This window comes from Lactuca sativa, chromosome 4 (assembly GCF_002870075.4).
Source record: "Lactuca sativa cultivar Salinas chromosome 4, Lsat_Salinas_v11, whole genome shotgun sequence".
Taxonomy (NCBI): domain Eukaryota; kingdom Viridiplantae; phylum Streptophyta; class Magnoliopsida; order Asterales; family Asteraceae; genus Lactuca; species Lactuca sativa.
Genome location: NC_056626.2, coordinates 249,488,953 through 249,561,041, shown reverse-complemented (window position 1 = coordinate 249,561,041; position 72,089 = coordinate 249,488,953). Strand labels below are relative to the sequence as shown.

Below are 72,089 nucleotides of genomic sequence, written 5' to 3'. Positions count from 1 at the left end.
CAATTTTATTTTCTGAGCTCAAGTTGGCGTTTAAAGAGTCAAATTTTTGTATGGTTTCGGTTCTTAGTTTCGGTTTATCATTTTCATCCAATAGGTTTTTAAGCATGTCCTTATGGTCCTTGGACTTAATAAAAGATTCGATTTTGTCCAGTCCATACATGTACGTCGGATTAACATCCTCAGATGAAATAACACTCTCACAATTATACGCTTTAGCATCAATTTCATCCTCCTTAAACTCAAGGAAGGGTAAAATCATGCGATAAATCTTTTGTCCTATTTCACAATCCAAATGAAGCTGAGTAATATTAGTGTAAAGACGTTTTGCAATCAAACAAAAAACATTTCGCTGTTTCAAAAGCTTTAAATTGTCTCTTTGCAAATAAATGTTTTCATCTTTTATTTTGATTAATTCCGACTCCTTCAGTTCGATCCACATCCGCCGTTCCTCACTCTTCGAAGACACCCTGCTTAATTGGTCAGTTAGGTTAGAACTGGTGACTCGAGTTTGAGTTAAACTACTATCTAGATGAGAGATTCTTGAATTAACACTTTTTAATTCTTTTTCATATGAGCATTGTGGGACTTTAAATAAGACAAAAACTGATTGTACCTTCTTGATCAGTTCATCGAGCTCGTTGAACTGCACGCTGAGCGGTTTGGCTATAAAGCACAAGTTCTGTTGCTCCTTCGTGTCATCATTCCCACCATCAGTGTTGTATCCCCTCATCTGAGATACGTCGGATACCATCAAGCATCTTCCTCCACTGCTCTCTTCTTTAGCCACATAAGCCTTTCCATGAGTAGGCTTCCTCACTTCATCATCTTCAGAGTCGGTTGACCAGACCTCCACACCACCGAACTCATCATCAGCTACCGAACCCTGCACAATTAACGCATTCATAGGAGGGTTAGCAGTAGATTTCTTTTTCCTGATTTCATCTAGCTTTTTCTGCAACAAAGCTTCTTCATCCTTTTCCTCATCCTTTTCTGCCATCTTTTTGAGGACACAATCTTTTGCATAGTGGTTCTTTCCTCCACAATAATAGCAGCTCACTCCTGAATCTCCTTCAGCCTTCGGTTCCTTCTTTGACTCTTCAGCCTTCGGTTCATTTTTGACCTTTTCAGAACTGTAACTCCCCTGCCAATATCGGTTCTTGTTAGTGGGGAATCTCTTCTTGATGAACCTCTTGGGGTTTGAAACCATCATTGCATAGTCCTCAGAAGTGAGGTCATAGTCATCCAAGTTGAGATCTTCGTCCTCCATCACTGCTTTGCTTTTGGACAGGAGGGCCAACGAACCTAGGCTTGAAACCATATTTTTCTCCTGTAACACGATCTTTTCTTGAGATTTTAGGATGCCCACCAGTTTCGCCAAAGAATAGGATTTGAATTGCTCGTGCGCTTTAACTGTGGACACAACTACTCTCCACTCAGATCTGAGTCCGTTCAAAAACGTAACCTTCTGCTCAATAAGTTTCCTTTCGATGTCGTGTTTGATCATCTTGTTAAGAAGATGATTGAAGCGATCGAACGTTTGAGTCACGGTTTCTTCGGCTCCTTGCTTGAATTCACCAAACTCAGACAAGAGTAAGGTTTGAATGGAGTGTTCAAGATCTTCGTCTGTAGAGTACAATTCACGTAGCCTGTCCCATATCTCTTTTGCAGTCGTGCATGAACTCACCAGCCTAAACGTATCGGATTGAAGAGCGAATCTGATCAATCTTAACGCTTTGATATTGCACTGAAATTTATCTTTTTCATCTTGCGCAATATCTTTAACGTCTTTCAGAAGATCATTATACTCCTTTTGAGTTTTAATAATCCTTGAAGTTGCTGAATGAGAAAAAGGTCCAGTAAAGATTGCTTCCCAGGTGAGGTATCCATTATCCTCAGATCCTATAACATAATCTTCAAAGTGATGCGCCCAGACTTCATAATCATGGGTGTACAAGATGGGAATCTTCGTTGTTGATCCAATGTTGTTCGAAATATTAATGGGATTGGATTGCGACTCGTCCATAATTGATCGAATAACCTGTTCAAAGATCAGACTTGTAATATATCGAATTAGGGCAAAATAATAAATATCGAGATACGTCAATTAAGAGATGATGGCTCAATAAATATCAATAAATGCGGAATAACCCTAATCGAAACCTTTTTCACAGAAAAGAAGTGTATCGATGCCTCCTGCTCTGATACCAATTGATAAGTTAAAAAATAACTTGAAGATCGATTAGATCTTTAAAACAGGTAAAGTAATAAATCAGAAAACAGTACGAACACAAGAATGAATCAATGATGTCGAATGATTAATCAACAATCCTCAGAAGAGCTCGATAAAGAACTACTACTGTAGAGGATTAAAAGGGTTTACAAGAACGATAAAGAAATCTGTAAAGCTGTCATAATGCTATCAATCGTATTCTAGATCGTTTTCTATCGTTAACCTAATATGCATGCAAGCACATTATTATATACTAAACCCTATCAGCTCACGGTTGGACAGGCCCAAACCGGAGTACAAAACTTGGACTATTAACCGAGCCCAATAGACGCAATACAAATAAATCTACTACCCAACAGTAGAGTTATTTCCCTTGAAGAAACTCATATAGATAAAAACAAAAGATTGATTGAGGATCCAGAAGCAATCACGGCTAAGGAGACTAAGAAACTAAGAAGAAAAATGATTGATTTAGTAATTATGAAATAGAAGCACTCTTTAGGATCGAAACTTACCTGGGAGACTAAAGTGGAGATGAAAATGCGTTATCCACACCTTTTTACAAACATCGTGATTTCTGGGACGAAATCGCCATAAGGAGGAGGTAATTGTATCATCTCAAAATCTAGGCTTAGGTTTTCCTTTAAAAAAATAATAATAATAATAATAATAATAACAACAACAACAACAACAACAACAATAATAATAATAATAATAATAATAAATAACTAAATGAATAATTAATTTTATAAGCAAAGTAAAACAATTTAGAGATCAAGAATAAAATTTTGCAATATTTTGGAATTGGGGTCTAAATGTGTCAAATTCTCCAAAATATGGTTTGACTTAACTTTGAAGCATTTTTACTACTTACGATTAGTTTTCTCATGTTTTTTATGAAGAAGGACTTGATATATACACTAGCAAAGTTACGCCCCCACTTATTAAAACCTTGGGTCACAATTGTCAAAAATTCAAAGTTATAGGATGGAAAGTGTAAAATACATAAATAAGAGGCTCACATTCTTCATTCCAAAAGATGGGATCAATTTGAGGGTTTGAATTTTGTGGAGAAATGGTGATTCAAGCATAAAAGATCATATAATTTGATCCCAAGCTTTTCTAGTTCATGTGGTGCACATTGTGATGGAATCTAGTGATCTAAGGTATACCTTATTTCCCCTTGGTGTGAAAATCTGAATTCCAATTGTTTTTTGGGGTTGAATCCTATTTTAATATCATTTGAGTACTAGGGTTTTGTGTTCTAAGCAAACTAAAGTGATTATGTTAGCTTCTAGCTCAAATCTACCTTTCTACGGTTGACTTTGGGTGAAATTGCTAAATATCTACAAACCCTAGACTTTCCAATGATAATGGTGATGCGATAATCTAACCCTTATATGATTCCATGATAATTGGGAAAGGATTGATTGCAAATTTCCATGGAATAGCACAATTCTAGTAATGACAAAATCATTTACTTGGAATATGACGTTTGGGGACAATTTTGGAATATGAACCTTAATGGTGATTGTAGGTGATATAAGGAGTATGTATTGCTCATAGTCATAGTTCTGTATTATGGATTATGAATTGAAGGTCAACATGAAGAATCGTCACATCCTATTATGGTTCTAGTGATTGTTGGAACAAAAGGGAAACATGGGAATAAAACAAGGAAAACATGTCCTTTAAATAAATTATATGGATTAGGATGTAGAGAAGCTTGTGATACTTGTTTTAACGTCTCGATTTTCAAGACAAATTTTTCATTTTTATTTATTAAAATATATCAGAGTGTAATTTTCATTATGTAGAAACATGTTGCAAATGCACGTGTGTACAGTCGAACCTTGCCCTTTTCAGAAACCAATGAAGTTCTTGAAAAACATGTATAGCAACTGGGTAAGCGCTAGGCTTAGTGAGTTCCCAAAAATACCATATACCACAATACATATACATGCATACAAAAATAAATCACGATCTACAAATAAGATGTGTATCTTGGAATACACGAGCATGTAGGCTCCCGACCTCTTTAACCGTTCCACCATCACCCTTAACTAAATCTATGTGGGTATGTAGGTTCCCATCCTATTTTACCATTCCACCATCAACCCCTACCTACATCTAATATCACAATAACTACGCATATATAGAGACCGCATTTTAGATTCTACTAATGCATGTACATTTATACTTTCTACTCTACTAGTTCACACTTAAGCACATAAATATTATACTACTACCTCTACTCTACTCGTTCCCTATCCTAACATACGTGGATATATGTTATAGTACTCAGTATAGTGAGATAACTCACCTAGACAATTACTCCAAGGATTGACAAATATACCTCCGACGTAATGGGTAACACGTCTAACAGATATTAACCTAGAATACTACACCTTTTCAGTTCCCATGCCAATTTATCAATGAAAGCTAGATCCATCACTAATCCCAATGAATACCGAGAGTTATATCAAATAAGGATTAGCTAGGCCGGACAGTTGGGAGGCAAGATCATTTCGACATATAGGTTTTCTGAAATCTAATAACCAAGTCAACGTTACCATTCTAGACATCTCTCCTGTAAGTAGATCAATCAGCATTGTAACTAGAATTACTGATAAATCCTATTTATACATTCAAAACAACAACTATGAATATAAATATAAGCTACACTTAAAGGATAGTAAGTAAAGCCTAACTTACAAAGAGTTTCTAATGAAACCGGAAGATTGCACTGACAGAGCTCCAAACTAAGAGCTTCTAATTGGCGGGCTCCTAGGGACCTCCAGGTTCTCCAAAACTTAATTCTAAAGAAGATTTCTGACCAAAATGGAGAGAAAAATCAAGAGATAAAGCTGGAAGGTGTGGGAAATCGAATGACGCTTGAATCCAATTTAGAGGGCATTTTTGGCTTGCACGCCACACACTCGGTCGGGGTGGGTGACATGGCTCCAACAACAACTCAACATGTGGTGGATAACTGGTGGAGTGCACGCCGCACACCCTGTCGACGTGCGCAAATGCACGCAAGGATTTTCTGTTTCTTCAAGATATCATATATTCTTCATACGAGCTCAATTTTCGACGTATTTTATATCCACACATAGCTATCAACGAGATCTACAAGTTTCATTTAGACTTCGTCGACTAATTCTCAAATTATTTTTAAAGTTATATACATTTAACAGACTTAAATTGTTAAAGGATGTATAAAAATCATAAATGTCTCATATGAATTCCATTCTCGACTATTTTTATATCAAAGGAATCATATTGACGAGATCTTTAACTCTCGTTTAGATTGTTCTTCCTAACAATCAACCAATTTGTATTTCGGTTTTTGTGTCGTACACTGTTGCACCAAAATTTCTAAAAATCATAATTTCCTCTCATGAAGTTAGATTTGGACATTATCTATACTCACGTTCTCGGTTTTGCGATTACTACAAATTTCGTCAAGATTATTTATCTTAAAATAGTCTTCTATCAAAGACGTCAATTTATGTGATTGGTCGTTTATACTATAAGGCAAAAATAGGGTGTTACACTTACATATATTAATCAACTTAAATTTATGTTCATGGAGGTGGTTTTTAGTAGATACATTGAGTCATTTGGTAGACGGAGTACTTATTCCTATTAGGTGTCTTAATGACCAATTAATGCTTTAATAATTGGGAAAGCTTATGGAATTAAGTCAAATTAATAGAGGTAGCATAATAATTTTGTGATCTTATTGATGTCTTGTTAGGGTCTTAGTTAAGTACTTATTGGCAGTTGGAATTTCTTAAGAAATAGAACAAAAGGGGATACTAGAACCTGTCTGCATAGAAAGCATGGGGTGCCCACGCTTGGCGCGACGCGCTTTGCGTAGCTGCCCTGGTTCTTGCTGATTTTTCCATGATTCCATTCCACTCAAACTTTTAAGCACCCCTTGAGCGATTATGACTTGTAATTTGAGATTTTTAATGTGTTTATTTCTAAGTTATAGATTATTTTAGCAATATTGTAATGTTCGTTCAGTTTATATAGGTAGTAAATTGAGGGAGGTTACTTGTGGAAGAGAAGTGGAATAAAAAGCTAGGAGCTGAGGTGAGTTACCGGGAGCATATATCCCAATCTACCAAATTTTATAAGTCTTATTTGATTTCGTTGCATGGTACATTATGTACTCATTAATTGCTAAGTGATCTAATTGTGCATTCATGAAAAGTTTTCTTGAAATGTTTTGACAAATGAAGCTCAAGAGCTTAGAAACTTTGAAAATGGTTTTTATCATCCTATATGTGTATATTCATACTAGGATGGGTGTGACTTGAGATCCCAAGTACCCAAATGGACATATATTGTTTTTATTGTGAGTATATTTCTAGATAATCCTCACATGCACGAGTAGAGGCTCGCTACCCCTCGTGTGGTCTAGGTTGGATGCCCCATAGTGCCTTGTTTGTGGATGTAAGGGAAAATTTGACATTTTGTCTGTCATATGTTCTTCACATCTGACCATCAAATTTTGTGAGTTGGACTTTGAGATTGACATGGGGTTGTGAATAGATGCATGCATGGCATTACATTAATATGAAACTCTTTTAGATCTTTTAACTTTGTATGAACAAAAGAAGATATATTTTGACATTCTTAAAAATATAAAATATGAATATTTGGAGGATCAATTCGAGTGTTGGGATTTCTATTCCTTACTCAGAATGAGGTGGTCCTCGGGTAGCTCAACAGACATTTCATTGTCTAACTTATTTTGGATGCATGTTCAGATTGAGAGGCTGATGCTAATGAGTTAGCATGGATTTAGAAGGCCCGACTTGTGGGGAACTTGAACCTAGTTATGATACCTAAGTTCCTTAAAACTTTTGCTAAACTTTTGGGACCATTAAACTTTTTCCGCATTAAACTTGAAAAATGATTTTACAAATGGACCCTAGCGAAGGGTGTTACACAATCACAACATGTCGACATATGCACATAACAATAACAGGAACACATATGTAATGTTAGCAAATCTACCCGCCTAACATATCACTACAACATAACAACATCCTACACACAACGATACATACTGCAATACAAAGTATAATGAGAAAACTCACTTGAGCTTATCAATAGAAGCTCAACCTCAACCAAAACAACAAACAACTAACACAAGCTATCTAATGCTAAACCGAGACTAGTTCTTAGCTAAACACTCAATTATACAAAGGTTTGACCAAGTGTCAAACTGGTCAAAAAAATTTCAAAGTCAACTCAACGGACCACCACGTCATGGCCAACTGTTGGCCACGGCGTGGCTGCCAAACAACAAAACAGTCACGAGCTAAAGCACCACCACGTCGTGGGCCTTCCTTGGCCATGTCGTGGTCTCTGGAAGAATATCCTTTTCTTTATTAAAAGCTTACTCCTTAAAAACCAAGGATCATAACATCAAATCTGGTACCTAATAGCTTCACAATGGATAAAGTTTCCAACTTTATCCATTATGATGGTCCAAACAACTAAGATCTAGACTTTAAGTCTCAAAGGGACCAAAAATGTATCATTCTCAACATAATCCATTAAGTCTAAGTCTCCAACCTTCATATATGAATCAATATGATGTTTGGATGGATAAAGTTTCCAACTTTATGCATAATAATGCCACAAACTTTCAAGATCTAAACTTTAATACACAAAAATGACCTGAAGGACCAAGATAACTTGCATGTCTTAAAGGGAAGACAAAAGATCACAACTTCCCTAGTCTATGAGGTCCAAGAAGCATTCCAAACTGATCAAAACATGTTGAAGTCCACTCAACTTCAAGATTACCTATAAAATGGACCAAAAGTGCATAAAAGGGACCATTAACATGATCTAATGTCCCACCCCAAAACCAAGAACGGCAGAAATGTTCTGGGGCGGAGGACGTCATGTATAGTATCACAACAATGTAAAGTAGTAAACAAGCAACAACATCATCCATTGCATTAATAATATAATTATTATACAAGTGTGTTCTGTCAAATTTTGATAAACACTAAAGCATAAATCAAAATGAAAGATGAGTCTTTAACGAGCTCCATCTTCCCTATTCCTTGCATCGGTACCTGTCTATGATGACCTGAGGATACAAGTAATTTTGAAAGCGAGTATCAGCTTTGAAGCTGGTGAGATCATAAGTATTTTAGTGTCTTAATTTGTATGTAAGAATTTGTAAGTATTAAAATGTATATAAACTGTAAGTGTAAAATTTTTTGTAAAACAACTGTAAACGTTTGAAAAACCCTAGAAATCCCTATGATTCCTACTATTATGTAAAGTGTGTCTTCTACCAAGACCTAACTGTTCTCAATGTAGTCTTCTACCAAGACTTAACTATTCTAAATGTTCGTTTCATGTAAAAGTGTGTAATTTTCCCAAGTGTAACTATCATTAACAAAATATAGTTTTTACATTAAATGTTTAAGTGAAATGATCACTAAATATATGTACAGGGAAAATTAATGTAGTACTAAAATGTAGCGCTATAAGAACTACTGCTGTACTAACTACCTTAAACCGGATTTATATTAAGGCATCATGTGATTAATTGTACCATACTATCGACCGGTAACAACGACATACGAATGGTCGTAAAACGGAATGACGTTTGGCACCCGCAGACCTGCAGGTCTAGCTGTAGCTAGCAGCAAGGTGTAGGATAGTCAATCCAGTATAGATCTATACGCAAACTCACGCTCTCCCTTCAAGAGACTCTGGCAACAACTCGGGCCATGACATTTAAGGCATGCTCCGATACAGTGGATCACAATTATTAAGGTATTCATGTATATGTAATGTAATGAACTGTTCTAGCTGTAATGTGCGTGCTCTCTACCTAGCAAGTATAGTAATGTACTCGTTCTAGTATCGTTGTATATGTTCTCTTCCTAGTATAGTTGTATATGTTCTTCTCTAGTATAGTTGTACATGTACTCATAGTAATGAAATGTTCTAGCTGTAATGTATGTGCTCTCTATCTAGCAAGTATAGACTCATGAATGAACTGACTCATTGTATGATATCGCGTTCTAGTAATAGTTCTAGTATCTTCCTAAACTACCCATATGGTAGTTTACTAGTAATCTAACTGGTATGTATGGACATGGATGTATACCCTTGCTACCCAAGGGCATGGGATGAACTGGAAGGACCTTTTATGACTATATATGTACACATGATATATAACTAATATTTAAACGACCTTCGGACGGGTACCCGATATCCTATCATACCACATCCAAATCGAGGAAAAGGAAACAAGGTGGATAGCCTTCCTAAGTCTTTTAAACATTACTTATATAACTATACATATAGAGGCCCTAATAAGCATACTTATGTGTCCATTTGATGGAGTTCATGATTTTACGGCTGTGAACTCATGATTTTACGGCCGTGAACTCATACTTATGTGTCCATTTGATGTTTGATGCTCAATAAGGCCCTAATAAGCATTTCTACTTAATGGCTTAGTCTATGGAAGAGTTTAGGGCATAATATAACTCCTTTTAGGAGTTTACGGCCCTGGGACCATATTCCCTTGGAGTTTACGGCCGTAAAATCCCTTGGGAGGGTGTTTAAGGTGTTTTCAAGTCCCTAAATTAACTAGGAACTAAACTAGGCTATTATACAAGGCTTTGGAAGAGTTTATGGCACCTTTTGGCACCATTTTATGGAGTTCACGGCCCTAGAAACTTTTGGGCCGTGAAATCTCTTTCTCCCTTGAATCTTAATTGTTTTGGTGGTCTAAACATGTAATGTAGGCTTCTAGTTTGAGATCCGAGGCTTTGAGGAGCATTGGGACACTTTTGGCCCTTAAAATGGAGTTTACTCCCCAAGTGCTCTTGGGCGGTAAACTCCCAAATCTTGGGGTTTTGGATTGTTTTCTAGTCCTAAATACATTTATAAATAAGCCTAAGTTTGTTACTTATCATGGGGAAAAGACTAGGTAGCATTTAAGCCTCATTTTGGAGTTTACCCTCCAAGAACGTTCTTGGGCGGTAAACTCCCGAATCTCACAGATTTGATGTGTAATCTAAGTTATTAAGCACATAATAAGCATTATAAGACAAATAGAGAAGTGTACTCACGATTTGGGATAAAAACCCGAAGATCAGTGGGAGAGAAAATGGCTTTTCTCTAGTTGGAAATGCGAATAATGAATGAATTTGGTTCAGAATTCTATTTATAGTCCTGAGATATTTTTGGCAGAAAATATTTTTATTCCCGGAATGGACTCTACTATCCTAGAGTTTTGGAATAACAGTGTTGCACAAAACCCTAGTGCATCCACTCTCTTGATATCTCCTTAAGTGTAAATCCTGAAAAACTGCCAAACTTATACTCGAAGTCTGGAATTTCACTGAAACTGTTCTACTTCTATTGGCTTGATATGGTTTGTTCAGAATGGAAATTTCGAGTTGTCACATCATCCCCCTGTTGAAGGGAATTTCGTCCCGAAATTAGAATTTAGGCAAGGAAGTATGTACGAATGATCGAGTTGTGAGGAGGAAACTTCCTAATCGATTGGTTCTAGTGCACCTAGGTGAAATCGGGTTCTCGGTTGGCATTCCAACGAACCCTCACTAACTGGCGACAGCGTTGCTTCGTCCGCTTGACCTCTCGGTCGAGGGTCACTATGGTTCTAATACGAAGGCGAGGATCTCGACGAGTGGTTTTACAAGAGTCCTAATGGAAAGGTATGGTTTCATGATCGAGACGCTAAAAGTATAATGTACGTTACTAAGTTCGCGGAGTAGGTCTAGTTTGTGCGAGGCACAGAACCGATTCTGTTAAGAATCTCGGAGGTCCCAACTATATTGGATTTAGCTTTCCACGCAATACGAAGCGTATTAAGCCATTCCCAGAGTGAGTTCTCCTAAAGATCTTGGTCACTCACTTGGAATTCCAAAGGTTCCTTTTCTTGCTTAACTTCCCAGTCAAAGGCCACCCCTTGCTGGGTCAAAGTCGTACGAGTTTCTGTAATTTGCGAGGAGTTCTGAATGAACTATGACAGTAGGTCGGTAGGACCTAGAATTTGGCGAATGACTGTCGGCGTCTCCGGTGTCGACAAATGCTCAACAATTTTGACAAATTGAAAAAGTACTGAAAATTTCCCACATTACTAACAGTGTGTCATAGAAATTCGACTCTTCAATTTCAAAACTCGTGCCTAGAGAACTTCGAGAAAAGTTCCTCTGAAGGTAATGTTTCCATGGGTCCCTTCTTACTACAAGGGTAGATAAGTAAGTCATTACATGGAGAAATGACGAACTGATCCAAGTAAGAAAGACGTACCCTATTCGTTTAGCTCATGAAAGCTATGGGCGTATTAGTCCTATCCGAAGGGTATCACTACGGACTCGAAGTGTCCGCATCGAGTTCGGAAGATAGTCTTCCGGACATCCTTCCCTAACACTCGAACTGGTGATATTCAGATCTCAGATCCATTTCTGAAAGTAATTCTTTCCTTGCGTTTGCTCAACCATTTCATCTGTGCGAGGCAGAGATAACGATTTCCAATGAAAATCTTGACGGAGTCCTCGATATCCGAGGCACATACGATGCAATCTGTCGATCTCTGGGAGAATAAGACTGGGGGTTCTCCAGGGTGAGAACCCTAGTCTTCTTATTCTATCGTTATGCAGTTCGTTAAGTTGTCTGGGCTGTTCTGGTATCTCCGTAGGTGTTTAGACTATAGGGTGATCTTTTTACAAGGGTCGTACTGGGTTCTAAGTTTGTTCACATGACGATGTGATTACTCATAGTCTTGAGCATTTCTCCGTCCTGAAGTTCATATTAGAATTCATACATGGTTCACAATCACAATTTCGTGTATACGAGTCGTATATAATTAAGATTGAAAAGGTAGTCGAATAACTGATTCTTCTTTAAGCTCACATCCCATCGGGGAAAAAGAAGTTAAAGTGGAATCATCAATTCTAAACCTATAGAACCTTGATTATATACCACTCTTATGTATACATTCCTCAGTGATAGATCAATCGTATGAATCCTTGGATTGAACTTGACGTATTGCACGAGTGGTACTTCGGGGGTTTCTTTGGAAAAGAAAAGAACTAAGAGGTACTCCTGGCATGAGTACTTCGGTGTCTTGATATGACGGCTTCGCTGGAAAAGCGATCTAGAAGAAAGTGGTGTACGTATGAAGCTGATTGTTTCTTGATGACGACATGACTCTGTTAGCACGAAAGATAAGGATTTTGTGAGCGATTCTGGTTGACCCTAGATGTACTTCGATTGTTCAATCAAAGAGTAGGAGTATGTTCTTGAAAGTTTTACCTACATCCCTATGATGCAGTCCTAGCACGGAAATGGAAGTATGATCGTGAAGGTTTGACCTACATCCCTATGATGCAGTCCTAGTAATGAGTAGAAGTAAGTTCGTAGAATGGTCTCAAGATGTTTGTCGTTCAAGCTGAGGTATCGTGGGTTGGTGAATAACAAGATCCAACCACTGAAAGAGACTTGGAAATGTCTCCGGATCTAACTTACTATAGTCCAATGACTTGACTAAAGCAGGTTTCAGATAGACTCCCATGAATGTATGGTGAGAGTACTTGAATAAAGGAAATGACACAGAAGTTAGCCGACTGTCAAAATCTTTGATATTCATGACGTAAAGATTCGGGGAAATGACCTTGTAAAGGTCTTACATCATATCCAGAGAAGATACTTCTTGACAACATAAGGACCTAACCTAAAGTACTTACAGTACAAGGTAATTTCATAGAAAATGCCACATCGGGCATAGACATAAAAACGATTACTTTCTAATAAGGGGAGTAAGGTAAAGAATCTACTACTGACGACGGTCATCCCTCAGGTGAACTCTCAATTCAGCCAATTGACGTTCCACATCAAGTAGGTGTCTTTCATACACCCTCTGGCGTACTCGGAGCTCTATGACTTCGGCTCGTGATTCAGTTAGTGCTTGGAGCAGGGTCTCATGGTTTCTCTCTGATCTCTCGCGAGTATCTTCTAGACGAATGGTGCGGAGGGTATGCATTCTCGCATTAGCGACAACTTCGGTAATCTGATGTAGGGCTGTCCTGCCTTGAATCTCATTTCGGGCCACTCTGCGGACCAAGATTGGCAAGGTTCTGTCTGCTGAGCCCCCATTGCTCTGGTCGTAAAAGCTTCGGTCGCCATTAAATGGCATGGACTGATCTTGTCCTTGGCTCCATGTTTCCAAGCATTCCACCCACTCAGGCGTCGGGCAATGAAAAGCCGGATGAGGGTTAGGAATTAGAAAGGGAGCTGCTTGGGGTAGGTTCTCAACCTCTGGTTCGGAGTTAGCACTGTCTGGAAGGTCTTCATCATGGTAATCATTCAAAGGGATAGGATGATCATTCTCTGGTTCTTCTCCAAACCAACCAGCTATAACCTCATTCGGAAGGTACTGGTTGCCGTGGGGATGGAGTCCAGCCATGTTATCTTACGCGAGAATTGGGGTAAGAAAATAATTATTAGATGAACTATCTAGATAATTGTTTAGAAAATCTTCATCAGTTACATCGCTTTTTGTGAAGTGCATACCAGTTTTATGTAATCGAAACAGGATAGGCCTTCGAATAAGTGATCTTAACTCCAAATTCACACAGAATCGGGGTGAAGTAAAATTTCACAGATTCTAAGTCTATAACATCCTAATTACATATATCCTTAGTGTATCCACTTAGCAACTATCAACTTAGTAATGAAGATCTCGTTTTAGTTCTCAAGTATAACGTACTTATAGTAACACCAAATACTCCTATAGTATTTTAAGTTTAATGTTATGTTCTATTGTTCTCATTGTGGTAGGGTTGGTAAGATTTTAACATTGTTGCAACCACACAATTAAACTTAGGCACATGCTAGTCAACCCTCGGATAATATAGGTGATCAGGCTATATCTTCCTAGTTTTGACAATATGTCTCTAAGCCCACTTGCGTTGCCCAACAATCGTAATTCTTTTGTACTGTCCTAGTGACACTGATTTTAGTATGAATGCAGGCACATATACTTTATTAAATATTTTATTATTTAAAGTATAAACTCTTGGTCAGAGTATTTTTAATCCCCTATGTATTTATACTTAGTATATCTTTTATGGGTTGATATACTTAATTCACTATAAACAATGCTCTGATACCAATCTGTCACACCCCAAAACCAAGAACGGCGGAAACGTTCTGGGACGGAGGACGTCATGTACAGTATCACAACAATGTAAAGTAGTAAACAAGCAACAACATCATCCATTGCATTAATAATATAATTATTATACAAGTGTGTTCTATCAAATTTTGATAAACACTAAAGCATAAATCAAAATGAAAGATGAGTCTTCAACGAGCTCCATCTTCCCTATTCCTTGCATCGGTACCTGTCTATGATGACCTGAGGATACAAGTAATTTTGAAAGCGAGTATCAGCTTTGAAGCTGGTGAGATCATAAGTATTTTAGTGTCTTAATTTGTATGTAAGAATTTGTAAGTATTAAAATGTATATAAACTGTAAGTGTAAAAATCTTTGTAAAACAACTGTAAATGTTTGAAAAACCCTAGAAATCCCTATGATTCCTACTATTATGTAAAGTGTGTCTTCTACCAAGACCTAACTGTTCTCAATGTAGTCTTCTACCAAGACTTAACTGTTCTAAATGTTCGTTTCATGTAAAAGTGTGTAATTTTCCCAAGTGTAACTATCATTAACAAAATATAGTTTTTACATTAAATGTTTAAGTGAAATGATCACTAAATATATGTACAGGGAAAATTAATGTAGTACTAAAATGTAGCGCTATAAGAACTACTGTTGTACTAACTACCTTAAACCGGATTTATATTAAGGCATCATGTGATTAATTGTACCATACTATCGACCGGTAACAACGACATACGAATGGTCGTAAAACGGAATGACGTTTGGCACCCGCAGATCTGCAGGTCCGGCTGTAGCTAGCAGCAAGGTGTAGGATAGTCAATCCAATATAGATCTATACGCAAACTCACGCTCTCTCTTCAAGAGACTCTGGCAACAACTCGGGCCATGACATTTAAGGCATGCTCCGATACAGTGGATCACAATTGTTAACGTATTCATGTATATGTAATGTAATGAATTGTTCTAGCTGTAATGTACGTGCTCTCTACCTAGCAAGTATAGTAATGTACTCGTTCTAGTATCGTTGTATATGTTCTTCTCTAGTATAGTTGTACATGTACTCATAGTAATGAAATGTTCTAGCTGTAATGTATGTGCTCTCTGTCTAGCAAGTATAGACTCATGAATGAACTAACTCATTGTATGATATCGCGTTCTAGTAATAGTTCTAGTATCTTCCTAAACTACCCATATGGTAGTTTACTAGTAATCTAACTGGTATGTATGGACATGGATGTATACCCTTGCTACCCAAGGGCATGGGATGAACTGGAAGGACCTTTTATGACTATATATGTACACATGATATATAACTAATATTTAAACGACCTTCGGACGGGTACCCGATATCCTATCAGACCACATCCAAATCGAGGAAAAGGAAACAAGGTGGATAGCCTTCCTAAGTCTTTTAAACATTACTTGTATAACTATACATATAGAGGCATGCAATTTATAATATAAAAGCATAAATTAAGTTTTGTAAAAACCTTTAAACATAAATATTTTCTAAGAAAAGATCAACTTGATGTCGATCTATAAAAGGGTTTTGAAGGCATGGGTTTGATAAAACGGTTTAGTATAAAGAAACATTTGTTTGAAACACAATTGTAAATAAGTTTGAAATGTAATATACAGAGTAAAATGTACAGTGTAATAAGGAGTTTTAAACATATAAAGTGTTTATGAAAATCATTTGAAGGAAACTGTTTGGTAAAACGGCTAATGAGTAGTAAATCATTTGAATGCTGCTTATTAATCACATGTGATTGATATAATAAGTAGCATGATTCTACTTGTATCCCCCCGTAAAACATTTGAAAATAGTTAAAACATTGATTAAGGGGTATGAACTCACTTGTTGTGGGTGATACGGATGAACTGAAGAGGTAGGACTGCTAGGTGTCAAGTGAAGTCTTGAACACACTTATGATCCTAGTTAACATATAATTTCACATATATGTAACAAATTAGTCTATAAACAACTAATATACAAGTCAAGACACCCTAGGACATGCTAAACACCTTTATCAAGTGTTATTAGCCTCTAGGATTGCATCTAAGTGTTTGTAGGGGAAGCTATTGTGTGTAGGGCTCAAGGAAAACTCCATAAGGGAGTTTACGACCCTAACAACACTAACAAATGAGTTTACGGCCGTGAACTCATGATTTTACGGCCGTGAACTCATACTTATGTCTCCATTTGATGTTTGATGCTCTATAAGGCCCTAATAAGCATTTCTACTTAATGGCTTGGTCTATGGAAGAGTTTAGGGCATAATATAACTCCTTTTAGGAGTTTACGGCCCTGGGACCATATTCCCTTGGAGTTTACGGCCGTAAACTCCCTTGGGAGGGTGTTTAAGGTGTTTTCAAGTCCCTAAATTAACTAAGAACTAAACTAGGCTATTGTACAAGGCTTTTGAAGAGTTTATGGCACCTTTTGGCACCATTTTATGGAGTTCACGGCCCGAGAACCTTTTGGGCCGTGAACTCTCTTTCTCCCTTGAATCTTAATTGTTTTGGTGGTCTAAACATGTAATGTAGGCTTCTAGTTTGAGATCCGAGGCTTTGAGGAGCATTGGGACACTTTTGGCCCTTAAAATGGAGTTTACTCCCCAAGTGCTCTTGGGCGGTAAACTCCCAAATCTTGGGGTTTTGGATTGTTTTCTAGTCCTAAATACATTTATAAATAAGCCTAAGTTTGTTACTTATCATGGGGAAAAGACTAGGTAGCATTTAAGCCTCATTTTGGAGTTTACTCTCCAAGAACGTTCTTGGGCGGTAAACTCCTGAATCTCACAGATTTGATATGTAATCTAAGTTATTAAGCACATAATAAGCATTATAAGACAACTAGAGAAGTGTACTCACGATTTGGGATAAAAACCTGAAGATCCGTGAGAGAGAAAATGGCTTTTCTCTAGTTGGAAATGCGAATAATGAATGAATTTGGTTCAAAATTCTATTTATAGTCCTGAGATATTTTTGGCAGAAAATATTTTTATTCCCGGAATGGACTCTACTATCCTAGAGTTTTGGAATAATAGTGTTGCACAAAACCCTAGTGCATCCACTCTCCTGATATCTCCTTAAGTGTAAATCCTGAAAAACTGCCAAACTTATACTCGAAGTCTGGAATTTCACTGAAATTGTTCTACTTCTATTGGCTTGATATGGTTTGTTCAGAATGGAAATTTCGGGTTGTCACATCTAACAACTCGAAAGGAAAGGTTAAAGCTTTTTACTTACAAAAGTCCAGAAAATGTATGAAATTTATGGATCCAAGGTTGAAACAACATCCCTTGCAACCAACTAGACTTTCTTGATCTTCAATCTTCATCAAATCACCGCCAAAATGCACCCAAAAATGGTTCAAGGAGAGAGGATAAGCTCTCTTTACTCAAAGGAGGTTTTGGGTTCACTCAAAGAATAATATAGGGGTGTTAGAGGCTGAAAGTGATCAAACCCTAAGAGTTAATGACCTAGCTTTAAATACCTCAAACACCCAAAAAAACGCGCAACCTACTAGGCCGGGATGTCTCACGGTTTTAATGGGCGCTCTACGCTTTCCGATAAATTCTTGATTTTTCTTATTTTAACTTCAGCTTCAAACGATCATAACTTCTTCCTTCTAACTCTGTTTTTAGTGATCTTTATATGCACACAAATGTAATGACAAATCCCGCAATTCTATCCACTTACTTTTGGCTTAAAGCATACATAAATTAATTTATTAATACACACAAAAGTATATAATATTACTTTTCTCATTTTACCCATTTGGCTCCAACATACAGTTTAAGGTCTTAAATCACTTAATCAACATTATCAACATTTAATAAGGTCTAATTTCTATTCCTTTGAAGCCCAAAAACCTTTACTCAATTAAATCATGATCCGCTATCCTGAAATTAGGAACATCGAAACTGGATATTACACTGCCACTGTTGGGTCTGGTTCTCTCCATAGGGTAATAACATCAACGATCAACATAGTTACAGTCACCACCGTTGGAATTACATCGAGAGCTTGTTTATCCAACATGGTTGAGAAACATTAGTGGAACCCAATGGAGGGAGAAAGAAATCTAAAATGTGAGATGTCGAGAGGGATAACGAGCCCAAGCCGATAATGTGCCCTAATCCTATGTGACAACCATGTCATTTAATGAGAAAGACCATCTTTTTTGTTAGCCTGGAACAAAAACCGGCTACAATGGATAAGATGACTAAATAATTAGGTTAATACAAACTAGGTGGGAAACCCCCACGTTGCGGGGGTCGGATGCAATAGGTCTTTAGCAAAATTGAAATATGAACAAAATAATTTTACATAGGGGTAGTTTAGTCAAGCGGGGGTTCCCCACCTAGTTAATATCAATAAGCAATCCATTTCACATGGGCCAAACATTTAGTACGGGCTTATTACACATAGCCCATTTCATTTGTTTCTAAGTGCCTACCCATCACACAAGCCCCACTACAAAAAATGGCAAAACGATATCTTTTTTACCATTTCTCATTACACATGGCCCATTTCATTTATTTATTTATTATAACATCCAACTTTCATTTCTTTCTATTACAACATTATACCTTTTAATTTCTTTCTTATTGAGTAAATGTTTTTAAAAAAAATACTTACAAAACAAATCTTGTTAGTACATTGTAGTTTGAAAATCTACTCAGTCATGGCAACAAAAATTGATTAGTATAAGGATGACATTCCCATAAACAGATAGTTTTTCTAATATACAATGTTGTAATATGGAGATATGAAAGTAAAATGCTATAATAGAAAAATAAAAAATATAAGTATATTGATATTTCTTGCATCAAAAAGTTAAGAACCACAACAGAAAATTATGTAATACCTCTCAAGATTATCTAATACAGTTCATGGAAAGGTTCAACTTCCAATGCATGAGGTACAACTTACTATAACATCAATGCTCTAGATTTTTACCAATTCTAGTCCCCTCGAAAAAAAAAACAACTATATTCTTATAAGCCTCACAACATGTTCATCCCAAATATGGAATAAAAGGACAAATCAATCATTTTTTTTGCTTTTTCCACAATAAACGGTATGAAAAGTACTTAAAGCTCATCGTGACCTTGTGGTTGTTCCATTTTCACTACTTCTAGTTTATCTTGTAGCTCCCGAAACATTCCATACAATCTTTCTCAGGTTATTCTTTTACAATGAGAAGGGCATTTTGTCTTTTCACAGACAAAATGATGAAAAACATGTGTACCTTGAGTCTTCCTTCTTGGCAAAGGGCTGGAGTAGTTAATAACGCCGAGTATCTGCAATTAAAATTTTTACTCACAATTCACAATAAAAATAATAACATATCGGCAACTTCAACTTTTGATCCACATCTTAATCTGACCTGTTGAGAAAATATGATATGTTGAAAGGGGCAATTTTGTAATTAATGTAAAAAGATTAAAATATTGAGGTAGGTGAAGGTAAGCTTCTTTGAGGTCCATTACAACATTTGTCACCATTTGAGAAGAGCATGACTCTATATGACTCATCAAATTTCTCCCATTGCCTATCATTATTATTATATATAATAAAACAAACAAAACATTTTAGAAATTTAATACATAAGTTTTAGTGAAAATCAATAAATAAAAAAAAACACATACCCTAAAGTAGTTGTGGTATGCCCTCCACTTGAGTGACATCCTTAATGGGACAAACTTTGTAATCATAGATGAAGTTGTTTAAAAAAAAATCCAAATTTAAACAAAGATAAATATAAGCTTTACAATAATAATAATAAAAAGTAAAGTTAATAACTTGTTCTCTTTGATCTCGAAATAGCGACCATATAATGAGTAAAACTCCTTCTCTGGTCCTGTAATGTCAAACAAAGATAGAATGAAACCTGCATGAATCAAGAAAGAAATTTGAAAATCTAAATTACGAATCAGTGGCCAATTAACCAATAGGAACCTGCAATGTAAACTGATTTCCCATTTGTTCTGAATGGTTAATTGGAGTCTAAACCCTATAAAATGAATAAAATTTTTGAGAAACATACCAATTCCAAAGTCATGAGTTGCTTACAATCTGTTAACATAAATTACTTGTCCTATATTCATGGTTCACCGTTTTGATCTCCACATCTGTTTATGACCATGTGCAGGGGCGTTTTTAACAAAATTACAAGAAGATAATTTATAATTTGTGGCATCATTCTCATTCAGCCCCAAAAAAAGAACACTATTTTGAATGCTTATAATTGACTAAGCTCAAGTGATGAATCTGCATAAATCACACTACTTTAATCACTAAAACAAAATGCTTATATCAAAACTTTACAACATGTGATCATGTCATTTAATTAGAAATAGAAAGATGTAAACAAATGGGCAGAGGGTAGAACTGCGAGGACATCTATTGGTTTAACTTTACTTATATCAAATTGAAGATGTCATTGTGCAACCCATCACCCTCCCCCCTCCCCCCCATCATCCTGAAAATAAAGCAATATTTGACTTGGCACATAGTTACATAGGAAAGTTTGACTATTGACCAAATGTCTAAAATGCCCTTTATTTTGATTAATATACCTTGGTCACATAATTGAGACCTTTTTGATAAAGGTGGGAAGCTAGCCACTAATAACAATCGATCCTGGATTGCCTCATTCGTTTCAAGAAAATCCATGAAGTAGGAAATCATGCCAAGCATAAAAACAAAATAAATAAACATTAAGTAAAATAAAAACTGAATTCGGGATATTTGCAGTCAAATAAACTATATAGCAGATGAAACAAATAAAAATGATAAATTTCTCAAATTTATGAACCGAAGTTCATTAGAAAAAGCGAGTATTGAAAATAATATTGAATCCAAAAGTTAAAGTAAAAGTAAAGTCACTTGATTTTGGAATTGAAAGATTGTACATTTTCTTCATATTTTGGAAAATATTGAGAAAGAGACTATGGAGTTCGTTCCAAAGCTTAAGTTTTCAAATATTTTTCTTTGTTTGACTGTTCTTTACAGACACAAATCTTTAAAAAAAACTTGTAAGTATCTTATCTGTATTTGTTCCAATCACGTAAATGTACTTATAAAAACCTACTCAAATATAACAACTTTCATTTTATAATTGTTTAGATTTGTAAAAGTATATTGCTTTAATAAGAGAAAAGTGAAAGTACAATGAGCCAATAAACAAATATAGAAAAGTAGATTGCTATTTCTTGCGTTTAGCCCTATAAAAACTACTTACCAGTATTCCCAAGTCAATTTTTTTCCTACTCAGGAAAAAACTAAACGAAGGTCGGAACTGGTGGTAGCTAAGTATTCGGGTGCATTGCTGACAGGCCTGGTTGCCGAGGAATTGGCAGCATAATTTGGTTCCGTTCTTGGTGCTGCAGCTGCTGGGGTTGGGGGTTTGAAGGGCTGTGTTGTTATATATGAAAGGACCAAATTACCCTTCAATATGTTTTCAAAAACATTATTGCCATGTGAGAAATTGGGTTTATAATATAATTTTGATAGAAATAATGATAAAATCAATATATTAAATTTTATCGTGAAAAAGTCATTACTATGCACTAATTAGCAGTTACAAGTTCTGTTTCTATTGTAGTATGGTATATACAAAAAAATGTTCATTCAAATATCTAACAAAAAGCATTATTATTATTATTATTATTATTATTATTATTATTATTATTTGCGAAAATGCATTACACTATTCTTACCATTTCATTTTATTCTTTTTCATGAAATAAGTTTATTCTCTTCTTTGTGATTTTTAATTTTGTTGTATTAATTAACTTGAAAATCGTGGTGTGAGTTTAGATTTCTCTGGGTGATTTACAAATGTAGATTAAACGAAATATGTTTATAAAATTTTCATATTTATAATCAAACCATAGATTTTGCTTTAGGATTATATCATCGAACATGAATATATACTTTGTTGGTGAGTTTATTTTTAGGGGCTTAAAGATTTGTGATTGTGTTTTAGTTATAATAATGCCAAAAAATAGAAATCCAACTTCATTAATCTGTAAATTAGAAATTTAAAATAAAAATAAAACAGAGACCACGACTTGCAAGTAAATCAATACAATAAAAATGAAATTGCAAAAAAGTGAATAACTTGAAATCATCTTTCTGAATTTATAAATATTAAGGTATTAAAGCAATACTCACTTTAGCATCTCAGCAAAACTCATAGCCTCATCAATTCCAAGAACTGAATTTGCTATATCATATAGGAAACCCTCCTTCCATTCCATCTAAAATATCGATTTCTTCGGCCTCCACAGTGGGATCCACCTCCTACAAAAGACCAAAATAGCCTCCTTACATATATATTATTTATAGCAAACACCTTCAAGTATCTGCAAACAGGTCTTTTTCTTGCCATATCTTCAACCTATAAATGTCAAATACCACATTGACGTGATTAAATTTGATGAAAATTCGTGTTTTTGTTAGTTTGATTTTGGTGGGAATATGATGACTCCTCCTATAACAGGGTACAATTCAAACAGACGGAAACCAATTTTGAATGAAGCCACATAAAGACCACAGACCTGAAGAAGAAGACCAATACCAGTAGCAGTCACTCCTTTTCCGAGTCCACTAACAACGCCCCCAAAACTACTAGTTTGTCATGTGTTTACAATTCTAAATGAAAAGGTTCACGAAATAAAGATCAACATATATACATTAAAAGCATATGTCAATCATTTAAACAACTGAGGAGGCATACCTATATTCCATGTAGGTGATCCAATCTTCTATTTCTTAGCAAACCTAAAAAAACAATGCACAAATTTTAAGCAGTAATAAAAAATCGAGAAAATATTTGAAAAGTTATCATTTTTTCGATTAGTAATGAACTGTAATCAGAACACACATAAATTAAACCAAAACAAAAGATCAATGTATATATTTGAAACTAAGTGAGGAACTAACATTATAATGTAAATGACATAATCTATGAAACAACTAACCTGGCCATCAGCAGCAGAAGCAACTATGGTTCTGTTATCAGTAAAAGGCATGATTCTATAGTAGAAAGCGATGGATTTTGATAGCTCTAACCTGAGCGGCGATGGTAGGCGGTTTAGGGTATCCTGTGGTGACCTCTTCTTCTCCGTCTGAGTTTTACAGAGAGCATTAGAGGTCGGAAACCACCTTGGTAAACATAACAAATGAAAGCAGCTGAATCGATTAGGGTTAGTACTTCTTATCTATTCGAGCTACAAACACATAGGAGAGAAAGCGTAGGCACACGTATAGTCGCCAAAACATAAGGCGATATGCTCTCCTTCATACACCTAGGAGAGAAATACAGGAATTTGGTTGAACGTGAACAATCAACGGTGGTGGATGCGACTGGAAGCGGTGGGAGCGGAGGAGACAAAACATGCAAAGAAATTAGGGTGCATAGCAGGAGAGGTGAGTTGGAGAAAATGGGGGCAGATTTAGGTATATAGGGTGAAGGAAACCGTTGGTGACAAAAGCAAAAACCTGCGAGAAGGAAACTGGTGGTGGAGTGCTTATCTAAAGAACCCAGAAGCATCGAACGGAGTCGGTGTTGGTCTTTGAAGTTCTTCAAGTTGTAATCGTCATCATCAAAATTCAACTTAGGGATCAATTTTAGTTCGAACACAAGTATTTGGGTTACCATTAGTATCGAACAGAGAGAACAGTTGACAACCGAAAATTGAACTTGGAACCATCTTGCTCATGGAGGCAGGCTACCTTCAACACAGAGGCCGAAATCAAACAGCGCCATGAACAGTGAAGAAGTAGAAGAGGGCTAAAAAGACACATACCTTCAATTGACGTGTCTAACCTCTGGTAACAATTGTGAATGCAAGCAGGCATAACGGAAGCATATAAGCAAAAACAGAGGGCGGCGACCTCTAATTGTGTACGGTTGGGTTGAGGAGGTTGAAGAAGACACAAGAAAGGAATTAACGAATGACAGCCGCTTAAGGCGGTGGAGGATAGTAGCGGTGGGAATAAAAGGTTCGGGAAGTATCGACGAGGCGGTGGATATCGAGATTAACCAAACTCACGTCAACTAACCAACCCAAGAACAGTACCCTGGTCAGGTACTGTTCCTAAGGATTGTCCAAGTTTAATAAAAAAATAATAAAAAATTCAAAAACTTTATGCTAGAGTAACAATAACTTTTTTATTAAATAATTTGCATTTTTTTAACGACGTGGTCTATCCTAGATTCTACCGACACCTTGATACCGCAACTTGTACGATATTCATTTTCGTAAATACATTCTTACATATAAAAAAGTAAATTTGCATTCCAATTTGTAAATATACCAATATATTATTATATTAATTAATTAATTAATATTCAACTTACATAAATTGAATCCCAATACAAGCTTCCAAATATCTTAATGGTAAATAGAAGATTTTTCTATTATCATTCAGAAACGCAGGATTCCCTCTCTTCTACAGTCCCTACTCAATTTTGTCTTCTTGTTCTTCTACCACATCTTGGTAATTTTGTCTCCCTTCTTGACATCTTTAACGCTTCGTTCCCATGGACTTTTAGATTGTTTATCAGTAACCAAACACCGACAACAAAAATGTCCGGGTTTCTAAACGATGAGCTCTCCCGAAAAACCTCAATTTTTGGTTTAAAATTTTGGGTTGTTCTTGGAATTTGCTTTGGAGCCGCCATTGTCATCATCGTGTTCTTCATTTCACTCTATTTCACCTCGAAACGAAAAAAAACCTTTCATAAGACCAAAACAGTACCTCAAAAACCCACAATCCCAACAATCACCGACGAATTTCAACAACCTCGGTTCGACCCGACCCGAATTCACACTGTTCAAGCTCACGACAACAACAAGCATCAACAGCAGGTCGTAAACACAGCAACCAAATCGGATACTTTAGCCATAGTGACGAGCCATGCAGCTGAAGATGATGGTAATTTCGAGAAGATCCAGGTAGAAATTGGAAAGGGTCATCGCATTTCTTACCCGGAAAGAAGTGGTGGCGGGTCGTCTTATGGAAGCGGGTCGGGTGATCAGCTTTCGGTTGTTTCTGTTCAGCCCGAAGTTTCCCATTTGGGTTGGGGCCATTGGTATACTTTGAGGGAGCTTGAGCTTGCAACAAATGGGTTCTCAGACGAAAATGTGATTGGTGAAGGTGGATATGGTATTGTTTATTCTGGCGTTTTAATGGATAATACAACTGTTGCTGTCAAAAATTTGCTCAATAACAGGTTAATTTACAGTGAATAAACTCTTATTTTGACTTTATTCAGTATAGGGAACTAATTGAGGTTCATATTATTGACTAAATTATAGATAAATTCAAATGATAAATCAGTTAGCGTTCTTGTTTTTGTGTTGGATTTGACAGAGGACAAGCTGAGAAGGAGTTTAAGGTTGAAGTGGAAGCCATTGGACGAGTTCGTCACAAGAATTTAGTTAGGCTTCTTGGTTATTGTGCAGAAGGAGCTCAAAGGTATAATAACTCTTGATTACTTCCATTAAAAAAACCTTTTTGATCAATTGGACAATTTCTTGATTTGGAATTTGATTATTGTAATTAGGATTCTTGTTTATGAGTTTGTAAACAATGGGAACTTAGAGCAATGGCTTCACGGAGATGTAGGACCAATTAGTCCTCTTACATGGGAGATCCGTATGCGCATTATACTTGGAACGGCTAAAGGGTATTTTCGGAATCCAAAATATTAACCGCTTTGACTGTTACACGAGACATGACTAGACTCGACAAGCTTTATAAGGCATTCATGTCCCATCCCCACCTTTTCGGGCGACACAAAATTAAAATTTTATTGACATCAGTGTATATCAAAAACACAGTACAACCTGTCCTGTCCTGGCTTGTTCAACAAAAGGGTTATAATAACTTTTGTTGTTTAGGTTGACTTATCTGCACGAAGGACTTGAGCCCAAAGTGGTTCACCGTGACATCAAATCAAGCAATATTTTACTCGATAGGCAATGGCAACCGAAAGTTTCGGATTTTGGCTTGGCTAAACTTTTGGGCTCTGAGAAGAGCTACGTGACTACTCGAGTTATGGGAACATTTGGGTAATTCACTTCTTTAATTCATAAGTCACAAAGTCAATATATATATATATATATATATATATATATATATATATATATATATATATATATATATATATATATATATATATATATACGAGTCGATGACATTCTTGATTTTTGGTTTTTAGGTATGTTGCTCCGGAATATGCTAGCACGGGCATGTTGAATGAGAGAAGTGATGTTTACAGTTTTGGGATTCTTATAATGGAGATAATTAGTGGTAGAAACCCTGTTGATTATAGCCGGCCTCCAGAGGAGGTTAGTCTATAATCTAGGGGTGAGCATAACCGGGTACCCGGCCAATTTAAAAAGAAACGGAACCGGAACCGGCGGTTCTTAGTACGACGGAACCGGAACCGCCTACACCGGTAGTTCCGAGGCGGTTCCGGTTCTGAAAACGGGTACCCAGTTCCGCTGCTCACCCCTACTATAATCTATAAACTTTTGATCATCTACCCATTTATATCGGTGAACATTGTCTTTGTATTGTATTCTGGTGACATTGTTCTTTTCGTTTTGTTGTCTAAAATTGAAATGGTAAATTTTCTTGGAAGGTGAATCTTGTGGATTGGCTGAAAACAATGGTAACAAATAGGAACGCCGAAGGGGTTTTGGATCCTAAATTAGCAGAAAAACCGTCTTCAAGAGCTTTGAAGCGCGCCTTATTAGTAGCATTACGTTGTGTGGATCCTACTGCTCAAAAAAGGCCTAAAATGGGTCAAGTCATTCACATGCTCGAAGCCGATGATTTTCCATATAGAGAAGTAAGTTAAATATTATTATCCTCACATCAGCCAGACACAGTCCAATTAGGGTTTCCCTCTTTTCCATATCGCTGTCACATTGGTCTCAGTCTAATACATGTCAAACACAGTAATAATATATAAATAAAGGGTATTGTTATGTTCTATTAGAAAAATGAAGGACTATATTTGACAAAAGTATTGATGATATTTGTACAGGAACACAGAGGGAACCGATTGATGGAGAAAAGATTCATTGAATCGGGTGATAGTAGTGGATACGAGAGCAGTAGGGCCCCTGGGATGTCTAATTAGGGCTTAAAATTAACCCGTGATTAGACGTTGAGATCTGTAGATATTGTTGTTAATTCATTTCATTCATGTAAGTTTACCGTTTTAACCCCAATTTGTATTTTGTAACGCCATTTTGCTTCCACTTGTGTTGATTGTTGGGGACTTTTCTGAGAAAAAGAAAAATAGAAAATAAATTAAGCGGGATGTTATTTTTTATGATTGTATCAAATTTGGTGGAGACATGTAGGATTATTTTTTAGCATTCGATTGGAGAAACCTGTGATTGTGATGGGGTACAAAAGTTAAAGCATGTAGGGATATAGATTGGGGGCAAAAGTACAAGTCTTTTAATTGGTGGGTAAGACTGGAAATGAAGGTACAAGTCTATAAGCACATGGGACAAGTGTAAGTGTTTAAGACAGGTTAGAACAACAAGTAGATCAAAGTACATTCCCCAAAAGTGATATAATGGAGATTTTTTCAGACACTTTTAATGTATGAGTTGGATCCAGCCAATGAGTTACAGCAAAGTATTTGATTTTCTATTTTGACAATTTGACAAATTTAACCACTTTTTAACCCAATTTTCCATGAAATAACCAAAAAAAAAAAGAGAACATTTATTTTCCAAAAATAACCATCGAGCCAGCCTCAGACTCGGCATTCCCTTTACGGAGGATGTATTACCTTATCTATGTGTGTACCCTATGCATGCTGGAATGCAAAGTTCTTTACCGAGGATGACAAAAGAAGGGTTTTTTTTATATGGTTCGTCTTGGGCCCAAATTTTTATTATATATTTTTATTTAAAAATAAAAACTTATAATAACGATAAAGGTCTTTTTTTTATGGTTTGTCATGAGCCTTTAAGGATATTTATTTTCTCAGGACCGACCCTGAATAAAGCTATCATAACTTAACATTGCGGACTTGTTCTACAAAATTGGTGTCTGCGAACTAGATCTTCCTCGTTCTTCTTCGGCGGAATGAAAATCGAAAATATCAAATTTGGCCACTTTAAATATATGTTAAGTCCGTAGAGGGCTTGTTGAGTTCGTAGAAGTCCCTCTACGAACTTGGTGATCATTCTCAGAAATGTTGGTTTTTTGGTTATTTTTTTGGCAAAAAATGTAAATAAATAGTTATATTTGTCAATTTTTTATTTTATTTTTAGTTCTCAAACCAAAATTGAGAGTAAATTACATTTTTGTCGATGTGGTTAGCCCAATATGTAGTTATGCAGTTTGAGTCTAAATATTCAAAAATTGATGTAGTTTGTCTAGTTGCAAAATCCTTCACATTGGGCATTTAGATAGTACCGTTAAGCATTGTAACTAAGACCATTTGGTTAAATGCATGTGAAATTACAAGATTCGTATGTTTGTCTTTTACTTATATTTTCTTTTTTACTTATATTTTAATTATGAACAAGTTATTGAAATTGTTCTTTTGGTTTGCCACAATTTCGTGTTTGGTTTCTAACTTTTGTTTTGCACTCAGACTGTTCCTAGGTTTTGATCTTGTTACGGTGTAAGTTTCTGCCTAATAGAAAATGTCTATAATACCCTTAATATTTTAACTTTAAGTTTTTTTTTTTAAATATTTTATTAATTAAAATAATCAATTAATATACATAGGTGATAGGTCCCACCTCACTCCCACCCCTACCCCAACGATCTCACCTTCTTTCATCATCTCTCATTCTCTCACATCTGATAAAGAAAGTAACTCAACCCCTACCACTACTGGAGACACCAAATCGTGGCCACTAGAACCATCAGTTAGGGTTAGTCTGAGTTTTGGTCTTGCCGGATTTAAGTTACAAGTTAGGGTTAGATGAGTGGGTGATGGTTTTCCGGCAGTGGGGTGGCTTGTGTTTGCTTCAGATTTGTTCAGATCTGCATAGCTTTGGTTTTCATATCTTATAAATTATTTAGGTTATATAATTGATTTTTATGGATGCATTTTCATTTTTCCGATGGTGGCCAGTGGTGGTTTTCGGTGGCTAACAGGTTTCTGACGATGGTAGTGACATGTGGTGGTGATGGTGTGATTGTTTGATTTATGGTATGATTTTCATGTTTTCCGGTAGATTATGGTTTGATAAGTGTTTGAGGTTCGATTGTGGTGGTTTTCCGGGGGCTGGCGGCGATTGGAGGTGGCTAATGGTGGCTGGCGGAAGTTGAAGGTGGCCGATGACTAGCTGTGGGAGTGGGAATGGTAGGAGTAGAGCAGGAGTGGGAGTGCACCTGAGGCAATAAGTTACTTAAATCATCTCTTTTAATTAAAAAAATAATAAGAAAATTGAAAAAGAAAATATTAAGGGCATTATAGTCATTTTCTATTAGGCAAGGACTTATACCGTAACAAAATCAAAACCTAGAGATGGTCCGATTGCAAAATAAAAGTTAAGGACTAAACATAAAACTTTGGCAAACCATAGGGACGCTTTTAGTCATTTGTTCTATAATTGTTAAATAAAAGGCCCACATACCCTACCGCATGCCACCACTACACCACCAATCACCACCACCATCACCAATACTAACACGACCACATCATCCCACCACCACTACCCATTTATCACCGAGAATACGAACCCGAAAAATGTCATTGGAAAGTTGGAAAATCAGAAAACTTGTTGGGAAACGAACCAAGAAAAAGGGTAGTGGAATGAGAGCATAGCCGGTGGCGGGAGTTATATATATATATATATATATATATATATATATATATATATATATATATATACATATATATATAGCGCTCGATTCCTAGGTCAATGTCTCAAGTTTTAGATATTTGTTTATTGCATGAAAGACCATTACGCTAGGCGTAATTGATAGTTACGATGGGCATAACTCATTTAATGTGATCGCGGGTTCCTTCGCGTACGCTGGGCGTACTCATGCAGAATGCAAAACCCTAAATTTAAGGGTTTTGACCATATTTAAAGACCTTATGACCTCAAGGCCTTTTTCATCACCAACCTCCATTGTCCTAAAGTAGTCCGCTCGAAACCCTAGCCTCTATTTGTGATATTTTGAGCTCTTTGAGTGATTTGGTGTGTCTTTGGTGCATATTGAAGAAGAATGAGCTTATTGGAGAAGTATTGGTTAGTTTAAAGGTTGTAGATCCAGACCTTATTCATCTTAATCATCCTTCTGGAGGTATAAAGTCTCAAGCTTGATGGTTCATTTCTTAGATCTAGTTTAGCTTAGGGTTTTGGCATATTTTGGTCCCACGGGCTGATTATTATGAGTAAAAGCTACTCCATAAGCTTAGGTTAGCATTCCTTGATGTTTCTGAGGTCCCTAGTGCATAAAATTCGTATCTTGATGACTTTTGTTCATCCAAGCGTAAGTTATTGTTCTTAATATGAAGTTAGAAGGTTAGAATTTGGTTTTGGGCTTCTTTAAGCCATGCAAAGGCATCAAGTTGTCAACTTTATTAGTTAAGAGATTCCTAAGAGCTAGATATGTGAATTGGACGTTTAGAATTTATGTATTAAGTGCTTAATATGGATTTTTGGCATCAGGGGAGTACGTTGGGCGTAACCTCTAGGTACGCTTGGGGTCGCGTGTTCAGTCCCGGTTCCCCTTCTTTGTTAGAATAGTATGCTAGGTGTACTGAGGTGGTATGCTTGGCGTACTCACCAGCCTTTTGGGCAATTTTTGGGCCTTAGGTCATTATGGGTTTGGGCCAAGGTTAGATGGGTCAAGTAGGTGAAGGGTAAAATGGACTTTTACCATTGGCATGATGGAATGTAATATGGACCATTATTTAAGGGTTATTACCATGATTAGTAATTAGAGTTGATTTTGGATATGTTCAGTGTGAGGAGCCGCTGTAGCAGCAGCCTGAGATGGTGGTTTATTTATCATCAGATTGAGGTGAGTCTCCTCACTGTACTTGTGGGTCGAAGGCACCAATGCGGGCCCACTGGATTATGTTATAGAACAATAATGGTCTTTGTGACACTTACTAATATGCTTGTATGTGCTTGCTATCTTTGTGACTCTTGCTAGTATGATTGTATTCTTAGCTGTAGGGGTGAAATAGGCTCGTACCCGTTGAAAGATACCAAAGGAGTTAGAAGGGACTCAAAGAGTCGGAAGGTACTCAAGGGTGAAATAGACCCGTTATATGCTTTAGTATGGTGGATGGTGTGTGGTATTTTGGGGAACTCACTAAGCTTTGTGCTTACGATTTATGTTGAAATGTTTTTCAGGGAAGGGCCCGATATGATTGCATCGCATTCACCTGTGTCTAATATTTTATGATTTTGGGATTATACTATAAGAACTATTTTCTTCTATAACATACTTAATGGTTTTTGAAATACATGGTTTATGGTTTGGTTGATTAAATTTTTTTTAGTAAGTATTTTGGGATGTTACAAGTTGGTATCAAAGCCTTGGTTCGAGGGATTAGGTCTAAACTCAAACCGAGGAATTAAGTGAAAATTAAAAGATTCTCAAAAAGGATTTTTATAAAATGAGGTATGATGCATGCAATCGGCCGAACTCAAGTAAGTGTTCCCAAAATACCCATACATGTTTATTTATTTTCACTATGTGAATAACATGCTAGATTAGGGCTAAGGGTCTGCTTTAAATGGTAGGTTAGGAGAGATGCCTTTGTATGCCTACTACATGAGCCTCTATAACAACTTGCTAGTATGGATTACTTATGATATGATAGGATGGCTTGTTAGGCAGTGTTCTAATTAGAACACGATGCTCAAATGCTGTTTGCTCTGTTGTTTTAAGAACCACTTCTAATACTAGTTAAGTATCAAGCGAATATGCTAGGTTATCTGGTGTCTTTTGCATGTAATTATATCTGTAAGGTAGTTAGCATGTGTTAGTGGGAGCTTCTTCTGTAGCTGATGGTGGAGAGTCGCGGGAAGGGAATACTAGGAGAACCTAAGGAGCATGTTAGCATTAGCAGATGCATTGTTTAGCCGGAATGTAGAATTTTGGGAATTAGGGGAGTCGCTTGGGGGAATTGGGACAACTCTCGAGGAAGGTACAGATAAGTGTGGAAGGTAGTATTGGGCCCATACTATTGGAAGCACAGGATCCATATTCGAGTCAAGGCATTCATGAGGATACTAAGGGACCCTCCCGATGTGATATTATTTGAGTGTTTTATGATGGTTTGCATTGTTTATATTCGGTATGGTGGTCACTCGAGGTGGTTTAGGTCCTGGTAAAGGATCGGGTCCGGGCTCTAGAGTCAGATCCTTAGATGATCAGATGCGAGAGTTCATTTCATCTAAGATTATCCGCAACATTCTAGCACAAACTCCTATGATCTTTGGTTCGATCAGGGAGGGCATTATGGAGTTGATGGATGAGTGTTTGGGCACATTCAATATCGAGATGGTGGCTATGGTGGGTTCATATGCTTTGAATTTTCGAGAGTTTCATGCATATGGGGCTCCTAAGTTCTTTGATAAAAAGGACCATATTGCTAGCAAACGGTGGTTTACAGACATCGAGAATGCCCTATGGTCTAGCCTTTATCCTGAGGAGGCGAAGGTCAGACTTGCATCTTGTCTTCTGAAAGATAGAGCATGGTACTAGTGGGAGGAGGTAGGCCATGCTTTGGGAAGCAGGGTCAAATCCTTAGGGACACAACCTAACAATCAATTCCTTTTTGCATCAGGCACATTCTAGTCAATTAAACATAAATTATAAAAGTTTTTGAATTAAACTAAAAACTAAAAACTACAGTGAAAATAAATTAAACAAAAATCAATAATAAAACAAAAGAATTCAATTCTATTGCGACTTTCCTAATCATGCCATCAGTTTAGATCTGGTTATTTGAGACACGTTCTATCTAAGCTGGTACTCAGAAAAACTAACAAGCTCTAGTGTAATCTCTTTTACTTAAATTAGTTAACTAAAACTAGCTCTTTGAATTAATCCTAACTTTTTACTATTCAATTAAACAAGCTCTTAATTAAATCAGAAAAGCAACTTTGTGATTTGTGTAAAATTCCCAGCAATACCTAATACTTCTCACAAGCTTCGAAGTGTAAAGATATGATTTTTACAGTTTATATTAGAGTTAAATCCCAAACTCGGAACCAGTCTGATACTTGTTACTTATTATCAGTTGACAAGAACAATTACAGATTCTATTAACTGATTAACTGGAATGATAAAACCCTAGCTAGGTGATCAGACTAACATGAATTATAATCAAACATTCATTAAGTTAGAAACTAAAAAATCTAGATAGTAACACAAATCAAAAACCAGATTTGAAAACTAATCACATGAAAAGTACTAGTCTATGCAGAACTAAAAACTAGGGTTTTAGCCAGACATGGCTAAAAATGAATCTAAACTAGTAAGAAGAAACATTAACCAAATAATATTCTAAACTAAGTGTGTGAGATGATTCACAACCTTCAGATCTTCAGAAATCGCTAAAAGGTATCATGAATCGTCTTCAGAAGTGTTTTCCTACATATGGAACTATCTAAACCTTGAATCTGATAATGACGGTTGTATTTATACTATAGACAGAAGCTTCCAGAGAAAGAAACCAAAAAATTAGATCGTAGAAGCAGAATTGCAATCGCAGATATGAAGGTTTGTTTTTGCAGATTTTCCCCTAAATGATGTACGATGCTATTTTTGAATTTTCTTGGGCTTCGGGACAAAAATGTGATCGCAGAAGTGATATATGCAATCATAATTTTTTATTTTTTTTTAGATGGCTTCCATATGACTTTTTTCGACCATGGGAAACTTCGATGCATTTATGCAATCACATATATGAAAAATGCGATCACATTTTTGTTTTTTGGCACGTTTCGGTCCCGATTCTTCAGTCTAAGTAAAAACAAAAGTCATCCAAAATTTTGTCTAGTTTCCGGAACATTTTGAATCTTATCAATCAAAGTTACGATTCATGAGATATGGTAAAAATACTGACAGGGGGTCAAACCTGGCAACAATATCCTTTAGGCTTTAGATTGTAGCAATCTATCTTCGTAAAATCAATTTTATAGAATGTTTCTTGACCAACATAGCTTCTAATCATTCCTTAGAATCCCCCTTCAGTTCCAACTCCATTTAGCCTCATACATGCATCCAACTGCACCCAAATTACTGCTCCACTCGAACTATCTAAAAATGACACAAAAATGCTAGCAGTACGGGAATTCAGATACAATACATGAGCTGAACATTATTTAAACTAATGACATGAAAATGTACAAGATATGATGCTAAATACTAATCAAAACTACTCTAAAAGATGCATAAAATGACATCCATCAAATCTCCCCAAGATTGAACCTTACTTGCCGTCAAGTAATAAAAGATTAAAAATTATGATTTGACATGAATTGGCGCAGTACGCCTACTACATGAGTAATATATGGTATGGTTCATACCATCACATACATCAAGCTAGCTACTGTGGATGCATACCGGAATTTAAACATTCCTTCCTTTACTTTTTCCTTATTTTGGGACTATTTCTTTGAGATTCTCAAGTAGATTATTTCTAGATTTCGCATCTGCCATGTTAAACTTCTCAAGAATCTTCTTGAGATACTTTTATTGAGTAACTTTTGGAGTGCCCGCAACTCTATCTCTGGCTATGATCATGCCCTATATCTGCTTAGCAGCCCCTAGGTCCTTTATCTCAAACTCTCTAGACAACTGCCTTTCAAGCTTGTTGATTTCCTCCATATCTACTCCAACAACCAACATGTCAGCAACATATAGCAAAAGAATAATGTATGAGGAGCCAAATTTCTTCTGGTAGCAATAATGATCCATCTCCCATCTCTTATACCTATTTGGATGCATGCATCTACCAAACTTCAAGTACCACTATCTTGGATCTTACTTCAATCCATACAAGATTTTATTTAATTTGCACACCATATTTTCCTTGCTAGCTGCGGAAAAACCATTTGGTTGCACCCTAAAGATGTCTTCTTCCAGGTTAACATGAAGAAAATTTGTTTTTACACTTATCCACTCTAGACGAAGATGGTTTGCAACCACAATAACCAAGACTAATAAGATAGTTGTCTTCTTCAAAACTGGGGAAGCCTTTTAACAACTAATAGGTCATTTTGTCTCTTACTTCCATCTATGTTATCTTTTACTTAGAACACTCACTGGTTCTGCATTGCTTTGCTTTCTACTGGTAACTTCACCAAGGACCAAGTTTGATTCTTCTGAAGCGAGCTCAATTCTTCCTTCATGGCCTTATTACCATGTACGAAGTCTTTCATCTTCAAAGCCTACAGATAACATTATGGTTCTCCTTTTTTCTATGAACAATAAGTAGTTGGCTAACGCATGATATCATACTCAAGGTTTTCGGATTCAAGTGGATCTACAGGATCCTCCTGCAGTTTTGGCCGAGGCTCCTAGTACTATGGATGCAAATTCGTTATCTAAAACTACTTATCTGAATTCACTCCCACAAATTCTATAGTCCTCTTACTCATGTGATCTACTAGTGCTCCAGAACTTTCACCTATCTATGGGGTGCTGATAGGCTTTACAATGTCATCATCTAAAATTTCTTCTAACTAAACTTAATCTTTCTTTTTAGGTTGCTTCTTTCTATTAGAGTTCCTAGCAAGTTCATACTTATATATAATATTTTCATTGAACACTACATCCAGACTTTTGATAACCATTTTATTCTTGTTATCCCAGAAGCGATAACCCATTTCTTCCAATCCATAGTCTATACATGTGCACTTCCCTTCCTTCGACTCTGTGACAACCCGAAATTTCCAATCTGTACAAACTATATCACTTCAATAGAAGTTATAGCAGTCACAGTTAATTTTCAGACTTTTTAGTGTAAGTTTGAGTAATTCAGGGTTTACACTTCAGGAAATATCAGGAGAGTGGGTGCATAGGGTTTTGTGCAACACTGTTATTCCAACACTCTATTATATTAGAGATCATTTCGGGAATAAAAATATTTTCTGCCAAAAATATCTCAGGACTATAAATAGAATTCTGAACCAAATTCATTCATTATTCGCATTTCCAACTAGAGAAAAGCCATTTTCTCTCTCACGGATCTTTGGGTTTTTATACCAAAACGTGAGTACCTCTTTCTAGTAGTGTTAGAAAGCTTAATATGTGTTTATAACATGATTTAGAAGGCTAAATCACTAGATTTAGGAGTTTACTCCCCAAGGTGTTCTTGGGCGGTAAACTCCCGAAACAAAGCCTAGACCGAACCTTGTGTTATGCTACTGCCTTAGAATCATTTGTATACGTATTAGGGACAAGAAAACAACCATGAAACACAAACACATGGGAGTTCACGACCCAAGAGGATCTTGGACTGTGAACTCCAATAAAATAGATCAAAGGGTGTTATTAAGGCCCTTAAAGCCTTAGACAATTACTAGAAATTGTTCCCCACTTAAATGAAGGATTAAAACACATCCAAAACACCCCTTCAAATGAGTTCAAGGCCCTAATAAGGTTCTTGGGCCGTGAACATCAAACAAAGGCACCAAAGTGTGCCTAAGGCATTCATATGCTTGGAATAAAAGTGTAGAACCTATACCACATGTGCAAGAGACTTGAAAGCATCAAAAACACCCATACTTAAGAGTTTACGGCCGCAAACTCTAAGGGAAATGCCCTTAGGGCCGTAAACTCCTAAATGGAGTGTTTCTAGACCTTAAACCCTTCCAAGAATTTAACCACCAAGTTGGAATAATTCTAGGAATCATTTGGAACTTCAAAACACACAATACACCCATGGTTGGGAGTTTACAGCCGTAAATTCAAGAGTTTACAACCGTAAACTCCAAGTGTGATGGTATATGGGGAGTAAACTCATATATGGGGTCCTTTGGAACCCTAAACACAAGTGCCTTGTCCCACAATAGCTTAGATGTAATCCTTAGGACTTAAAACCATTATATAAAGTGTTTATTATGTCTAGGATGTCCTAGCTTTATCAATTAGTAATTTGAGACTAGTTGAGTTCATATATGTGTGATTATATGTTCATTAGGATCGTAGTGTGTGTACAAGTCCTCACTTGACACGTAGCCATCCTACACCGTCCAGTTCATCCGAACCACCAACTACAGGTGAGTTCATACCCCTTAATCAATGTTTTAATTGATTTTAAACTTTTTAATGGGGGGGGGGGGGGGGGAATACAAGTAGAAAACAACATGTTATTAAATCAATCTTATGTATTTTATAATTGTGTTTTCACTCAGTAGATTTCACATATTTCAAAAGGTAACACATGAAGTGGTTTTCTATCTTAAAATACCTTGATAACAAAAGTATTAGTTTTGAAATGTTTATTAAAATGACATCAAGTCATTCTTAATTATTGTTCAAAACTCCTAGATATCTTGCAAAACCATTATTTTACCTTCTTGAATCAAACTATACGTATGCGCATATGTTCATTTATATGTTAGAGATTATAGTTTTCACCCTTCATTTAGTTTCCAATACTCTTGGGTAGCAAGAGTGCATAAACCTACGTAAACAACCAATTACCTTCCAGTTAACTATCATAGGGATAGTTAGAAGATATCAAACGTTATTACTACTACAAGGAATCACACAAGAGTCAGTTCATTCATGAGTCTATACCAATACCTTACATGATACATGAGTACACGTACTTAGGATTACATGATACATGAATATGTTTACATATACTTACCTGTTACATGAACACACTTACATGAATACCATACAGGAACACTTCTACATAGGTGCATTATCCTGTATTTACTTACCTGGATACTTGTACTTAGAACTATAAGGATGATTTATTAGTACTTACTGTGTAAATTATCTTTCCTATCCCGGTTCAATGGGATATCTCGGCGGGACTTACCATTCCGAATCCCACTGATTAGCACCGGTGGTCGATGAATGTCTACGGATGTCTATGGTTGTTACTTATTTAACGATATGTATTAAGAGATCAATATCGGGACTAACCCTCCCTCCACCCTGCTGCCGCTACAGAGGATGAGGGGACACTCTTCGGATGTCCATAGGGTCTATCTTTCGCTTCGGTGATGTCGTGTTTGTCCTGGTAACCCAAGATAATAACACTTACATGCTTATATTTTTCCTGTTTACTTTATTTTGTGATACTTTCACATAAACGAGGAGTTAGACTGTACTCTAGTACTAGTCAATAGAAAGGAAAAGCTATCATATTACTTACAAAACATTTGGGTCTTGGTAGAAGACTACATTGTCATAACAAAACATTCGGGTCTTGGTAGAAGACTATATTGTCATAACAAAACATTGGGGTCTTGGTAGAAGACTACATTGTCATAACAAAACATTCGGGTCTTGGTAGAAGACTACATTTCATACTTATAGAAAATAAGGGATTTTCTAGGGTTTTTCATTCTTACATCAGCATTTTCATTTAAAGGTTTACATGGCCTTCATAATAGATTTTCATAAGCAAGACAATGACACTTAATTACTTATGAATTCACCAGCTTTAAAGCTGATACTCTCTTTCAAAATAACTTGTATTCTCAGGTCAACAGTAGACAGGTACGATGGCCAGGTTTTGAGAAGACGGAGCAGACAAGTCTCGTCTTTTATTTTGATTGTATATTTTTGGTGTCTTACTACAATGAAAGAACACACATGTATTAAAATTCTACTTGTAATGCAATGGATGATGTTGTTGCTTGTTTATTATATTACACTGTTGTGATACTATACATGACGTCCTCCACCCCTGAACGTTTCCGCCGTTCGTGGTTTTGGGGTGTGACAGATTGGTATAAGAGCTTTGTTTATAGTGAATAAAGTATATCAACCTATAAAAGATATACTAACTATAAATACATGGGGATTAAAACACTCAGTCTCAGAGTTATACTTTTAAATAATAAAATATTTAAGTAAGTATACGTGCCTGCATTCATACTAAAATCAGTGTCACAAGGACAAGAACGAAAGTATTACGATTGTTGAATATCACAAGTAAGCCTGGGGATATATGGTCAGTCTTGGGAATGGCATAGCCTGATCAACTATGCTGGTCTGAGGAGTGATTAGCCTATGCCCAAGAATGGTTGTGATATGGCAACAAGTCTAAAAACTTACCAACACAACCATAAAGAAATACCATAGGGGTATTTGGTCTTACTTATCTTAGTCAGTTCGTCTATTTAGCTATTTCTTATATCCCTTTTCTGGCGTAGATTAAAATGGCTGGATTTCACCATGGCGATCCGTACTGCCCGAACCAAGGCAATGCTGGTTGGCTAGAGGCAGAACCAGAAGATGATCACCCAATCCCTTTGGATGATCACCATGCTGAGGGTTTTTTCCGATAGTTCTGACTCAGAGCCTGAAGTCAACAACCTACCCCTAGCTGCTCAAAACCCAAACCTGAACCCTCGTCCTGCGTTTCAAGGACCCACGCCTCTATGGGCCACTAACTTGGCTAGATGGAGCCAGGAACAAGGTCAGCCCATTCCCTACAATGGAGACCGAAGTTTCTACAACCTCACTGAAGGAGGTTCTGCTGACAAGGTCCTACCCATCATGGTTCATAGAATTTCCAGAAACACGATACTGGGTCAGGCAACTATTGACCGGGTCGTGGAGATTGAAGCCAACTCTGGCGTTAACACTGTCCACATTCGCCAACTAGAGTCTTCTCATGAAAGGACTCTGGTCCGCAATGCAAATCTGTAGAGGGAACTTGCTGAAACTCAAGCTGAAGTTAGGGAACTTCGAGCTCAGCAAGTGAGAGCTGACAGGCGTATGAGGGTCATGGAACGTCTACTGTCGGGATCGAGAACTCATGCTAGCAGCTCTCGTCGCCGATAGAACTTATCGACTCATCTTTTGGATATAACCTAGTTTATGTAAAACTTTGGTCTAATTTCCTATCTGTATAAATCTTAGACCTGTTAGGTCTTGATCTAGTCTTAATTCTGTCAAAATTTTCCATCTTGGTTGATGTAAAGCCTACTTCTAGGCCATTTTTCTCGAACTTGTTACAATTGTAATTCCAGTATTATTGACAGATATCTAATCATAGGGAAATTATTATCCAAATACTGTTATCTTCATTTATTCATACTATTCCTTCTGTTGTTGGGCTATGGGGAGTTAGTCCATAAGACACATTCATTAATCATTTATTCTTATCCATGTCGTCATCTTTTAAACGTATAGTTAAAGATGCCGCCATGCAGAAGTACAAGACGTAACCCAAACAACGAAGCACCGATACCACCACCTCCACCACCACCTGAACCTCTTCAACCACCAAATCCTTTCGATGCCAACATGTTCCAGGAAGCTTTCACAGCAGCAGTTGCAGCTGCTGTGTCAGCAATCAATGCTCCTGCCCCTAGTGGACCAGGAACAGGTGCACCTCCCTTGAACCACGGCGAAAGCCATGGACACCCTCGGGAATGCACCTACAAGGACTTCACGAACGCCAAACCCCACAGCTTCAATGGAGCTGGGGGTGTTATGGTGTTGAGACAATGGATTGAAAAGATGGAATCCGTCTTTGAAATCTGTGCTTGCCAGGAAGGCAACAAGGTCAAGTTTGCAGCTTGTACCTTCTCTGACAGAGCACTAACATGGTGGAACAGCCATGTTAACTATCTGACTTTGGTGGTGGCGTATTCCATCAGCTGGGAAAAGTTAAAGGACATGCTGATGAAAGAGTACTGTCCTCGAGGCGAAGTACAAAAACTCGAGCAGGAATTCTGGGGTCTACAAATGGTTGGATCCGACATCACGACCTACACAAATAGTTTCTGTGATCTGGCAAACTTATGCCCTGACATGGTTGCTCTCCAGAGCAAAAAGATAGAGAGATATATCTGGGGACTGTCGCCCCAGATCCAATCAAGTGTGATAGCTTCCAGGCCTATTACTTTCAATAGCGCCAAAGAGCTAGCACAATCTCTCATAGACCACATGAAACATCAAAACCCATCAATCCCTATACCCGTACCACAAAAGTCCAACCCCGACCACAACAGGAAGGGGTGGAATAAGAGGAAAAGAGGGGCTTCGCAAGGATCCTCCAAGAAACAACAACTTGTGGCGATCAATGCTGCCACAGTTACTCCCATTGTCCCTGCGAACCCCTTACCAACAAAAACATATGCTGGAACTCTCTCGAAGTGCACCAAGTGCAACTTCCACCACCACGGACCTTGCAAGGAGATGCAGTGCTCCAACTGCAACAGGAAGGGACACACAGTCCGTTTCTGCAAGACTCCAACAGCTCAAGCCGCCCAGGTTCCTAACGCCGGTATGGGCCAAGCTTGCTACGGTTGTGGCGAAGTGGGCCACTACAAGAGGAACTACCCTAAAGCAGGAATGGCTGGCAGAGTAGGAAGAGTTATGGCCTTAGGCCACGAGGAAGCGGTAGCTGATCCTACAATAGTTACTGGTACATTTCTCCTCGATAACTCATATGCTTGCATACTTTTCGATAGTGGAGTAGAGAAAAGTTTTGTAAGTCACAAATTTGCACACCTGTTTAAACAAAAACCATGTGCATTAGATAGTTCATTCACAGTAGAAATGGCTAACGGGAAAATAGAGAGTAGTAACTGCATATACGTAGGTTGTACCTTAACTTTAGATGGCCATACTTTCAAGATAGATCTCATGCCAGTCCCTATTAAATGTTTCGACGTTATCATCGGTATGGATTGGTTGAGTCTTCTTCAAGCCAACATCATGTGCTTTGAAAAAGCAGTCCGTCTTAACCTTCCTAACAACGAAATTTTAGTTATCTATGGCGACAAACCTAGTACGAGCCTTCGCATCATTTCGTGCATTCAAGCCCAGAAGTGTTTGCGAAAGGATTACCATGCATTCCTCGCAAAAATCGTTGATAAAAGTCAAGAAACAAAAAACATTCAGAACATCTCCGAAGTGCGCGACTTCCCTGATATATTCCCAGAAGAACTTCCCGGTTTATCACCGCAACGCCAAGTCGAGTTCAGAATCGACTTAGTGCCAGGGGCTACCCCCATAGCCAAATCTCCTTATCGTCTGGCACCGGCCGAAATACAGGAACTTTCCAGTCAACTTAACGAACTTCTCAAGAAGGGATTCATTCGACCAAGCTTCTCACCATGGGGAGCACCGGTCTTGTTCGTCAAGAAGAAGGATGGATCGTTTCGCATGTGCATCAACTATAGATAACTGAACAAACTTACCATTAAAAATCGTTATCCCTTGCCCCGCATTGACGATTTATTTGATCAACTTCAAGGAGCCAACTAGTTCTCGAAGATAGATCTACGATCCGGATATCACCAACTACGAGTGGTAGAGGAGGATGTTCCCAAGACAGGCTTCCGAACTCGTTATGGGCACTACGAGTTTGTAGTGATGCCGTTCGGATTAACTAACGCGCCCGCTGTATTCATGGATCTGATGAATAGGGTGTGTCGTCCTTACTTGGATCAGTTCGTCATCATCTTCATTGATGACATACTCATCTACTCTCGAAGTAAGGAGGAACATAGCCAAAATCTCCGAAAAATCTTAGAAACATTGCGATCGGAGAAGCTCTACGCGAAGTTCTCCAAGTGCGAATTTTGGATTCGGCGAGTTGAATTTTTGGGCCATGTTGTTAGCGAAGAAGGTATACACGTGGACCCTTCCAAAATTAAGGCCATCGAGAACTGGTCAGCACCAAAGACACCTACTAAAATTCGTCAATTTCTAGGTCTAGCTGGCTACTACAGCAGGTTCATTCAGAACTTCTCCCGCATAGCAAAACCTCTTACAACACTTACCCAGAAGGGCGTAGCCTTTGACTGGGAAGAGAAACAAGAAAGAGCATTCCAAACGCTCAAGCGAGCCTTGTGCACCGCACCAATACTGTCCCTCCCCGAAGGGATAGAAGACTTCGTGGTCTATTGTGACGCATCAAACCAAGGGCTCGGATGTGTTCTGATGCAGCGAGGTAAAGTCATAGCCTATGCCTCGAGATAGCTGAAGACACATGAGGTTAACTACACAAACCACGATCTTGAACTAGGAGCAATTGTGTTTGCTCTGAAGATCTGGCGACATTACCTATACGGTACAAAAAGCACGATCTTTACAGACCATAAGAGTCTGCAACACATTTTCGACCAGAAGGAGCTCAACATGAGACAACGACGGTGGGTCGAACTACTCAGTGATTACGAGTGCGATATTCGTTATCATCCGGGTAAAGCCAATGTAGTAGCCGACGCCCTAAGTCGGAAAGAATATTCTGGTCATAGGGTCAAATCTTTGACTCTAACCATCCATTTACACTTGTCCACGTAGATAAAGGAGGCTCAGCTCGACGCTTTGAAACCTGAAAACGTGGTTGGTGAATCCCTTAGAGGGATGGATAAGAACTTGGAAGTCAAGGGTGGCGGAGCCTTGTACCTCATGGATCGGATCTGGACACCGAAACACGGTGGCTTCAGAGACTTGGTCATGATCGAAGCTCACAACACTCGTTATTCCGTCCACCCGGGTTCAGATAAGATGTATCTGGATCTTAAAAAGTTATACTGGTGGCTTAACATGAAAGAAAATATTGCTACCTTCGTGAGTAAATGCCTTACTTGCACAAAGGTCAAGGTTGAATACCAGAAACCCTCCGGTCTTCTACAACAACCGGAGATACCAGAATGGAAGTGGGAGCGGATCACTATGGACTTCATAACCAATTTGCCCAAGACAACGGGTGGACTTGATTTCATATGGGTCATCGTCGATAGATTGACCAAGTCTGCACACTTCCTACCGATCAAAGAAACAGACAAGATGGAGAAACTTACCAGAACTTACATTAGGGAGATTGTAAGGCTGCACGGTGTTCCTTTATCTATCATCTCGGACCGAGATAATAGATTCACTTCGAGGTTCTGGCAGTCATTACAAAGTTCCCTAGGAACTAGGCTGGACATGAGTACAACCTACCATCCACAGACCGACGGACAAAGTGAGAGAACTATCCAAACCTTGGAAGACATGTTGCGTGCTTGCGTGATTGACTTTGGGAAAGCTTGGGATACCCATTTACCCCTTGTTGAATTTTCCTACAACAACAGTTATCATACGAGCATAAAGGCAGCTCCATTCGAGGCCCTCTATGGCCGAAAGTGCAGATCCCCTCTGTGCTAGGCTGAAGTGGGTGATACCCAATTAGCTAAGGGACGAGTTACCAAAAGCAATCTCACGGGTCCGGAGATCATTCGGGAAACGACAAAGAAGATCGTTCAAATTCGTGAACGATTGAAAGCCTCTAGAGACCGACAGAAAAGCTACGTTGACCAGCGTAGGAAACCATTGGAGTTCCAGGTGGGCGACCAAGTCCTACTGAAGGTCTCACCCTGGAAGGGCTTGATACGCTTTGGGAAGCGTGGGAAGCTCAACCCAAGATACATAGGGCCTTTCGAGATTCTTGCGAGAATCGGCCCTGTAGCTTACAAACTCAATCTACCGCACGAACTCAGTAACGTACATCCTACCTTCCACGTCTCGAACTTGAAAAAGTGTCTGTCCGACGAGACTCTTGTTATTCCACTCGACGAGATCGAGATCAACGAGAGCCTCAACTTCATGGAGGAACCAGTAGAGATCATGGACCGAGAGGTCAAGCAAACAAAGCAGAGCCGTATCCCGATAGTGAAGGTGCGCTGGAACGCAAAGCGTGGACCAAAATTCACTTGGGAACGTAAGGATCATATGAAACTGAAATACCCTCACCTTTTCGCTTAGTTATTTGTAACTTCTTAATTGCTTAAATTCTAATTTCGGGACAAAATTCCTTCTAACGGGGGGGATGATGTGACAACCCGAAATTTCCATTCTGTACAAACTATATCACTTCAATAGAAGTTATAGCAGTCACAGTTAATTTTCAGACTTTTTAGTGTAAGTTTGAGTAATTCAGGGTTTACACTTTAGGAAATATCAGGAGAGTGGGTGCACTAGGGTTTTGTGCAACACTATTATTCCAACACTCTATTATATTAGAGATCATTTCGGGAATAAAAATATTTTCTGCCAAAAATATCTCAGGACTATAAATAGAATTCTGAACCAAATTCATTCATTATTCGCATTTCCAACTAGAGAAAAGCCATTTTCTCTCTCACGGATCTTCGGGTTTTTATACCAAAACGTGAGTACCTCTTTCTAGTAGTGTTAGAAAGCTTAATATGTGTTTATAACATGATTTAGAAGGCTAAATCACTAGATTTAGGAGTTTACTCCCCAAGGTGTTCTTGGGCGGTAAACTCCCGAAACAAAGCCTAGACCGACCCTTGTGTTATGCTACTTCCTTAGACTCATTTGTAGGCGTATTAGGGACAAGAAAACAACCAAGAAACACAAACACATGGGAGTTCACGGCCCAAGAGGATCTTGGACCGTGAACTCCAATAAAATAGATCAAAGGGTGTTATGAAGGCCACTAAAGCCTTAGACAATTACTAGAAATTGTTCCCCACTTAAATGAAGGATTAAAACACATCCAAAACACCCCTTCAAATGAGTTCAAGGCCCTAATAAGGTTCTTGGGCCGTGAACATCAAACAAAGGCACCAAAGTGTGCCTAAGGCATTCATATGCTTGGAATAAAAGTGTAGAACCTATACCACATGTGCAAGAGACTTGAAAGCATCAAAAACACCCATACTTAAGAGTTTACGGCCGCAAACTCTAAGGGAAATGCCCTTAGGGCCGTAAACTCCTAAATGGAGTGTTTCTAGACCTTAAACCCTTCCAAGAATTTAACCACCAAGTTGGAATAATTCTAGGAATCATTTGGAACTTCAAAACACACAATACACCCATGGTTGGGAGTTTACAGCCGTAAATTCAAGAGTTTACAACCGTAAACTCCAAGTGTGATGGTATATGGGGAGTAAACTCATATATGGGGTCCTTTGGAACCCTAAACACAAGTGCCTTGTCCCACAATAGCTTAGATGTAATCCTTAGGACTTAAAACACTTATATAAAGTGTTTATTATGTCTAGGATGTCCTAGCTTTATCAATTAGTAATTTGAGACTAATTGAGTTCATATATGTGTGATTATATGTTCATTAGGATCGTAGTGTGTGTACAAGTCCTCACTTGACACGTAGCCATCCTACACCGTCCAGTTCATCCGAACCACCAACTACAGGTGAGTTCATACCCCTTAATCAATGTTTTAATTGATTTTAAACTTTTTAATGGGGGGGGGGGGGGGGGAATACAAGTAGAAAACAACATGTTATTAAATCAATCTTATGTATTTTATAATTGTGTTTTCACTCAGTAGATTTCACATATTTCAAAAGGTAACACATGAAGTGGTTTTCTATCTTAAAATACCTTGATAACAAAAGTATTAGTTTTGAAATGTTTATTAAAATGACATCAAGTCATTCTTAATTATTGTTCAAAACTGGTAGATATCTTGCAAAACCGTTATTTTACCTTCTTGAATAAAACTATACGTATGCACATATGTTCATTTATATGTTAGAGATTATAGTTTTCACCCTTCATTTAGTTTCCAATACTCTTGGGTAGCAAGAGTGCATAAACCTACGTAAACAACCAATTACCTTCCAGTTAACTATCATAGGGATAGTTAGAAGATATCAAGCATTATTACTACTACAAGGAATCACACAAGAGTCAGTTCATTCATGAGTCTATACCAATACCTTACATGATACATGAGTACACGTACTTAGGATTACATGATACATGAATTTGTTTACATATACTTACCTGTTACATGAACACACTTACATGAATACCATACAGGAACACTTCTACATAGGTGCATTATCCTGTATTTACTTACCTGGATACTTGTACTTAGAACTACGAGGATGATTTATTAGTACTTACTGTGTAAATTAGCTTTCCTATCCTGGTTCAATGGGATATCTCGGTGGGACTTACCATTCCGAATCCCACTGATTAGCACCAATGGTCGATGAATGTCTATGGATGTCTAAGGTTGTTACTTATTTAGTAGTCAGTGACGGGACTAACCATCCCTCTGTCCAACTGTTGCAACAGTGGATGAGATGTGAATCTTCGGAGGATCATTAGGTTAACGATCTGTATTAAGAGATCGATATCAGGACTAACCCTCCCTCCACCCTGCTGCCGCTATAGAGGATGAGGGGACACTCTTCGGATGTCCATAGGGTCTATCTTTCGCTTCGGCGATGTCGTGTTTGTCCTGGTAACCCAAGATAATAACACTTACATGATTATATATTTCTTGTTTACTTTATTTTGTGATACTTTCACATAAACGAGGAGTTAGACTAAGTACTCTAGTACTAGTCAATAGAAAGGAAAAGCTATCATATTACTTACAAAACATTCGGGTCTTGGTAGAAGACTACATTGTCATAACAAAACATTCGGGTCTTGGTAGAAGACTGCATTGTCATAACAAAATATTCGGGTCATGGTAGAAGACTACATTGTCATAACAAAACATTCGGGTCTTGGTAGAAGACTACTTTTCATACTTATAGAAAATAAGGGATTTTCTAGGGTTTTTCATTCTTACATCAACATTTTCATTTAAAGGTTTACATGGCCTTCATAATAGATTTTCATAAGCAGGACAATGATACTTAATTACTTATGAATTCACCAGCTTTAAAGCTGATACTCTCTTTCAAAATAACTTGTATTCTCAGGTCAACAGTAGACAGGTACGATGGCCAGGTTTTGAGAAGACGGAGCAGACAAGTCTCGTCTTTTATTTTGATTGTATATTTTTGGTGTCTTACTACAATGAAAGAACACACATGTATTAAAATTCTACTTGTAATGCAATGGATGATGTTGTTGCTTGTTTATTATATTACACTGTTGTGATACTGTACATGACGTCCTCCACCCCTGAACGTTTCCGCCGTTCGTGGTTTTGGGGTGTGACAGACTCAAGCTTATCTGTTCCAAAATCGTTGATTTAACATAAGAGATGCAACCAAAAACATTCAAGTGTTTGAGCGAAACCTCGTGACCTTACCGTTACTCTTCTAGAATCTTGAACCCCTATAGGGATAGAGGGTCCTCTATTGAATAAATACACAATTATGTTGACCGAATCTTCCCAGAACATCTTGGGTAATCATGAATCTAGTCGCATTATATTTTCCCTCTAGTTCAATGTTTAATTCATCCTCTCTAGAACACCTTTATGATGAGGCGTCTCCAAAACTGCCTTCTACATTCTAATTCCCTAGTCAACATAATAATCAGAAATATACTTTGCTATTGTACTCACCCCCATTATCTGATCTGAGGCACTTGATCTTTAGACCTATTTCATTCTCTACATCATCCTTCCACTTCATAAACGTTCTGAAAAACTTCATACTTATGCTCTACGAACTAATTCCAAACTTTCTACATGCAATCGTCAGTGAAGGTTATGTACTACATGGAACCTCTCACTTCCAACTGAAGAATAATAAGTGGGACCATAAACATATAAGTGAAAAAGCTCTAGCTTGGCTTCTTTTAGAGCTAATCTCACCTTGAAAAATGTGACTTTCTTCTAATTACCGATTATGCATGGTTCACAAAAATCCATAGTGACGTTCTTCACTTCTGGAATTTTCCATTTTGCAATAAGTATCTAATTTCAAACACTAAGTTCCCCTTCACTGTTTTCCATTGCTGATCACCAAAAGTAACATGGTGTCCTTTATCGTCAAGTTGCTCTACTGATATTAGCATCCTCTTCAGATCTGGAATGAACTTGACATTCTTCAATGTTTAATTTGTACCCAATGTTGTATTGAGGACCACATCTTCAACATAAATAATATGTAGTTTTTTTTATCTTCCTGTTAAACCTTCCCGATGTAATGCCTGAAATTCTTCATAGCACTTCTATAATAACAAGCATGAACTGATGCACCAAAATCCATTATCCAGGACTCTATTGAGTTTTCTATACAACAAATAAGAGCAACGCCACAGAGAAATACTGCTACATTCACATCCTTCTTGCCTTTATCTATAGAGATTTTTAGAAAATAATTTCTAAAGTGACCAATATCCTTGCAATTCCAACGGGTAATATCCTTCATGTTCTTCGATTGACCTCTCTTCCTCGACTTGGATCCTCCTCTATCTATGCCTCATCTATTGGGTTTCCAGTACTTCGTCTGTGAACATCTTCTCCAAGTTTAAAGTTGTGAGTACCTCCAAAAGTTAGTTTAACACCTCCAGCTGAGCTGCTAACTACTGTAACCATACCAGACCAAAAATTTAGTAAGATAACAATAACCGTAACACCGAAACTTCATCCTCGAATTGAATATCAACCAAAATCAATCTCAATATGATTGAGTTGAATTCATTCACATGATCGATCATCAACTACCCTCTTTTATCTTTAATTTACCAACTCAGGAATCAAGTAAACCTTGTTTGAAAAAAAGGGTTTTTCATACATATTGGACAACACCTTTAAGAGATTGCAGGTGGTTTTCACATTAAAAATATTTTAGGCTACATTCTTTACCAAGATAACCTTATCACTTTGATTGCCTATCGATCATATTGATTCTAGTCCTCCTCATTCATATCTTTAGGCTTCGTTTCATTTATTGGTAGATGTATCTTTTTTCCTGTAAAGATAATCTTTGATTTGTATTCTACAGAATTAGAAATCAAGTCCTTCAAGTTTATGAATCTTAACCTTTCATTATGTTGTCATAGCTTTAATACCAGTTCTTGAGGCTGTGAGGTGAATATCTTAACAAACGATAAATGATTTCACACAAAGTAGTAAATGCAAACACAAAAGAAGACAAGAACACATGCAACTTATGTGTTTCACACGATCTGTATGATTGGCTATGTCCACGACCAACATGAGAGAGAGTTTGTTGATCTTCTGCCTAAAAAAGGCTATCACAAACTTACATCCATAACTTTTTTGGGTCACATTAAATGAGACTATTTATAGAGTGGTAGACCTAAATTAATATGGGCTGAAAGAAAAAACTTTATGGACCAAAAGTAAATGCTCATAGATATGCCCCCCTATAGAGCATGTAAGTCAAACTTCTTCTCCAAGTTAATTCTTGCCAGCTGCAACACAATGCAGGCTGCGGACTGTGGATGATCCTAGCTTTTGAAGCACTACATAATGCACCTACACCAATTGCATCTGGGCCAATTGTTCCAACAATCTGCAACTGCCCCAATAGTTTCTCAAGCAATCCATAATTGCTTCAACATAAGCGGTCTTCCTAACTACCAAGTTAAGCATTCTCCACACTAAAAAACCATGAGGACCAACCTTATCAATTTCTGAATACTTGGAATCAAAGTAAAAATTAATGGCAACCACAGGTAAAATTGTAATTTACTCTTATAATTTTTGGAATATTACAAAATCTTAAATATTTGAATCTTGTTTGATTTATGTAGATAGTCATTTTGAAAATCCTGAGATAAGGAAGGAAAAAATTCTTTATATAAGTTTTATTAATGATTATCTAATAGATTAGAAAAAATAGGGTTAATGTGACTAGGTTCTTAACTCATTAGGTTCGTAATTATTTTTCAGATAGGAAATGAAATTCCATATTTACGTGCTAATATGCATATATTTTTTTATATGTTTAACATATCACATTTTTGAGTTTTCAAATAGAGATTCCTTCTTGACATGACAAAAAATGCCACATCACTTATGTTTTTAGTAATTTTCTTGGATTGTTTGGCGATATTTTTCTCCAGTGATGAACATGTTGAAGATGGATAAGTGTGTTTGATTCAAAATTTGTGATGATTTGAAGTTTGTGAGTGTGACAAACAACCAAAGATTTATTTATGTAAAAACAACATTTAAGAGGTTATATCTCTTATAAAGAGCTATTTAATGATTACAAAATGATAAAATGCATGAAATACCTCTTAACATCGTCTCTTTATACTAACTTTTCCTCCTCTTTAGTTAACATGCATCCTAATAACATTTCATTCCTTAAGTCCGTGTGTAACACTGTAAGGTAACTACACCCTCCCCCCCCCCCCCCCCCAAAAAAAAAAAAAAATCTACTTGACAATTGATTAACGACTTGACTTATTTTATTTTGATTTTTCTAATTGGCTTATTGACTAAGCTCTACTTAAATAGTATAGAAATTTCATCAATACCCACCCCTAAAACTTTCAACTAATTATTGGGGAGAAACCCAACATGTCGAATGTTCATTTTGCAGAAATAAACCTTTGATTTTCATCAAATGATATCAGGGCAAAGTTCGATCCATCAAAACAAGTGAGTAAGCTCTACCTACATGGTATAGAAAGCTCATCAATACCCACCCCTAAAACTTTCAACTAGTTATCGGGGAGAAAACCAGCATGTCGAATTTTCATTTTGCAAAAATAAATCTTTGATTTTCATTAAATGATACAGAGCAAAGTTCCATCCATCAAAACAAGATTTGAAACCAATCGCATAGAATAATTGGAATGAAGAATGCATCGAGGAAAAAAAATACAAGCCAATTCAATTAGTTAGATTAGTTAGAAGGTAATCTTGAATAAGTGGCTCATCCCTAATTCGATTAAAAGAAAAGAATTGATCAAGAACACTATATGATAAACAAATGGTAAGGGTTTTGATTGAGATAATGGGGTTGCAAATCCATTAACCGAAAGATATCATGCACAAGGTACAAGTCTCCTAAGTCTAATAATCTTTATAATGTGTTGAGTACTTATAATTATAATGGAGTTAAAGAGGGGAATATGTGTTTGATGATGCTTCATAAAGAAATTAGGAATTTAGATGGAATTGACATGATAAGTTCACATGGGTACTCATGAATTGCTAAAACTAATAATTTAGATGGATCAAGGGAGTTTTGTAAATCCTGACACAAGTCTTAAGTGGGGTTAAAAAAACAATTTGATTATTTGGACATGTTTGATCAATTGAGAGCGATTTACATAGGATCAATTGAAGAGAAAATTAATTGATCCAACAACTAAGAAATCAAGGGAAACTAATCAAGATCCAATTTGTCCATCAATTCAAGAAGTGTTTCAAGATTTAAAAGGTTTTCCATTTGATAGGGAAAATCTACCAATTTTGGAATAAATTCTAAACATTCAACTTGAGGACAAGCTCCGTCAAATTGCATCGCCATCACCCACTCCCACTGGGCATGTAACACCCCACTATTATAGATTTTAAATATAATAATGTTTAAAACATATTATGACATTAACTTATGTGTTAAAAATTTGGTCCTATTTTTTAAAAACATATGAGTTAACTGGTGGGTTACAAGCTCATATCAAATACATAACCATAGTAAGCAAACAAAAAATTACAAGAGATCATAATATTGGTGTAACGTTCCATTTTCACAACAAAAAATTTTCATTCTATTAAAGTAAAACCTCCTAATTATAAATCCATTTTTAAGCAAACCCTTTATTCCAAAGTATATTTATTGAACATTAGAGTAATATTAAATCACATAATCTTCATTGCTGCTGATGAGTGTGTACAGTCACACATTCACCTTCCTATGATAATCGAAGATACCTGGAACAATAAACAATTGGGTAAGCACAAAGCTTACTGAGTTTCCCCCAAAATACCCCATACGATAAACATACAAGCATGCATAAAGGCCTACAATCATTGGATTGGAATGCCTAGGCCCCTTCAGTTATCGGACTGGAATGCCAACATGCAATGGGTCCAACTATTCATCAGAATGGAATACCCACGGTTTGTTGGCGTACCGCCTCAACCCTAACCACTCGCCCCTAGCCTCCGTGGCTATGGCTTACAGCCGACCCACACTAGGTATCTTGGCCTATAGCACAAAGTACGACCGCCTCAATCCCCTACCACGACATATAAACATTCAAAGATTATGTGGGCACATAATATAGGAAAATATCAATCATAAATCTCACTACCGCCTACTAGTCCTCTCACAATACACTATCCCACTACCAACTATCCTCCATGAAATGCGTAACCATAAGTAACTAGAGTTGAGATAGCCACCCGAACAGGTGATCATTCTCTAGAGCCACAACCAAACAAGGAACATGCAAGAAAGCCTAGAACAAGAGTTCTCAGGCTATCCTACATGATTACATACAACTATAGGGTACTCCACTAGATATATGACCAACAAGTAAAGGTAGACATACAGATTTATATATCACTACCATATAGCAACATCCTATATACCATGATACATATGTAACAAATCACTACAACATAAAAACATCCTATATACCAGGATAAATATCTAATAGATCACTACAACACAAGATCCTACATACCAGGATATAGATCTAACAGATCACTACAACACAATATCATACTGTCACACCCCCAAACCAGAACAGCGAAAACGTTCGCGGGCGTAGGATGTCATATTTAGTAACATAACAATTGCATAGTAAGGAAAGTACACACCACCAAATATATAAATATTTAAAAGTGTTTACATAATCGTAGTTGTTACATATTCAAAATATAAATACAATAACATGTTTCAAAAGAAGTCATTAACACCAAAACGTTAATCCCAAAAGATTATTTCCAAACCTGCTTAGCGGTTCCCTGAGAATACAAGTTATTTCAAAGAAAAAGTCTCAACAATTAAGTTGGTGAGTTCATAAGCGGTTTTGAGAAAATGTATGCCATTCCAAAGTTCGTTCGTTTTCCAAGAAAATCCCTTATTTTCTTATAAAAGTATGAAATGCATACGTATGTTTGTGTTGTGAATTGTAAATAGTTGCACCAGGAAAATCCCTTATTTTCCTATTATTTGATTGTTTTGAATACAGGAAAATCCCTTATTTTCCTAAAGTAACAGGCAGTCTTTAAGGTCGAAGACCGAAAATCGCAAGCAACTGACATGCTTAAAAGGTTGAGGCATAGTTTTATATAATAAAGCTATAAGAAGATCGCACTCGTTAGATGAAGAATAGTTTTAATAGCTACTCATTCATCAAATCAAAATACCATAATAATTGTCTATCCGGTGAGTTTTATAACCATACTAAACATAATATGCCTGTGGCGACGATCTTCAGGCAATGAAATGTTTATGACAAATTGTCACCCAAAGGACTGTAGCTAACAGTCAGGGCGCGGGATCATGACTTCCCGTATAGATCTATACACATTTGACACGCTCTCCAAACGAGAGACTCTGGGTATAATAGACAGGACTATAGGTAGTACCTTTTAACAAAAAGGTAGCATTGAAGATGTAATCGTCTCACGGATTCTCAACTAAGTCTGTGTTAAAGTGATAGTTTTGTATGCAATGTTTATCCTCTTTCACAATGTTCAGAAAGCATAAATCATAAGTTCTTTGAATGCATAAAATGGTTTAAAAAGGATGGCTACCTTGGATACTATGCATTTTGTATAAATCTAGTGCATGCACGGTATAACAAGAGTGTTGAAAACGTTTTTATATGTGACCATCACTGAAACAAAATGAACTATTTTTGTGTTATCTAACAAATATTATCAGTTATTTCAGGTTACATGAAGTCGTGACCAAACGGAAAATACGAAAATAGGCGAATGACAGAAAACGTATAGACAAGAAAATCTAGATGTGCGAATGACAGAAAACGTATAGACAAGAAAATCTAGATGTGCGACTGAACACTTTCAACTATATATATATATATATATATATATATATATATATATATATATATATATATATATATATATATATATATGGAAGAGTCAACAAACAAAGAAAAGTCAAGGAAATTAAAATAGCCAACCCATTCTCACGTTTTTTTGCTGCTAGTCTCTACCACAACTTGAAATACCATCCATTACTTTAAACCAAAAACTCAAGTGCACTAGTCCTAGATATTTGTTTCATATGTATATATGTATACGTTAGTATGTAGTATGTGTTCATTTGTTGTTTGTAATACTTCCAAATAAATAAATATATATATATATATATATATATATATATATATATATATATATATATATATATATATATATATATATATATATATGTATTATATTTGTATGTGGAAAAGTCAAGAAAGGGAAGAAGAAAATCACGTATCCTACTCCTAGTACCACTTGCGCTTCCTACACCTACTAGCACTTGGATATCACAACTACATCTTCTAACCAACTCAAAGTTAAAGTACCTTAGATATTTTTCTTTTGCTTCACCATATATACGTGTGCATGTATATGGTTTGAAAGTGCGTGTTCTTTTTTTTTTTAATACCTCCAGCTACATCTCCATACACAAAAAAACTCTCCCAACCAAGAATACCACCTCCCTCTTCAAGAACAACTCTTGCAACTTCAATCTTCAAGAACAACTTTTGCAACTTCAACCTTCAAGAACAACTAAAACAACCTCCAAATACCTTCCAAACAACCTCAAAATACTCTCCAAACACCCTCCAAAAACCCTCCTTAAACCTCCTCCAAGAACCCTTCGAAATAACCACAACCATCACCACCTTTCTGTTTTTCGACATTAGAATCTTCAAGTCAGAAACGAAGAAAACTGGGCTCAGTACAAGCACAAAAAAACTAGGGAGATTTTCACCATCAATTCTTCAGGACCTTACCTACACCTAGAAATTTTCGTGGACGATTTTGACCATGGGAAACCCCAAAGAGACGCGAGAGAGAATCGGCTATCCAGAGAGATTTCTGTTTCCAAGTTCAGAATCTTCATGTTAGAAAACAAAAAACCGAGCACAACACAGCAAAAATACTACTAGGGAGATTTTCACCATCAATTCTTCAGCACCTTACCTACATCTAGAAATTTTCGTGGACGATTTTGACCACGGGAAACCCCAAAGAGACGCGAGAGAGAATTGGCTATCCAGAGAGATTTACTACGAAAATATACAATCATCACCACCCAAAGCTCTTTCAATATCACCATCTTTGCTACCTTACACCACCAAAACTGCAACATTATTACACTTCCTACCACCCTCCAAATACCCACTCCAACCTCATCAAATCTCCTGAAAACACCCGATACCCGTATACAAATACATGACTCGTGTACTTTGCACTGATTTGTAAACAACCCATTTACATGAAAATGAACTTTTTACTACTTATCAAATGTCGGATTGATCATTGAACAAATATCGACCAGTCGCTCCAAGAGTCCCAATATCGACCAGTCCATTCAAATAACAAATATCGACCAGTCGTTCCATCAGTCCAGTTCAGTCAATTTATTGACGAACCTACTTGATATATATTTATATACTTATATACTTTATTATAGCTTTATGTCATTTAAATATAGTCATTTATATTATTTATAGCTTTACGTCATTTAAATACAGTCCTTTATATTATTTATAGCTTTACGTCATTTAAATACAGTCATTTATAGCTTTTATATTTATACTTATTCCGCAATTATTATTCTTTATATATATTTACATCTTATATCTTAAACTTATATATCTATCACACAGTAACTGGTAACCGAGCCTTTTATTGTAGTGGTCAGATTTTTATATTTCCAACCATCGGTATCTGAGCTGATATATAAAAGGAATAATATCCAACAATTGGTATCATAGCTTGTGTGATTTACCTTGAAATTTTTGTTGAAAAACTTTTGGTTATAGCGTTTATAAACCTTCCATAAGCTTTTCTTTAAAAATTTCATTTTAATATCACTTGTTCAAAATTCTTTCAAAAAAATGTCTTTGGCAAATTACTCCAACATGAACTCTGTCTCCATTGCAAATAGCTTAGGATCTGGTTCACGGGCACCCATACTTATTCCTGAAGAGTATAATTCGTGGGTTGGCCGTATGAATCTTCATCTTAATGCTATAAATGAAGATGTCTGGAAGTGTGTAGAAGGAACATATGTTACTCCAGAAAATATGGCTACTCTTGCTACAAATCAAGCCACTCAAGTTGAAATTACAAAAAAGTTGGAACTCCAAGCCAAAAAGGAACTTGTTTCTGGAATACCTCACAATATTCTAAGTCAAATGGATGACATTATACTGTTAACCGCAAATCAAATTTGGGAGAATTTGAAAAATCGTTTTTGTGGAAATAAAAGAATCATCGGAAACAAAAGAACATCTGTTTTGAATGAATTTGATAATTTCAAAATGCTTTCATCAGAAACCATCCATGATGCTCATGATAGGTTCAATTTGATTATGGTTAAAATGAACAATTTGGGTATCAAAAAGACACAACACGAGATAAATCTCAAGTTTTTAAACAATCTTTTCGAAAGCTGGAAAATGGTTAAACTCATTATTCAGGGAAATCCAGCTATTCATACTGAAACTTTGTACAACTTGTATGGAGAACTTCAATCGTATGAATCCTCGATTGACCCACCAACCACTGCAGCTTTTGGAGGACCACTTGCACTTGTGTCCACAACTTCTCAAAACCAAACATCTTTCAATGATCAAAACTTTAATCATTTTAATCGGACTGCATCTTTTCAAAACCAAGCCTTCCAGTCTGATTCAAATGATGAAGCAGATTATCAACAACTGTGTGCATTGGTTGCAAACACAAATCTCCAGAGATTTATCCCAAATCATGGTCAATCAAATTTTAGACCAAATTTTCAACCAAGACCATCTTTTGGACAAAATAACTCAAGTTTTCAACCAAGACCATCTTTTGGTCAAAACAACTCAGGTTTTCAACCTAGACCTTACTTTGGACAAAATTCTCAAAGACCTTCTTTCCAAAATAACTCAAACCAAGGTTTTCAAAACCAGGGATTTCAAAACGATCCCAACTCAGGTCATAATCACAATCCAAACAACAGTTTTCAAAATCAAAACAGAGCTTTCCAAAATCAAGGTTACAACAATCAAAACAATGGTTTTCAAAATAACCAAAATTTTGGATTCCAACAAAACCATTCTAAACCTTCCCAACAAACCCAAAGTCAAACACCTGAAAGACTTCCGATTAAAAGTCAAAAGGATGATAGTGATGAAGAAGTGATCATTTGTCACAACTGCAAAGGAACAAATCACTATGCCAGAGAATGTCGAGCCAAAAACAAAACCAAAATCAAAGACTCAGCATACTATGCTCAAAGAGCCGATGAATTGAAGAAACTGGAAAACCAAGAAAAGCAAAGAGCATTGATGGCAATCCATGAACCAAGTGTGGAATACTGGCCAACTTCTGATGACGAAGCTGAACACGAACCAACACAATCAAACTTCTGCTTCGTAGCTGGTGTTGAAATACCTTCAAGAGCTCCAAACGTCATAGAACAGGTATGGTCTATGATCTCTGAACTTGGTTTTTCCAAAACGATTTTTGAGTCCCACATAACCAAAATTGAGACTAGTCTGGAAGTTGATCTCAAAACATATCATGACACAATGGTCAATTATGATATTTGCAAATCTGAGTTACAAACCTTGCAACTCAAATTTGGAGAATCAACAAGAACGAAAAGCAAATTGGAAAGAGACGTTGAAAGAAAATCAGAAGATTATAATCACGTCTTGGAACAATTAAATCAGACCCTAATTCAAAAAAGGGATTTGGAACTAAAAAATCAGTCAGTCATTTCTTCTGAAATAAAAGATGTTTTAGAAATGGAAATCCTTCAGTTGAAACAAGACTTTCAAGAATCAACTGACAAATACAATGTTTTAAATGAAAAATTGACTGATTCTTTAAAACAAATCAATTCTCTTGAAACCGAGAATAAAAGACTGATATGGAATATGGATTCAATCAAAGTTGCCAGAAAACTAAGTGATGATATTTTCACCAAGGCAAACTCCTTAGGAACTGGCAAAATTGATACGAATTATAGACCAGGAATTGGAAGAGAATCCTTTGAAATTGAACAAGCAAAACAGGAAAACATGATGTAACAGCCCGAAATCCCAGGTATTATTAAAATTATGTTTTTGGGGTGATTTAAGAGGGGACTCGGCGAGTTGGAGCCTAGACTCGCCGAGTAGGATCGCGGACTTGGTCGTGGGTCCGCGACTGGACTCGACGAGTCCAGATATGGACTCGGCGAGTCGACGCTGTTCAGCAGAAACCCTAACCGTTCAGTTTGGATCGTATTTAACGCCTCTTAGGCCGTCATTTTCAGTCTTTTGGTCAATTGAGAGGAACCCTAATCGCTGTGGACGCCTAGAGCAAGGGAGAAAGCTTTGGAACTTGGAAGAATTGGTTAGGCAAGAAGAAGAGGGATTTGGCTAAAGGAATATCAAGGAGGATTGAGTCCTGAGATTTGGGGGACACAGAGAGTGCGTTTTCAGGTAATACTCGGACCAAATCTGTTATTTTGATGTATTTATGAAATTAGGGTTTATAGAACCCATTTAGTGATTTAATGAAGTAATGCCTTGTTATCCCACGACTATAGTCTTGTATTAGGACCTTTAGAGGTCCAGAAGGTCCCATGAATGTGTACTTCGGGACGAGACCTATCTCAGGAAGCAGTTACTCGTCTGCATGGCATGGACTCGCCGAGTTGTTCTTCAGACTCGGCGAGTAGCTTGAAGATTTGCTGGGACTCGCCGAGTTGTTCATCAGACTCGGCGAGTGGAGTCGGGGTGGCCCCGCGATTCTTCCACGAGGACCTCGTCGAGTCAAGAGGGATACTCGACGAGTAGAAAGGGAATATTCAGGATTTTGTGAGGACGACTAGACTCGCCGAGTCGCCATGGTACTCGCCGAGTCCAGTCGAGTTGACCGTTGACCGTTGACCAGAGTTGACCTAAGTCTGACTTCTTAGGGATAGTCACACTTAGATGATATGAGTGTTAATGAGTTATATAATGTTATAGGAGGGTTGTAGCTCGTTGGTTTGTGCGCGAGTGATTTCAGGAGTTGCTAGCTTTCAGCACTTACGAGGTGAGTGTTCTCACTATACTGTACCCGGAAGGGTTTGACTGTGTGACCGGAAGGTCGGATATGATATGTGATATGTATGCTATATGTGGTATGTTATATGTTATATGTGCTATGTATGTTATGGGCCGGAAGGCGAATATGTTATGGGCCGGAAGGCGATATGATGTGTGATGGACCGGAAGGTCGGCGTGGGTAAGGCCGGAAGGTTTACCCAGCAGGGACGGAAGTCCCCTGAGACACATGGACCGGAAGGTCGGGCCGGAAGGCAATGTTATGTGGACCGAATGGTCCGGGCCGGAAGGCGTATGTGCGTAAGTTGTATATTGGGGAACTCACTAAGCATTTATGCTTACAGTTGTTGTGTATGTATGTATTTCAGGTACTAGCGAGGACCGTGGGAAGGCGCCGGCATGATCGATACACACTGAAGAATGTTTCATGATCTTGGGAGTTTGAATAATTGTATTGACCGAATGATTAAACTGTTTATGTCTTGTTTTAATGGAAATAATTATGTTTTTAAAATGAAAAATTTGTTTGAAAATTTGATTTGTTACAATTGGTATCAGAGCCTTGGTTTGAGGGATTCGGGTGCACCTTCGGGGGTAACTGAACTCAAACCGAGGATTTGAGAGAACTTTTCAAATAACGGCATAAACTTTTGTAAATGAGTTTTGTGGTAAGCAAGAAAGAAGCAGTGTGTACGATCAGTCAGCGCCCGAACGGTAAAAGATCCCCAAAATACCTTACCATATTATATGATATGAATTGTTATGCATGCTAGAAGACTAGGTATTCATGATAGGACTAGAGTGGCCTGATTTGTGATGCCTTAGTCTAGGGATGTTGCCTGTATGTGATGCTTTGCTAGTATGCGGGTAGATAGAGCGTATCATAAGTAGAGTACTCACTATCTGGAGTTTGGGGAGGAGGACTTGGGATGAACATTGATGCAGTGTGGTCGGTAGTATTGGGCCCGTACTACCGAGGACACCGGGTCAGTGGGAGGCCCAAGTAAGAATCCCTGGATATCTGGGACTGAGTAGGGTTGCGTGTCGAGTACGATTATACTCGGTAGAATCTCTGATAGTTTTATGTTGTATTTCAGAGATATCATGGTTAGACCGCGGCACGGGGCAAGTACGAGCGGTGTGAGTGAAGAGGATATTCGTCAGATGATCCACGAGGAGGTGGCGGCGGCGATCCGGGCTGAGATCCCGGAGATGTTTGGGTCTATCAAGACCACCCTGATGGAGACGTTCGACGAGCGGTACGCCGCATTGACTGAGGCTGCAACCGCTGCAGCTACCGCAGCTGTGGCCGCTGCTAGGCCACAGGGGGGTGATTCATTGCTGTTCCGAGAGTTCAGCAACGCGAAGCCACCAGAGTTCGATGGGACGCAGGATCCGATTGCTGCGATGAGGTGGATCGCAGATATAGAGGGGTGCTTCTATACTTGTTCATGCCCGGAGCACCTGAGGGTACGGTTCGCTTTGAACCAGCTCCGTCTGGGAGCGAAGGACTGGTGGAAGTTCGTGACAGCGAATTTCACTTTGGCAGAGACTACAGCGGTGACATGGGAGGGATTTACTGCCATGTTCAGGGATGAGTACGTTCCCCCGGTGGAGAGGGAACGATTGGTGCAGGAGTTCTTAACCCTCAAGCAGGGTACCGATTCTGTTGCGGTGATTACACGGAAGTTTCATGAGAGGGCGATGTTTTGCCCTGAGCTGGTGTCCTCAGAGCAGGCTCGGATGAGCCGATACTTGGGTGTCTTGAGGAGGGATATTCGGGAGTTTGTGTCAAACTCCACTTACCATACTTTTGCTGAGCTTCAGGCGAATGCCAGGAAGCGTGAGATCGAGTTGGAGACCCAGGCTAGGGAGGAGGCCGAGTCTCAGCGGGTGGATCGGCGACCGGCTCAGTTCCAGCCGGCAGCCAAGCGGACCAAGTCCGCTGATTCGAGGACAGGAGGTTCGAAGGGACGCACTTGCGGGAAGTGCGGCAAGAGTCATGATGGAGTATGTCGATCTGGTGCTTGCTACAAGTGTGGCAAGGAGGGGCACATTGCTAGGGAGTGCCCCAAGGGATTTTCGGTTTGCTTTCATTGCAACCAGACTGGCCATAGGAAGGCTGAGTGCCCTCAGCTTCTTCAGGGATCTGCACCTGCTGCCGGAGTTCCTGCGACTCGACCGGTGAAGGCCGAGGCCCCGAGGGCTCGGGGAAGAGCCTTTCAGCTGACAGCGGAAGAGGTCCGCGCTGCGCCCGATGTTGTGGCAGGTATGTTGTAATTCATGTAATGATTTTAATGTCGATATGTTATGCTTATGTTATTATGCGCGTAGGTACTTTCCTTGTGAACTCTGTGCCTGCCTTAGTGTTATTTGACTCGGGTGCGAGTAGGTCCTTTGTGTCCTTGGCCTTTAGTCAGCATATTGGCGTTAGTCGTGAGTCGTTGAGTCGACCTTTGAGAGTCTCTATAGCTGACGAGAAGGTGATTTGTGCTACGGAGGTTCTTCGGGGTTGTGTACTAGAGATTTTCGGGGTTGGATTTCCGATTGACCTGATTCCTATCGCGATGGGGGATGTCTGTGTCATCGTGGGCATGGACTGGTTGAGCCGGTTCGGCGCTGTCATCGACTGTGAGCGTCAGTTGGTGACTATACGAGACCCATGTGGGGGAGTTCTTTCGGTATACGGCGAGGGTACCCGTTCGGGATCAGCTTTTTGTTCGGCCGCTAGGGCGAGGCAGTGTCTACGTCAGGGCTGTAAGGGTTTCGTGGCGTATGTGATGGATACGCGGGAGGTTTCTGAGAAACCGAAGTCAGTTGAGGAAGTTCCGGTGGTGCGCGAGTTTTCAGATGTCTTTCCCGAGGAGTTGCCGGGAGTACCGCCTGTGAGGCAAGTAGAGTTTAGTATCGATCTGGTTCCGGGGGCAGCGCCTATTGCCAAGGTGCCCTATCGTCTTGCACCTCCAGAGATGCAAGAGTTGTCCTCGCAACTCCAGGAGTTGCTGGGAAAGGGATTCATTCGGCCGAGCAGCTCGCCATGGGGAGCACCTATTCTGTTTGTCAAAAAGAAGGATGGTTCACACCGGATGTGCATTGATTACCGGGAGTTGAACAAGCTAACGGTCAAGAACCGTTACCCGTTGCCGAGGATCGATGATTTATTCGATCAGTTGCAGGGAGCATCTTGGTTTTCCAAGATCGATCTGAGGTCAGGATACCATCAGGTGAGAGTACGGGATGAAGACGTCCAGAAGACAGCGTTTAGGACGCGATATGGACATTATGAGTTTGTGGTGATGCCTTTTGGACTCACCAATGCCCCGGCTGTGTTCATGGATCTCATGAACAGGGTATGCAGGCCGATGTTGGATCGGTCGGTGATCGTATTTATCGACGACATTCTGGTGTATTCGAGATCGAGAGAGCAGCATGAGGAGCATTTGAGGGAGGTCCTTGAGGTATTGAGGTCGGAGAAACTTTATGCAAAGTTCTCCAAATGTGACTTCTGGTTGCGGGAAGTCCAGTTTCTAGGACATGTGGTTAATCAGAAAGGGATATTGGTCGATCCGGCCAAGGTTGAGGTGGTGATGAGTTGGGAGGTGCCGAAGTCCCCCTCTGAGATCAGAAGTTTCCTTGGGTTGGCAGGGTATTATCGGAGATTTATCAAGGATTTCTCCAAGATCGCAGTGCCACTCACCAGATTGACCCGGAAGGGTGTTACGTTCTCATGGGGGCCCGAACAGCAGACCTCCTTTGAGACACTTCGCCAAAGATTGTGCGAAGCCCCGGTTTTAGCTCTTCCAGAAGGGATGGAAGATTTCGTGGTATATTGCGACGCGTCGATTTCGGGATTGGGTGCAGTGTTAATGCAGAGGGGTCATGTGATAGCTTATGCGTCGAGGCAGCTGAAGCCTCATGAGGCGAGATATCCCACGCATGATTTAGAGTTGGGGGCAGTGGTGTTCGCTCTCAAGATTTGGCGTCACTACTTGTATGGGGTTCGATGTACGATATACACGGACCATAAGAGTTTGAAGTATTTGATGGATCAACCCAACCTAAATATGCGTCAGAGGAGGTGGTTGGACGTGGTCAAGGATTATGATTGTGAGATCCTGTACCACCCAGGCAAGGCTAATGTGGTAGCCGATGCATTGAGTCGCAGGGCGGAGAGCACTCAATTGCGAGACGTATGCTTGAGACTGACTGTGATGACTCCAGTATTGGACGCCATTCGTGGGGCCCAGGCGGAGGCCGTGCGACCAGAAATGCAGAAGAAAGAGCGGGTTGTGGGGTTAATCTCAGAGTTTGTCAAGGATAGTCGAGGCCTTATGACGTTTCAGGGTCGGATTTGGGTACCGTTCGTAGGCGGTACGCGTACTACCTTGATGGAAGAGGCTCATAGATCGAAATTCTCGATCCATCCTGGTGCTACAAAGATGTATTTGGATTTAAAGAAGGAATATTGGTGGCCCTGTATGAAGAGGGACGTGGCATGGTTCGTTGAGAGGTGCTTGACCTGCCGTAGGGTTAAGGCTGAGCACCAGAGACCGCATGGCAAGTTACAGCCATTGGAGATCCCCGAGTGGAAGTGGGAACATATTACTATGGATTTTATCACCAAATTGCCGAGGACTGCTAGGGGAGTTGACGCAATTTGGGTGATCGTGGATAGGTTAACAAAGAGTGCACACTTCCTTGCCATCAGTGAGAGTTCTTCGGCGGAGAAATTGGCGGAGATATACGTGAGAGAGGCGGTATCTCGGCATGGGGTGCCGATCTCGATTGTGTCAGACCGTGATGTGCGCTTTACTTCCAGATTCTGGAAGAAATTTCATGAGGAGCTGGGTACTAAATTGCATTTTAGTACCGCATACCATCCCCAGACAGACGGTCAGAGCGAGCGGACAATTCAGACACTGGAGGACATGCTCCGAGCGTGTGTGTTAGACTTCGGGGGTAGTTGGGATGCGTATTTGTCATTGGCAGAGTTTTCCTACAACAACAGCCATCATTCGAGCATTGGTATGCCGCCTTTCGAGCTGTTGTATGGTAGGAGGTGTCGGACTCCCATCTGCTGGGGAGAGGTGGGACAGAGAGTGATGGGCAGCACGGAGATCATACTCCAGACGACAGAGCAGATTCAACAAGTGAGACAAAGATTATTGACTGCCCAGAGCCGACAGAAGAGCTATGCAGACAGGCGCCGATCCGAGCTTGAATTTCAAGTCGGCGACTTTGTGCTCCTGAAGGTCTCTCCTTGGAAATGAGTGATTCGGTTCAGGAAGAGAGGCAAGTTGGGGCCCCGGTATATTGGGCCATTTCGTGTGATTGCAAGGATAGGTCGGGTAGCCTATCGGTTGGAGTTGCCAGCGGAGTTGGGTCAGATCCATGACACTTTTCATGTGTCGCAGTTGAGGAAGTGCATAGCCGATGAGTCGGCAGTAGTTCCATTGGAGGATATTCAGGTGGATGCGAGCCTGAATTACGCGGAGAGACCAGTGGCTATCAGGGATCGGAAGATCAAGGTTCTGAGGAACAAGGAAGTACCTCTGGTGTTGGTTCAATGGCAACACCGTAAAGGATCAGAAATGACTTGGGAACCGGAGCGCGAAATGCGGGAGCAGCATCCGGAACTATTTGCAGAATGAGACTTCGAGGGCGAAGTCTAATCCAAGTGGGGGAGAATTGTAACAGCCCGGAATCCCAGGTATTATTAAAATTATGTTTTTGGGGTGATTTAAGAGGGGACTCGGCGAGTTGGAGCCTAGACTCGCCGAGTAGGATCGCGGACTTGGTCGCGGGTCCGCGACTGGACTCGACGAGTCCAGATATGGACTCGGCGAGTCGACGCTGTTCAGCAGAAACCCTAACCGTTCAGTTTGGATCGTATTTAACGCCTCTTAGGCCGTCATTTTCAGTCTTTTGGTCAATTGAGAGGAACCCTAATCGCTGTGGACGCCTAGAGCAAGGGAGAAAGCTTTGGAACTTGGAAGAATTGGTTAGGCAAGAAGAAGAGGGATTTGGCTAAAGGAATATCAAGGAGGATTGAGTCCTGAGATTTGGGGGACACAGAGAGTGCGTTTTCAGGTAATACTCGGACCAAATCTGTTATTTTGATGTATTTATGAAATTAGGGTTTATAGAACCCATTTAGTGATTTAATGAAGTAATGCCTTGTTATCCCACGACTATAGTCTTGTATTAGGACCTTTAGAGGTCCAGAAGGTCCCATGAATGTGTACTTCGGGACGAGACCTATCTCAGGAAGCAGTTACTCGTCTGCATGGCATGGACTCGCCGAGTTGTTCTTCAGACTCGGCGAGTAGCTTGAAGATTTGCTGGGACTCGCCGAGTTGTTCATCAGACTCGGCGAGTGGAGTCGGGGTGGCCCCGCGATTCTTCCACGAGGACCTCGTCGAGTCAAGAGGGATACTCGACGAGTAGAAAGGGAATATTCAGGATTTTGTGAGGACGACTAGACTCGCCGAGTCGCCATGGTACTCGCCGAGTCCAGTCGAGTTGACCGTTGACCGTTGACCAGAGTTGACCTAAGTCTGACTTCTTAGGGATAGTCACACTTAGATGATATGAGTGTTAATGAGTTATATAATGTTATAGGAGGGTTGTAGCTCGTTGGTTTGTGCGCGAGTGATTTCAGGAGTTGCTAGCTTTCAGCACTTACGAGGTGAGTCTTCTCACTATACTGTACCCGGAAGGGTTTGACTGTGTGACCGGAAGGTCGGATATGATATGTGATATGTATGCTATATGTGGTATGTTATATGTTATATGTGCTATGTATGTTATGGGCCGGAAGGCGAATATGTTATGGGCCGGAAGGCGATATGATGTGTGATGGACCGGAAGGTCGGCGTGGGTAAGGCCGGAAGGTTTACCCAGCAGGGACGGAAGTCCCCTGAGACACATGGACCGGAAGGTCGGGCCGGAAGGCAATGTTATGTGGACCGAATGGTCCGGGCCGGAAGGCGTATGTGCGTAAGTTGTATATTGGGGAACTCACTAAGCATTTATGCTTACAGTTGTTGTGTATGTATGTATTTCAGGTACTAGCGAGGACCGTGGGAAGGCGCCGGCATGATCGATACACACTGAAGAATGTTTCATGATCTTGGGAGTTTGAATAATTGTATTGACCGAATGATTAAACTGTTTATGTCTTGTTTTAATGGAAATAATTATGTTTTTAAAATGAAAAATTTGTTTGAAAATTTGAGTTGTTACACATGACGAATTGTGAAAACTCTGAATCTACTCTACCTAATCTTTTCACATCTGTTAATGAGGAAGATTCAGATGAAGAAATAGTTATCAACTGTAGTCCAGATGATACTGCTTTCAGTGTTTCCAAAAAGTCTTTCAAAAGAGTTGTAAATTCTGAAACAGACTCTGCAAGTTCTTTAACTCACCAAATCAAACATACCGATGGAACCACTAAACTCAAAAACTTTTTGAATGGATAAAATTCCTCTTATGAGGATGGTAGTACTTCTATACCATCTGCTTTTCCTACAATGACATCATCAATTGTTGGAAAAACCAGTCTGGGACAAAATTACTCCAAGAAACAACAAACAAGCAAAAAATCCATTGAAGTCACCAAAACCCCACTAATCAAGCCAAACATTTTTGAAAAACAACCAAAGAAACCAGTTAAACCATACGTCATACCTCATAAACAGGTTTCCAAACAAAAACCAAAATCTTTTCAAAAACCTTTTGAAAACCGCTTTCAAGATATTACTTTTAATCATTCAAGGAACTTTCAAAAACCATCACATCAGAAAGTTTCAAACCATCATCATCAAAAAGCCTTTCAAAATCGCCCATCACATCCCAGATATGAAGAAAACTTTTCAAACAAACCTTCACATCTAGGATATCTTTCACCAAATCACAGATCTTATCAACCCACAGGTTTTCAAAAACAAATCGCATTTTGGGTAAAATTGATAGATCAAATCAAACCTCAACCATTCCATCGTTATAAACCAAACCATTACAATAATGTGAAGTCAAATGATAAAAGAAATTCATTAAGAAAAGCACCCAAAATAACAACTGACAAACCAGGACCCATTCAGATTTGGGTACCTAAACTTTTTGTCTGATTGCAGGTACTTAATGCTGGAGAACCCAATGATGATTCATGGTATATTGATAGTGGCTGCTCCAAGCATATGACAGGAAACCGGAACTACTTACGTGACTTCAAACCTATACAAACCAATCAAGATGTTACCTTCGGCAACAACATGAAAGCAAAAATCAAAGGTTATGGAAACATAACAAATGGTAATTTTACCATAAAGAAAGTTGCCTTCGTCGATGACCTGAAACACAACCTCATCAGTGTTTCTCAACTGTGTGATAACAATCTTGAAGTTCTTTTCACCAAACAACGAAGCTTGATCATGGACGCCAAAACCAAAGATGTTATAGTTGATTCTGACCGTGCCGGAAATATGTATCCACTTGACATGGATCTTATCTATGGTAAACCCGATATCTGTTTGTTATCTAAAGCCCCAGCAGATATTAGTTGGTTATGGCACCGCCGCCTTTCCCATCTAAACTTTGGGTACATCAACAAATTAATCGGCGATGATCTTGTTCGAGGGCTACCACTTCTGAAGCTTGATAACGAAACTCTTTGTGCTTCATGTGAAAAAGGAAAACTTTCCAAATCCACTCACAAAAGCATCTCAGAATCTAGTGTGTCCGAACCACTAGAGTTGCTGCACATAGACCTTTGTGGCCCTGCCAAAACCCAAACCATACAAGGGAAGAAGTACATTCTTGTTGTCGTTGATGGTTTCTCGCACTTTACTTGGGTCTTTTTCTTAAGACTAAAATCAGAAGCACCTGAAGAGATGATCAACTTCATCAAACAAATCGAGCTGAAGCTAAAACGACCTGTTCGAAGAATCCGAAGTGATAATGGTTTAGAGTTCAAAAACAATACTCTAGATTCATTTCTCAAAGACAAAGGAATTGAACATAACTTCTCAGCCCCATACACTCCACAACAGAACGGTGTTGTCGAAAGAAGGAACCGAACTCTATGTGAAGCTGCAAGATCAATGCTTATCTTCGCTGATCTGCCACAATACTTCTGGGCAGAAGCAATAGCCACAGCTTGCTATACTCAAAATCGTTCCTTAATCCATAAACATCTACATAAAACACCATATGAAGTCATTAACAACCGAAAACCAAACATCAAATTTTTTCATATTTTCGGTTGTCGATGCTTCGTAAAGAATTTTCCTTGGTTACTCTTTTTCTTCAGCTGCTTATCGAGTACTGAATAAACGTACTAGAGTAATTGAAGAAAGTACCGATGTTCATTTCGATGAATTTTATGTTAGGAAATTGGATCGTGAACATTTTGGTTCACAAATGATTGAAAATATTTTTCAAAATCCAATTCAACAAACACCTTCTCCTGACATAGACATTGAAATTGATCTTGATTTGCTTTTTGAACAACCAAAAACCGCTTACAATTCTGAACTTCTAACTACTTTAATTGACCCTACAGGAACACCCAGTGAAGTAATTCCACAAACAAACCAAAATGATGCAAATCAATTCGAGGGGGAACCACCAACACATACTTCCTCTTTGGAACAAACACCAAATCCTCCTTTAAACACCCCATCCCCAAATAGCCAAAACAATCCCGATGCATCATTTATGGGGGAACCTTCAAACCTATTCCAAGATGAAACGCCCGGAGAAGAACAATGGGATACTGAAACTCCAATTATTATAGCGGAAGAGAATCGCTTAATAAAGTGGACCAAAAATCATCCAACAGACCAAATCATCGGAGATCCCAACATAGGCATTCAGACTAGAGGCGCATCCACAAATGAATGTTTATTTGGAGCCTTCTTATCCACGACTGAACCCAAAACCATACATTCTGCTATAAAAGATCCAGATTGGGTAAAAGCTATGCAAGAAGAGCTAGCAGAATTTGAAAGAAACGACGTATGGAATCTTGTTCCTACTCCACCCGATGTTACTGTTATAGGTTCAAGATGGGTATACAGAAACAAGACTGACGATCAAGGAGTCATTTGTCGAAACAAGGCACGTCTTGTAGTCAAAGGATATTCACAACAAGAGGGAATCGACTATGATGAAACATTTGCTCCAGTTGCCCGAATTGAAGCAATTCGCATCTTTCTTGCCTATGCTGCACATAAGAATTTCAAAGTATTCCAAATGGATGTTAAATGTGCATTCCTACATGGAGAGATAGATCGCGAAGTATACATCCAACAACCACTAGGTTTCGAAGATCCCAAATTTCCAGATCACAGCTTTAAATTGCAGAAAGCTGTCTACGGCTTGAAACAAGCACCTCGAGCTTGGTATGCCACGTTGTCAACCTTTCTCGAAGAATCAGGTTTTAAAAGAGGTTCAATTGATCAAACCCTCTTTCGTAAAATCTTTAATAAACATCTGTTAATCGTACAAATATATGTTGATGACATTATTTTCGGTTCTACTGATGAATCTTTAAGTGTTAAGTTTGCAGATCTAATGAAGAGCAAATTTGAAATGAGCATGATTGGGGAGATGACTACTTTTCTCGGACTTCAAATCAAACAGTCAACTGATGGCATTTTCATCAACCAAGAGAATTATGTCAAAAACCTACTCACTCGTTTTTTAATGGAAAAATCGAATACCGCAAAAACCCCAATGGCTTTTGGATACAAAATTGATGCAGACTTAAATGGCAAACCCGTTGACCAGAAAAGATACCGTGGAATGATTGGATCACTCTTGTACCTCATTGCTAGCAGACCTGACATCATGTTTTCTACATTTGTCTGTGCTAGATACCAAGCAAATCCTATGGAATCCCATGTAGTTGCTGTGAAACGCATCTTCAAATACCTTAAAGGCACTCCCAAACTTGGCCTTTGGTATCCAGCTAAATCCGATTTTCAGCTGAATGCTTTCACCGACTCAGACTACGGAGGATGCAAGCTAGATAGGAAGAGTACATCTGGTAGCTGTCAATTCCTAGGAGGTAGACTAGTGAGTTGGACTTCAAAGAAACAGACTTGTGTATCCACATCAACAGCAGAAGCTGAATATGTCGCTGCCGCCAGCTGTTGTTCACAAGTCATATGGATGCAAACTCAACTGCGTGACTATGGCTTCAAAATCTCACAAATTCCCATATTTTGTGACTCAACTAGTGCAATTGCCATTTCTCACAATCCCGTTCACCATTCCATGACAAAGCACATCGACATTCGATATCACTTTATCAAAGACAACATTCAAAAGGGTCATATCGAACTACACTTCATCAACTCCGAAGATCAAATTGCCGATGTCTTCACTAAGGCTCTCGATGAAACGAAGTTTCAATACTTCCTAGGCCGTCTAGGAATGTTAAATCCAGATAACATCCATCCTTAAACTTTTACTTTTTGTTTGTACAAAAGTGTG

At 38.4% G+C, this 72,089-nt stretch overlaps 1 protein-coding gene across 1 annotated transcript; it reads left to right on the top strand.

Annotated features, from left to right (window-relative positions):
- The first annotated feature begins 24,883 nt into the window (after nt 1-24,883).
- Nucleotides 24,884-27,817, top strand: LOC111911076 (probable serine/threonine-protein kinase At1g01540). The gene is made up of 7 exons (XM_023906860.3): nt 24,884-25,702; nt 25,843-25,947; nt 26,036-26,158; nt 26,373-26,543; nt 26,693-26,822; nt 27,119-27,328; nt 27,527-27,817. The coding sequence occupies exons 1-7, from the start codon at nt 25,056-25,058 to the stop codon at nt 27,620-27,622; spliced, it is 1,482 nt and encodes a 493-aa protein (XP_023762628.1). The 5' UTR covers nt 24,884-25,055; the 3' UTR covers nt 27,623-27,817.
- Nucleotides 27,818-72,089: the final 44,272 nt, after the last annotated feature.

What these genes read in the sequence shown, in the direction of transcription:
- LOC111911076 (XM_023906860.3), top strand. Translation starts at nt 25,056, where the DNA reads ATGTCCGGGTTTCTAAACGATGAGCTCTCCCGAAAAACCTCAATTTTT. An exon ending in ATACTTGGAACGGCTAAAGG is followed by an intron (nt 26,159 to 26,372) that starts GTATTTTCGGAA and finishes TTTGTTGTTTAG; the next exon opens with GTTGACTTATCTGCACGAAG. An exon ending in ATGATTTTCCATATAGAGAA is followed by an intron (nt 27,329 to 27,526) that starts GTAAGTTAAATA and finishes ATATTTGTACAG; the next exon opens with GAACACAGAGGGAACCGATT.